At 32.5% G+C, this 72,089-nt stretch overlaps 4 protein-coding genes across 16 annotated transcripts in view; 2 read left to right on the top strand and 2 right to left on the bottom strand.

The window, feature by feature from the left end:
- Nucleotides 1-9,331, bottom strand: part of LOC130641954 (prolyl 4-hydroxylase subunit alpha-1-like) — a 21,199-nt gene extending 11,868 nt beyond the window's left edge. Inside the window, exons 1-7 of one of the 6 annotated variants that reach the window (XM_057448995.1) lie at nucleotides 8,826-9,329; nucleotides 7,146-7,227; nucleotides 4,329-4,438; nucleotides 2,216-2,267; nucleotides 1,191-1,539; nucleotides 663-821; nucleotides 1-168 (exon numbers count right to left, since the gene is read on the bottom strand). The exon at nucleotides 1-168 is cut by the window's left edge and continues 5 nt beyond it. In XM_057448995.1, coding sequence (XP_057304978.1) covers nucleotides 1-168; nucleotides 663-821; nucleotides 1,191-1,530 — 667 coding nt within the window. In that variant the 5' untranslated portion in view covers nucleotides 1,531-1,539; nucleotides 2,216-2,267; nucleotides 4,329-4,438; nucleotides 7,146-7,227; nucleotides 8,826-9,329. Of the gene's footprint in view, nucleotides 169-662; nucleotides 822-1,190; nucleotides 1,540-2,215; nucleotides 2,268-3,877; nucleotides 4,005-4,328; nucleotides 4,439-5,719; nucleotides 5,857-7,145; nucleotides 7,228-8,825 lie in introns of those variants that run through there. The other 5 variants (XM_057448999.1, XM_057448994.1, XM_057448997.1 and 2 more) reach the window with 5 other exon arrangements.
- Nucleotides 9,332-19,100: 9,769 nt separating this feature from the next.
- LOC130641953 (frizzled-5-like) lies at nucleotides 19,101-31,272 on the top strand. 4 transcript variants are annotated; one of them, XM_057448990.1, is made up of 3 exons: nucleotides 19,101-19,225; nucleotides 26,690-26,839; nucleotides 27,915-31,272. In XM_057448990.1, the coding sequence occupies exon 3, from the start codon at nucleotides 28,262-28,264 to the stop codon at nucleotides 30,002-30,004; it is 1,743 nt and encodes a 580-aa protein (XP_057304973.1). In that variant the 5' UTR covers nucleotides 19,101-19,225; nucleotides 26,690-26,839; nucleotides 27,915-28,261; the 3' UTR covers nucleotides 30,005-31,272. The 4 variants fall into 4 exon arrangements, with proteins under 4 accessions (XP_057304973.1, XP_057304974.1, XP_057304976.1 ...); XM_057448991.1 differs by lacking the exon at nucleotides 19,101-19,225 and adding an exon at nucleotides 21,742-21,863; XM_057448993.1 differs by lacking the exon at nucleotides 19,101-19,225 and adding an exon at nucleotides 23,682-23,698.
- A 784-nt stretch (nucleotides 31,273-32,056) lies between these two features.
- LOC130641952 (DNA excision repair protein ERCC-8-like) lies at nucleotides 32,057-48,143 on the bottom strand. 5 transcript variants are annotated; one of them, XM_057448987.1, is made up of 11 exons: nucleotides 46,219-46,579; nucleotides 45,216-45,311; nucleotides 44,881-45,004; nucleotides 43,896-43,977; nucleotides 41,583-41,651; nucleotides 41,027-41,093; nucleotides 40,145-40,224; nucleotides 39,017-39,135; nucleotides 37,437-37,634; nucleotides 35,900-35,956; nucleotides 32,057-32,601 (listed from the first exon to the last, which is right to left on the bottom strand). In XM_057448987.1, exons 1-11 carry the CDS (start codon nucleotides 46,383-46,385, stop codon nucleotides 32,560-32,562), a joined length of 1,101 nt encoding a protein of 366 aa, XP_057304970.1. In that variant the 5' UTR covers nucleotides 46,386-46,579; the 3' UTR covers nucleotides 32,057-32,559. The 5 variants fall into 5 exon arrangements, with proteins under 5 accessions (XP_057304970.1, XP_057304971.1, XP_057304969.1 ...); XM_057448988.1 differs by lacking the exon at nucleotides 37,437-37,634 and having other exon boundaries at nucleotides 46,219-46,587; XM_057448986.1 differs by lacking the exons at nucleotides 32,057-32,601; nucleotides 35,900-35,956 and adding an exon at nucleotides 48,125-48,143 and having other exon boundaries at nucleotides 36,314-37,634; nucleotides 46,219-46,417.
- A 15,920-nt stretch (nucleotides 48,144-64,063) lies between these two features.
- LOC130641951 (uncharacterized) overlaps nucleotides 64,064-72,089 on the top strand; it is a 14,292-nt gene continuing 6,266 nt past the window's right edge. The window contains exons 1-9 of the mRNA XM_057448983.1: nucleotides 64,064-64,373; nucleotides 64,914-65,056; nucleotides 65,208-65,388; nucleotides 68,051-68,332; nucleotides 68,648-68,926; nucleotides 69,248-69,523; nucleotides 69,711-70,042; nucleotides 70,507-70,765; nucleotides 71,464-72,089. The exon at nucleotides 71,464-72,089 is cut by the window's right edge and continues 28 nt beyond it. Coding sequence (XP_057304966.1) covers nucleotides 64,322-64,373; nucleotides 64,914-65,056; nucleotides 65,208-65,388; nucleotides 68,051-68,332; nucleotides 68,648-68,926; nucleotides 69,248-69,523; nucleotides 69,711-70,042; nucleotides 70,507-70,765; nucleotides 71,464-72,089 — 2,430 coding nt within the window. The 5' untranslated portion in view covers nucleotides 64,064-64,321. The remainder of the gene's footprint in view (nucleotides 64,374-64,913; nucleotides 65,057-65,207; nucleotides 65,389-68,050; nucleotides 68,333-68,647; nucleotides 68,927-69,247; nucleotides 69,524-69,710; nucleotides 70,043-70,506; nucleotides 70,766-71,463) is intronic.

The following is a 72,089-nucleotide window of genomic DNA, read 5'->3' as shown; positions in this document are numbered from 1 at the left end:
ATTCCGACCACGCTAAATGATCTAGCACTTCGTATCTTGTTGGCGCTCCATCATTCACACCTCTATTTACTTCAAGCAGTCTCAGCGCTTCTCTCATCCATCCAGTAGTGACGTCATGCTTACTCTGCAAGTATGTTTTTCTACCAATATCGAAAGCATCTTCTGCACCTACGGAGAAGAGAGAACAGAAGCTAGTTAGTTGTATTTGTAAAAGAAAAAAATTACCGCAGGGACGTTACACATTTCCTTAAATTATAACCAGTTGTTTGGAACGTATAGAGATTACATCTCAACACTTTCCTACAAATTTATGAACCTTTTCAACCATTTCAACATCTCAACATTTTCCTAGTAAACAAATTTATGAACCTTTTCAACCTGAAAAGAAGCTTTAGTGACGTTAAAACATAAAGCTTTCAGACAAATCAAAAAGTGATTCTTAATTCGTATTTCGTTGATAAATTCCAGGTTCCAGATCCATGGGTACAGGTGTTTTAGAATTATTTTAAAATATTTGAACGACAGATATTAAATATTGGGTTTACGCTACCTCGGCATCAATAAAATTGATTTTTTGAGAAAAGGCCAATAAAAAACAAATATGTACGATTAACAGAGTAAACAGGACTTCCAGCCAAAGAGCAGGAAGCAAACTATTATACCAAGTTTTGCAATGGGAACATCTTTTGAAATTCCTTCAACGATCTCATGAGCGGATAAAGAAAACGTTTCTTGCAATCGTAACAGCGCATCCTTCGCTCCCTCCATGTCTTCACTAGTAGGAAACATATAGTTGTTTTCTTCTATGAGACTTTGAAAGTCTAAAAGAAAAGTATAACTGTTAGGACTCAATACTTGCAAATGATTGGTGCATAATAAAACATGCTAATTATGTGAATAGATTGAAGATTCACTGTAAGTTATAAAATATAAATTTTCATAAAAATCGGACCGCTGTTTGCACAGGTTTTGTTGACAAAAGAAAAATAGCCACAGAACACATACAAAAAGAAGTTATTTAAAAAATTATTTTAACTTTTTCTTTTTCTGAATTTCCTACTGGCACTACGACTTATTTGTTACCATTACCTACCGTAAATACCATCCATTTTAACCTTTTTATAAATTGTTTATATAAGAAAATAATAAATAAGACAAAACAGAATTATCCCTAATAAAGATTCAGTTACTTTTCTCCTTGTTAGAAGTTGTACGTTCCAAAAGAGCAGGCCAATCTTTCACCATTCTTCGCAAAGTGAGAAAAGCTTGAACAGGATGACCAACATATGAATTGATATCTCTCGTAGACGTGAGTTTTTCAAGAAATTCTATTTTCTCGTAAAACTTTCGAAGTTTGTTAATTCTCCTTTCTTCGAACGAGATAAAATCTTTGAGTTTGTAGGCTAGTTGCTGTTCGCTTTTCAATAACATTTTCAGATGACTGGTGGACGTAAAATATTCAGCAGTTGACGGAGTGCCAAAAATTCCAACAATAATTAAACAACTCACAACAACTCCTCCAGACTTCATGGCTAATCACTAAAAGGATAGGGAATGAATAGAAAAAATAGAAAAAAAATAATAATTACATTGCCAGACTTCAGATTAACACTGTTTTTTTCCAATTACTATGAAACTATTTTAGGAGCTCACTCTTGTCAAATCTTACTATAAGTCGACAACAAGTAGACAAACAGCTATTTCGCCATTTATAACATCTCAGACAAATTGTTTATGTAAAGAAAAAACGGATATAAAATGTGTTATCTCCTCAACACAAATATCTTATTGTTACAAATCAGGAAATGTCTTACAAAAATAGTGACACTTTGTTATATTGGTGCTTGACACCAAAAAGTGTTTCATATTTATTTGTATTTGTTTTCAATGTTTGCCCATGGTAAACAATTCACACATAAACACACCCATGAAGTAAAAAGTTTACACGTCAAGGATTTAACAAGCTGCCTCATTTTATCTATAGCAGTTTTGCTACAATCAATGGTGTCTGGAGAGGAATAAAAAGTACGTAAAAACTTTATAAAGTTGTATGTTCTGTTACAAGCACTTTATATTAGCTCGAATGCATGGACTGAATTCCAAAATCAAGCAAAGCAGATAACGTAAGCTCAAATAAAAGCACATGCTAAAATGTGCCCCTCCCTCCTAAAGAAATATATCTTCCCACTTTAATGTGTAGGTAAATTAGACATACTTAAAGAATGTCATCCACATCATGATTCAAGTTAAACTGCCCTAATACATCCCTAAACAGAAGTAGTGTTTATAGTAATCTGTAAAAACCTTTCTAAATATAAAAGCTATCATTTCATATGAAAACTGGTAAATGTAGCTACTTAACTGTAAACTAGAAAGACAGTTATGATAATGCACCTAGCACATTATGATAAAATCAGCCAAAAATCCATATGTATTTTCAAAAAACACTTATTTTAAAAAATATAAAAATGCACGAAGTTTTTCGTAACAGTGTTGCATTATCAAATGATAATGTAACACTTGATAATGTAAAACTGTTACAAAAAGCGTTCTTTGAAAATACCCAGTACATATTTTCTTGCATGTCGGCAGAATTCAGGCGTTTATTAGGAGCAGCTAGCTGTGATAAAGAAACATAAAATAGTATTTCCAATCATTTGCAAAGAAGTTATTGTAAAAATGAGAGATTATCACCAAAAGTCACAAATGAATCTCGTAACAATCTGGAGACATAAAAAGAACTTATTACAAACATATTACATAAAAAGAAAATTATCATGCAAATCTTCCATCTGTATTTCATATATTTTCCGTGCTAAAATCAAAACTTAAATTCGTTTGCATCCATCTTCGTCAATTCTCACACTCCATCACCTCTTATATTTGCAATAAACTTTAGAGAATGTCAGATATTCTCAGTTGAACTTCCTTAAACATGTGATCTAAACAGGGTGCCTTGCTACAGAAAATAGAAACCAGCGAGCACGAAAAGGTTAAATAAACATCTTCCAGACAGAAAGCCAAACAAGACACTTTTGTTAAGATGCAAATTAACTAAAGATATAGGTAAATAAGGAATAAGAATGAATCAACAGTGGTATTAGGCATAGCAGATGTATGGTAAATTCTTATGACCTGGGAGATAAAAAAAACCTTAATCCTGCTTCTCCTATTATTATATTTGTGCATGTTTTTTTATACTATTTCTCAAATATGCAGTTAACAAGGCAGTACCCTTACTCTAACAGATATATGCTTGAAGAATATTTAAGATATCCCAGCTTATAACCTTGATATTAAAGCACAAACAATATTTCCCGCCTTTTCAAATAATGTTAGAAAGAAATTGTTTTCTCTTAATTTGTTTAAATTCTAAAAAAACTGCCTGAGTTTTCTGTGCTCTTTAAGAGATCATATCGTCAAGACAGTTTCTTCAAAACACGTACACTTTATATATTAGCATTTTTGATGAAATCTTTCAAACTCAAACAAATTTCAAATAACAAAAAGTATGAACAGAATAACTATTGTACATAATTGATTTTAAAATTAGAAACACAACAACCCAAAATGTTTTTTTACCTTCGATTACATATAATATTCAAATAATGATAAATAAACATTAACCACAGATTAGAATAATCGATGTACGGGTTCATGAACTAATTACTTCTCCTCAATGCTTTAACAAAGCTAATATTTAGACATAGTTAATCTTTGTATATTTAGACAAACAAACAAATAATAACAAACAAACAAATAACAAACAAACAAACAAACACATCCAACACAGAAAATGGGTGATACAGTAATATTGTGCCCCACAATAATCCATCCCATACAAAAAGTAATAATAACTAATTGAAACATGTCTCACATATTACAGATGATTTGAAGACATTAAACCAACCACAACATCTAAACACATGTCCCTTTATATGCAAAAAAACTGAATGATGCTGTTTCCTGTTAAACAACAAATAAACTGACCAATCGAATTTCTAAGCTGAATAATAATAGAAGAAAATTCTCCTTTATGATGGCACTGTTGAAAACAGACACTGTTTTGAATTTTGTTTTGTTGCAAAACATTTGTTTCATAACAAAAAGAAAACAACAAATAAAAAATATTAAACAAAGCAAAGTCAACATAAGTATACTAATAAGAATCATAAATGTCATCGAGACATTTTTTTGTTTTGATAAGTCAAACACTTTTTACATTCTGCTACAATTAAAACAAACAAGAAGAGAAGAAAGCATGCATTGCTACCATGCTGAAACATGCAATTCCACACGAATACTTTAAAGAACTTCCTTTTCCTCACCATTCTTAACACCATGCTTCTTCTTGTGATATTTCATATGGATATCTTTTTCCTACTTGCATGTTTAATTCATTTAAACAATATAATCCATAATGGTAAACATTTGTTTTCTAAAATAACATCAAGGAGATTAAAACTTACATTTGATATTGCATATATTGAGCTAACGTTTATACAAGTACTGGACAATGAGGTCAAGCTTAAGACAGCCATTGTGGGACTTGCAGAATGGCAGCCTAAGAAAACTTCAGTTTTTTCCTATCTTGGTGTTGAAAATTGAAAAATGACAAATGACAAATAAATGACAAATAAAAGACAAATGGTAGCCACATACACCTAGTCTTTTAAATAACCTAAAAACAAACCTGTTTCTGAAATTTCCTTAATAACCTAAAAATTTAGGCTTTTTGTCAAGTACAATAATGGACAAAATATCACGAAACAAGAAGTTAATTCCAAAGTTGGCTGTCATAGGTGGTTACATTGACTGTTTCTAAATTTGAGTCGTGTATTTTATTGCTTGGCAATAAAATACACGACTCAAATTTAGTGCGTCTCAGTGGAATTAGGAATTAGTTCTTTGGTTAAATTTACACTCCTAAAATGTACTAAATATTGCTAGCATTAACACAACATTCTTCCCCGAATTTCAGGACCTTCGCAGGCTTCAATATTTAACAAATGTCCAAAAAATACCTTTGTTTCATTAATTTTTCCCCAATTGTAATTATTTTGTTAATATCTAGTTTAGCTAGTATGTTAAAATCTCCTACAATTTTGTCGCCAAAACTTCTGTAGGACATTTGAGGAACCTCAAGAAGGCATAAAAACCCTCAGGTTTAATAAACTGCAAACGAATGCTGTAAAGTTTTTCCTGTACAGATAATATCACTTAAATACAGTTTTAATTTACGTTGGCGTTTAACATGTGAAGTAAAGAATAAGTTATTAAATGAAAGCATTGCTGTTGTAAAGATGTGGATACACATTATGAAGTTAGGCAAAGGTGTAAAAAGGTGTAAAAACATAATCACAAATAATATCATCTTTTGGTGTGATGTAAGTGTTTATTACTTTAAGGTGGCAGTAACCATTTTAAAAATCCACAAAATCTGTGTTTACATAATAAGTCACTAAAGGTTATTTTCAGGCTATATTTCTTTAGTGTTTTCCTGCTACGATTTTATAGCCATAATACTATTATCTTTTTTCACCAAGAATTTCCTGCTTCAGCAATTTCTTTTTAAAGTAAATATCTTGAAAAAACTAATTAATTCTGCCAAACATAGCTTCACTACTACGTTCTTGTAAATTTATACATAAAGAAATGGCATAGTTATTAAAGAGAAACGTTAATAACAACAAAGATGGAATGTAACAAAAAATTTTACCACAATTTTTAAAGTACTGCACTGCGCAAGCTCCAATTTCTGACAGCATTTTCGCAGGCCTACCAATAGGGGGATAGCGACCGCCTTGCTCACGCAAAGATTCACCCAATTCTGAGAAGTGAGAAACCAGCTGAGCCATTAATTGCTCCCCAAATTCCACAAAAGATTTTCTAGCTGATCTATAGGAATTCATCTCATATGGAAATCAATGTTATTTTCCTTAACAATTGCATTAAAAAATAACTAAAATATATAAAAAGACAAGATATATACAATAGATAAAAAGAGATTTTGTAATAAAATATGCATTTATAAACATATTCTATTTATTCAAATTGCACGTCCAGTCTAAATTATTGTAACCTTAGGTGAGCGATTTATTGCTCAGGTGTTATGTTCGTATTGATAGGCTTGTTTTCGTTTATCAACATTATTTTATACCAAAGGTATAAAATGATGTTGAGTGATGTTGTTGATGGTGTTTTCAAAATTTGCTATTACTTAAATATGACATCATAATTTGTGCAACTTAATTAAATCTGAAATTCTTTAAATGTGGATCTCTTAAAAACGTAAGGAGCTTTTATTAAAATTAAAAAAGACTTGTTAACCGACTTTTTAAGCTTTATAACTTAAGTCTAACATCATTTTATACTTCTGGTTCCCTTTAAAATTCAGACATGTCTGAAATTTTAAATCATGCAGTTATGAAAAGGAAATATTGTTTATCCAGGCATGTTTCTTTAAATCTCGATTGATGCAGTAGGAAATGCTACTTTCCAAACTTTTAGAAAAAATAAAGCCTACTGTTAGAAAAATATGACTGACCAAAAACGCTCTGCACACCCTTTCAACATGGTTAACACAGAGCTCATTTTGAAACATAAGCAGACGGAAAATCAGGTTAAAGGTTAAAAAATGACAAGGTTAAATTTAGAGCTCGTAAAAGCCGATTTTATTTTTGTTTATTGTACATTTTAACTAAAAGTTTCTGCTGACTCAGCAATTAAGATAAAAAGTCAAAATTATTATTTTCAAGTAATAGTACAGAAAGTTTGTATACACAAAGCACTAAGTAAATATTGCAGCTGTTTGGAAAAAGAGGTACTATCACCTTAAACAGGTAACATTTAATTTTCAAATTTTATTACTTATTTCTTGTTTATTTAAACACAAATTTTTCTGTGCAATGCCTTTGGCTTATTGCTGTAATGTAATGTTAAAAATACTAGAAAGTACGAAACTGTAAATTATTGTAAAACTAGCCCAATAACAAATAAAAATCCATCAGTTTGGCACAAAAACACGAATCGTTGACTGACGAATCGTTGCTGTCTCATTTTTTTGCTTGATTATTAGTTACTTCTTTTTACCAATAAAAACTATGCACCATTTTGTTACCACATGACTAGTGAAGGCTACTTACACAAAATTCTGATAGGCCATCACTGAAATACTTTTTGGAATTTCATTTAGTCATCATCAGGCCAATACCAATAGAAATAATCCTAAAAAAAGGACATATATTTGAATATACTTTAATTGTTAATAAAAATAAAATAGTTTTATGGTTTTTAAAAGTATTTGTTAAACCAACTTGGTTTAAACTTAAAAATGCATTGAAAAACAAACATTCAAAACGCAATCTTCCTTAACGGTTTAGTAAAAGTACATGATCCTATATATTTCCTTGCTGAGCATTCCAGCCTCTACACAAATGAGCATTCCAGCCTCTACACAAAAATTCAAATAGTTCCTTTTCATTGTTCTTCAATCAAGTGGACTTTCTCACAGGCTTATGATTTCGTATTTAAATAAAAAATAGGAATATTATCAGACATATATGGGAAATTAATTATAGGTATATATATATATATATATATATATATATATATATATATATATATATATATATATATATATATATATATATATATATATATATATATATATATATATATATATATATATATATATATATATATATATATATATATATATATATATATATATATATATATATATATATATATATATATATATATATATATATATATATATCCCAATCCCGGGTGAATTACCCCAATTGGGGTAATTCACCCGATCGAGGGAGTGCGCAACCACCCGATCGGGAGAGACTTTATTCGGGTGAGTATTCTTCTTGCTTAAAATTGCTTTTTAAAAAGGCAAGCCGCTGGCCAAAAGTGCAATATAATTTTTGTTTACGTTAAGTCATAAACTTATTTTGCGCCGTTTCACTGATTAAAAAAAAAATCACTGTGCCGTTCCAAGTTGGATTGACTACATGGTGCATATTTTCAGTCTAGGTTGCACATGTTGTGCATCTGAAGCTCATTTTAGTTGTCTTATAGACATGTGCATGAAATTAGTTTAGTAAGAAGCCAGTATAGCAAGCTATATAGAGAAAAATGTGCATATTTTTTATCATATCTGACACAAAGTATAGTAAAGAAATATTGTTATCTTTAACATATAGCTAGTTAGCTGTCTCTAGAGCTTAAGCTGACTAGGTGCTAGGCAAGAACTAAGAGTCTCCCAAGCACCTTCGGTTTGTTTATGTATTTAGCTAGCTAAAAATTTACAGCCAGTTATGACTCACTAAATCAGGTGGTGAAATATTGCCGCCAGTGCTGACTCACTCGATCGAGTGGTTTACTCCGGGGGACACTCACCCGATCGGAGAAAGATCCTGTGTAGTGACGTAGGACAAATATTTTTTTATATTCCCATATTATAAGTTTTAATGTTTTCCTATATTGGGAAATATTTTTTATTTATTTAGGAATAGATAGCTAGCTGCTTGTTTCAAGTCTATCCATCTAATATATTTCAATGAAATTTTGTGCGAAAAGAGTGCGTCTTATCCCCCTCCTTTCCAGAAAACGAATTCACGAAAATATGTAAAAAGTTACCTTTCTGTTGTTATAGCTTTGACTTATATTTAAAAGACGTGAAAATTGTGCAAACAAAAAAATCCGTGTTCGTTGACATTGATTTGTCTGACTAAATAGATTTATATGTCAGCGCAAAAAGATTTCTCCTCGTTGAACTGCAGGGCATGTACTTTACTATAAATTTAACTCACCAAAACAGAATGATTCTCCAATCCTTTATACTAGCAACTAGACATATACAAACAACACATTGCTTACATTAAAATGTTTGAACTCACGAAGAGAACACTGTTCAGATTAAATGTTATACACGTGCTTACGCAGCTCTTGGTGCCATTATCGTTGTTTACATTTGGCTGGCAAATTAACGACCAAGGCCACTGTCCCCAAACTTGCTAAAAACACACCGCTCACAGGACTTCTTTCGCATGTTTAAAAATTTGGAACTCACACACACACTAACAGGAAGGAAAGCTTTTCACAGTCAATTGATACTTTTATCAATAAATGCCCTGCAAGTGTAAAGTTCTTACTTGAGCGGCAAAAACCGTGCAAGCACACCAATCTCTCAACAACCGCGTGAGATATCATTCCTATACATGGAGTCACAGTCCCGATATTTACCTGCGCACGCATCCAAGTGATTACGTAATGCCCGATGCGCGCGCAGAATTGGAGGTAAAAATGTAAACAAACTAAGCGGAAAAGTTACCTCCATTATCTTTAACAACGAATGTCATACGAACAAAGATATGTTTCTCGTTGCTACGGTCGACAATGTGTTCGGCGATGTGTTTGGGGTTCTAGATCGACGCTAGATAGGGATATTAATCTCAATGACTTTGCATTGGCGAATAGAGCTTCAATTTACGATTGCATCTAAATGTACTGTTAAATCAATATTAGTTATATGTCGTTTCGTATTGTAATGCCCCCCTTTCAATGTTCAAAGTGTTATCTTTCCACGTATAATGTCTTTAGTCATTTGTGTTTTATATTGTAAATTCTAGGTTGGTTTATCTATATAATAACACGCCAGTCCCGTGTGTTTGTCTCTGTCACTTAAAAAAAACAAAATAAAAAAGTTACCTCCATTTCTGCGCGCGCAGGAAAAACACAGCACTATGATTGAGTGTATTTATATGTTGCTGCGCGTTTCACATACGTGAGATAGCGGACACCATCGGTTACTCAAGAACGAGAGGTGGCAGAGAGGTGACCGCTACATGAGGTTGGTTTTTAAATTGACATATATTATGTATTAAAACTTTACTCTTGCGTGTTAGTGTATAGGAAATCGACCGCAGTAATAACAGGCTGATTTGGCGGCGAAAAAAAGACTAAAAATATATAATCTAAACTTGCTTCAGTCCGAAAAGTAAAACAGACTCGACGTTTTCCTGGTAATAACATAACGAAGATCAAAGATAATTTATAGGAAAATGTAAAACAGTTTCAATCCTTTCGCAGCGGGAAAGTCGTGCATTTTTGTTTCTTTTTTCGTAAACTGTCGCTTCACACACAGCCAGTGGCTCCTCACTTCATCGTTTCCTCCACAATTATTCACTGGATTCACACTTTAGCAGAAGATCCACTCCATACCGTGGGCTCCTCATATAAACAGTTGCTTTCCACCGAAACATTATCTGCGGAGTATGTGAAAAGCGACGGTTTAAGTGGAGCGGCTGTTTATGAAATAAAAGTCTCTACGCCACCTCACACCGTAGATAATTTAGTCTACCTTCAGAAAAACTGATACAGAGTGCTCATAAGTCACGAGATTTTGAGATATGATCTTTTCAAAGTGGTAGCCCAGATAATGCGTCCTGCGTGTCACTAGTACTAAAAAAGGCTATAAAAGTAATAAATTTCTTACAAAACTTCTTTTATATAAACCATGCATTGAAAACTGACGTGTGTGCTTAAAATTTTTAATGATGACCGCTACAATACGTTTTTCTGTAGTCTGTGGCATGACTATGGGTACAAGAACAGAACGCTTTTATCGGTTAAAAATAAGAACGAGCGAGAACATCTTAGACTTTACATGGCGTTGTAAAGAGATTGCTTAAAAAGTTTAAATAAATTCTTAAACAGTTGTACTTCGATTCGGGATAATCATCAGTAAATCATGTTTGGAAAAATGAATTTATTTTAAGAAGGAGCGGGATTTAAAAAGGCAGTCATTAAAAGTGTAGGTAGTTAGCCAATATAAAGACCTTTAATTTTAACCTCGTGATAAAAAGGAGTTTTTTATTTTATTCTTTTCTGATAATCAATCATTACAGAGTCTTTTCATAACGGGTTGCCATGCCAGTCAAGTTTTTTACACAACAGTGAAAAATTGGGAAGTAGTGTTGTCGCAACAAGCCATGACCTCAAGTGCATAACACCGCCTTTTTAATGGGTCTATCCTGGATTACTAAGGAAAGTTTCCACAAGTAATACGAAGTCAGGAAATTTAAAAATTATTAAGCGTTGGCAAAGCAGACTTCGTGGTTCTTTTTATTCCATAACATGTGCTCAACTAACCGCTGCCACGCCAACACAAATGTCCCTGTGTTGCGGTGTGAGGGCGTATAACCACAGGGTGGTATCTTCCTTATTTGTTCTAAACGTGCATTATAAGAACACGTGTTTAAAACAAATTAAAAAAACGAGTGGGAGGAATGATGCCAGGATGTATTAACGTAGGTTAGCTAAATGCGTCTCCACAACATAAAGAATTAAATTTGCTTCACATGTTCTTAGTTATAAATAGACCAACAGTACAGATTATTTAAAAGTACGCCATGTTGTCAATACGTATGTTAAACTTCTTCCCTACCACTTTTTACCTTGGTTACGAACTTCGACTGTCACGTAACAACACACTGCGGGTAAACTGTTCCAGGTCCTTACAACAATTTTACATGGGTTTCTAAAGTTCCAAGTGAAAAAAACACCTTATATTATTATGTCAAATGTAAAGTGATCTGTTTCTTTATTTATTTGTATTGTTTTTGTTCTACTCAGACATGGATGATTCTGGTGACCACTTTTAAGTTTAAGACTTTTACGATGCTTTTCTTTTCTCTCTAGATTTCGAGTTTCAATGGTCGACTCTGACGTTAATGTCTCTACGTAAAATAAATCATTGTTTTCTTGTTGGTGGCACAGGCATGAGGGTGAACAGAGGATCTGATCTTGGCCTTGAGATACCTGTGGCCTTTAGAGTTATAGAATGGTTCAAAAAAATCTTTTGATAAACTTAATTAACGCACTAATGTGTAAGTAGGCAAATGTTTCACATATATACAAATCATTTATCTTTCGTGATTTTTTAATTTCTCCGAAAAAGTAATGTGTCGGCTATAGAGAGGTGATTTTCAAAGAAAATGTCCACACAGTTCCAAAAATTTGTGTCCGCTACAACAAGTGTCCGCTATAAAGTTTCCGCTATGTAGAGGTTGTTACGAGACTTTGACCATGACCTGCCCGGTTCCTGAAAACAGTGTTCGCTATAACAAGGTGTCCGCTATATAGCATGTCGGCTACAGCTGGGTTGGACTGTAGTAGTAAAACTATTTGAAGAGTGCCCTTGTCCCATACAATGTTTAATATAGGAGGATTAAACATGGTATTTAAGGCCAGTACTAAATGCTTCATGTGTAACGTCGTGTTCTTGTTTTTTCTTTCCATTTTTGTGCAAAAAAATTCGAAATTTTAACCGCGAAGCTGGGATCACAAGACCCTGGAGACAAGGTTGTTTAATATATTTACACACGAGATTGCTCTATATATTTACACACCACAATATTACCTTAAAAGTAACAAGATTAGAGTTTGTGGGAAGTAATCAGAGAATCCATCATATCAAGATTTTTTTTCGAAATCTCTCTCTTGCCTGTCCACTTCACATTCATTTTCTGAGACTGAAGACTGATCATCAGTGGAAAACACGTGACATTAAGTTCCTGTTGAAACAGAAAATGTTTATATAGGCTAAAAGTACACAGAAAGTTTGCAGGAGGAAGATGAAAATATATTGACGAGTTAAAAATAGTTTTAACTTTTTGCGAGTGCTTTTATGTTAGTAGGCTTATTGGATAATGCAACAACCTGTTAATAACGTGACCCCATGTTAGGATGTATTTTTTTATCTTGTCACGTGAGGCAAACCGATTATCCTAAAAGTATCCTTTTTCCATCAGATTTTATGTAAATTTGAAGCAATTAGTTCTTAATTAATTAGTCTATGAAACTGCTTTCCCCAAACAATTAACACGACAGATCCTCAAGGTAAGCCAATTAGAAAAGGCTGTCTCGCAATAATTAATTTCTCGCTTATCTCTCGCCACATAATTAAAAACAACTATTTTTATATCCACGTGGCTCCTCGAACTGCTTGAAACAGAAAGAAAAGACGGAAAACGGAAGATAAAATAATATCGTGTTTTGTGCGGATATATTTCACTCTGAGTTTGCATGCCAATCGAGTTCTACATATATTTAACATGACTTTTCATCCTGTGCAAGATTCATTTCTTCCGAAAGGGAAATATATAAATTGTATATATATAGATCAATCTTTATCATGGCTCGTCCGTGTCATGATAAAGATTCACGTATAAATACACACAATCCCGAGAAACTACCTACGGGCATCACTTAGATATTCTCGCACTTAGTGTAGTGGGTTCGTCTACGGCTTCCAGTACTGGAGGACGACGGATCGAATTCCACTCACCAGACAGTATCTCAGTGATGTGCAAAGTCGTTTTACTGTAAAAAGTCGTTGTGTTTACACAAAGACTAACTTCGATGACAGTAGGACCGCAGCTAATTTTTACGACGACCACGTGGTAACCGCACACGCGCACAAAATATTTACTTTAACTGAATTTCTGGTTAGTCAATGCTTCATTAACTATTGTTTATAAGCACAAACTTTTAAATTTTAGATAAAATTCAAAGTTTCAATTTCTCTCTTTTTACAAAACTGTTGCTTACTCGTTACTTGTTGACTATTAAATTTCCAATTCAAAATATTTTTTTTTCTTTGAAATCTTTGGAACACGGTATGTTTGGGAATCTATTGGTGTTTTTGTGTTCCCTGTTTTTGTTCCTTGTTGTTTTTTTGTTTACCCATCTCAGGCTGGGCTGACTAGTTGCTTCTCTTATAAAATTTCATTCTCGCGTTGCTCAAAACATGTGGTTTATATAAAAAGTGTAAAGAAGCAAAAAGAAAAAAGAAAGATGTATTTACGTTTAACGTTAACCATTATAAGCACGGTTATGTCAAACACAAAAATTAATAAAATGCACTTTTCTAGGTTTTTTTGTAGATAACTTTTTCTTAAACCTTTCACCATATTTCAATAAGTTATCAAATAGCTGGTGTCATGGAAACTTAGCAAATTGATTCGAGACTCACAAAACCAGCAGAGACAGTGAAGGAAAACGGATTAGAATCTGATAAATCAGCTGATTTTATCGATCTGTTGTGTTGTGTTATTTTGAAGCCGTTTTGTTTACAACTCTTAATATCGATGCGATCTGTAGGTCACAGAAATGAGCTGCATCTAGCTACAGAAAATATATTTTTCTCTTAAAATGTGGTTAATACGACAATAAAATATCCTTATATTATAAAACGCTACAGTCCCCGGATCGAGGTTGGTGGTTTCCTATCTTAATTATGAGCAAAAAAGGATTTTTAACCCTCCTTATACGGAAAAACGTTTCTGCCAAAACGAGAATAATAATATAGGTATTCAGTCTCGTTCCCAGATCTTTTGCTTTATGGATATGCGTGCTGGCGCGAAAAGCGAGAAAGAATTCCTGGGGACGAGATTGTTTAGGTATTCTTTTATGGAATTAATAATCATAGTTTTTTCTTGCAGGAAAGAGTAAACATTTGACCTGTAAACGAACACGGGATAAATACTATAAAAAGATAAAATAATAGTTTCTTTAATTTCTTTAATACGAAGAAAATTATTTTGCAATTTCGAAACCACAGTTGATGAATCAACTTACAACATGCTTTTCCCGCCTTTTTTATTATTTCTACTAAGTATTTAAAGGCGGACCAACACAACCGCCTCACTTAACACTTAGCACGTAATTCGACGATATGGTTATGTTTTTTTTTTGAAAGCATTCATGTAGAGAGGAACTTTCTTCTCGCTATTCTTCTGCATATAATCTTGAAGCATACGTGGGAGTAACACGACTTTTCTCTCTTTTATCTCTTTTACTGTTAAAATACTGATCATGGAATTTTGTAAACTTTTGTTTTCGGTTTTTTCTCGGAGAGGTCCCGATCATCGTTGACTTTTGTTTTTTGTTTTTTCTCGGAGGGGTCTCGAACGTCAGTCTGACCGGGCTATCGCGAGAGAAGATTTCTTGCATTACATTGGAATCTTGTTCACGATACCTAAAAAAACTTCCTTTTGTTTACAATCCTGATCATTTTTTGTTTTTTGTTGCATCATCAGCTGAGCAGCAACGTATGTTGAGGAGCTAATACTTAAAATTGAAAATATTATTGTTGTTGTTTTAGCCTAGAAGAAAAAAATTGTTTATTGTTCTGCAGGTTAGACCGTTCATGCACAAGATTAACATGTCTTACAATGTGACTCCTCCCTATCACCTAGACAAAAGCAACAAATTACTACTGGATAAAAATAATTTCATATTTTCGTAATGTTTTTTTTATCCCTTTTAGCATCTTTAAGATCTAAAAGGGACCGACGATTAAGGGATACCGTATTTTCGGCTTTTCAACGTAAAGAAATCTAGCTACCTGTCTACAATTTAATGCAACTTAGTAATTAACTTACATATAGGTTGTTGTGTCGATTTTATTGTACAGAATTCAGAAAAAGCTCCACGAATGAATACACTGCTGTGTTTTTTTTACAGTGGCATCGCTAACTTGGTCGAGTTTGTTTTACTATTCTGACTCTCAGAAAAGTCTGTAAATAAGGTAAAAATGCGATAGAGTTAAAATATTGGAACAACTTTTGCTGGGTTTCGCATGGCTTTGTGAAACGAATCGAGCACCAGAGTTCATAAAAACCTTTCTTCGAAATTAGCTGTATCTACTTTGTAATCAGCGAGTGGAATCAGCTAGTTTGGTCGTACAAATTTTAGAACAAGCTAAGAACTTTTCAAGTTACCGACAATCGTTTCTGCTTGTGACCGTGAATACAAGAATACAAATGTTGGAAGATCCATAAATAAGAACTGAACGAGGAAAGCTGTGTCGATATTAAAAAAAATTAAAAACAGGGCAGGCTAAAAAATGGTCGAAATGCCTCAGTATCAGGCTTACTGGTTATTATTTTTCAGAAGAACCGCAAACTGAAAATTTTAATAGCAAGAGAATGCATCGCAAATTCATTGCCAAAACAAAGAGAAAAAATAGGTTTTAGGGATTTTACTGAAATCTATAGCAAGGTTAAGATAATTGCTAAACAATGATAAAAAAAGTGGTTGAAAATCGTCTTCTCAATATTTTCATTGCAACTGTTAGCGTTTAAAAAGGTGGAGCCTCTGGTTTTCATTATGACGTCATTGTCTGCACGTGACCACATCAGTTTCATGCCTTAACGCAAGCCCCGGTTTAACGATGATACTGAAGTCAATCCAAAATTGGCCGGTTTTTTTTAAGAACCTAATTTATAAGAAACAGCGAGGCTTAAGTTTTTTCAAAAACTAAGAACGTACTAGACGTCTAAACAAAATAATATAATACTTGAATTAATAAGAAATATTTTTTTCATGTTTTCAAATAGCCATACGCATGTGTTTTTAGAACGACAGAACTTTAACTTCTATTTATTTATTTCAGTTCTACAAAATCTTCATCACAACCAGGGAATAAACCGTATTTTTTGGAAGAACAGAAAGAACATTCTAGACTGAGAAATTGTAAAAGAAACAGGCCACAATTTTGTCCCCAGTGCATCTTGTATCTTTTCTGATGTAAAGACGGCGATTCGTCCCGATGTTAGAGAATGCACGAGATACCGCGGGGATGAGGTTAATCGTGTCACAACAAAAATTTAGATTTTCTTATGAAGGAAATGTTTATGCAAGAACGATATTGCTTCTATCATTGGTCGTGGCAGATAATATTGTAACTATTCCGAATAAAAGAGTGGTCAGAAATTTGGAAAAAGCAGTTTACAATAATTAGGTCTTGTATGCAAGAAATATCAGTCAGTGTAAACATGACTTTAAAGAAATCGTTCCTAGTCTAAACGTAATCTTGTCTCTTTTAACTATTACCTATGATGACAATTTCTTAGGTTAAAACAAACCTGTCCCATTCAGTTTCTTAGGCGTTGAAGTTTATAGAAGGAATTTTTCGTTTTTCTGTTAAGGGAAAAGTTAAAATCGTGGTCAAGTTGTTATTTATTAACTGGAGTGTTTGGTTTTTGGTTATCCATGAAAATGTTTTAAGAATGGCCTAAAAACGTTATTACTTCTCTTTTGACTTTGCGTGACTAAAACGTCGTAAATATATCGCAGAATTATCACTACGTCGAGAAAAAAACATTTCTCTCAATTTAAAAGTTTTTCACATGTCCTTTCTTAAGCTGCTTAATGTCATTTAACAGTGCAAGAATGAACATCACATATAAAGCGGTACCTAACAGCTCCTTTGTTAACCAAGAATTAACGTAAGCTCGTGTCAAGATGAAAGAAAAAGGCATGTTAGATCAAACATGAATGTACTGTTACATCTCTTCACTTGTGACGAAATCAAAACAAACATATTTTAACAACTTTTAACGTCATTTACTTGACTATTTTCCCTTCGGTGAATAAGTAATTTTTGGCTAGTATAAACAAGAGCTTGGTTTCGAAGGGATCTTAATTTTGACTTTTTTTCGTAACACTCAAAACAAGGACGTTCTTGATGCCCAAAAATTATTTTTAAAACGACAAGATCTGTAAGGTAACAGATATCTAATTTTTTGTGGGATGTGGAGGAAAAGGGAAGTTAATAATTTAGCATTGTATGAAGTCCTTTTATGGTCGAGGATGACGCACTAGAGAAGTTTGATTGCCTAAAAGTACCTCATCTGTATTATAACCATATTAACCACGATCATAAAACTTTGTGTCTACGGTTTACTTATTGCAGTAGTGGTTTACGTCAAGGAAGTCTACACACAACAATTTTAGGAACAATAAGGCAGAGATGGCTTAAAAAGAACCAAAATAACAATGAAGCTATTTTGTTCTGAGAGAAACAGTGATAATATGTTTTTCAAGGCAGAAATTATTGAATTGTGATATCTAAAATTCAATCTCGTTCCCGGGGCTTCTTTTTCAATTCTAATATGTCACGACGAGAAGATCCAAAACGATATTGCTTAAAATTGCTTAAAAATAAGAACAAAATAGGAACAAGTTTGCGTCCCCATACAAACTACGCTTTAACTTACATTTCAAAGTTGTTTATTAATAAGTACTTTCAATTTCTTTTTATCTACAGAAATTGTATGAAGAGAAAATCTTCTTGTGGAAAAGTATTTAGGAAAAGTTCTATGTATGCCAGTATGGTAAAATTCGTTTGTGGATGAAGCTAGGAAGCTTGTCTTTAATTTTTTTGTTATGTAAAGTTATTTAAATTCCATGTTGTATATTAAAAGATGCATTGACATGTGCTGGACCCCTATTTCCAAATGTTCATTAATAATTAAGATATATCATTAAGACGTTCAAACCACGTGACATGAATATTTTTTGATTGAACGCCTACACTTTCTTTTCCTAGTTATTGCACAAGCAACATCCTTAGACTGTAAATAACTACAGAGGATAAAAACATAATAGACCGACATTTTAACAAAACAGGAGAAGGGCCAGTTATTTCCAGCTTCCTCCTGAGTTTCCCACAACACAGCTAATAAACAAAATGCTAAGACTAAGGTTGATGTCCCGACCCATTGAATTAGTAAATATTTTTTATTCTTTTTCTCTTCTTAGTGGTTTTTTCAGCGTGTCACCCCTGTTAATACAGTTCTTGTAATTTAAGCTGCAATTCTACTTCAGTGTTCCTAATATAATTTTTATTTCTCATGCTAAAATTGTTTTCCTATTATTCTATGAGGAAACATTACATCATTAAAATCCTAAATGTATTTTCTAAAAAAGACGATTCCGGTGATTCACGCGAATCCGATGTTTTTCCAAACGGACGTAACAAAAAATTAAAAATATGGACAGCCACAGGACACCGGTAGCTAAGAAAAAATCTATTACTTCACTCGAGTGTCGGTTCCCAATCCATAAAAGTAATTAAATTTTTTAGTTTTGGATTACCCTAATTAAAAGATTAGATAATCAAATAGACGGACAGCCCATGTGAAGAAGAATCTTTGTTCTAGTTCCCTTCACCTGCTGTGAGTCGATAGTCATTTCTTTATTTGAATGTCCACTCGATAATTTAATCCTGACTAAGCGGCTTGACACATTAATAAAACACATACATATCATCATTGATGGTCAGTCATACAGTAGGCTAGTTGATGAAAAGCGCGAAGGATTACCGAGCTAATTTAACCCGATTCATTTGGATCCAATTAAGGTTAGCATTGTTTTTTATCGTTGTTATTCTTTTTCTGATTTATTTACTAGTACCGTACTTCAAAACAACTTGTTGGCTTGTTATGTGATGTAGTAAACTTATCTATGGATCTATGAGACTTTCCTTATGAGGTTGTAATGCATTTAAACCTGCTCATTTTACAGGCTTAGTAGAAAGGCTTTTTTAAAAAGAGAAGGCAAGTCCAACCTTTAAATGAATAACCGCAATGCTTAATGCCTTCATTATCCAGCCTTTTATCAGAGTTACTATAACAATATAGGGGGTGAGGGGATATTCTTTACTGGAACCTTTCCTGCTAGATAGCTAATATGTAGAGAAAAGGCGTGTTTAACGTCTAGGATGTTTTGTCACCTCTAATCTTACTCAGATGTAGTACCTCGTTAAAACTCCGTCAACGCAACGGTGAATCAAACCATCGTCTAAAACTAGATAATTTTCCAGCCATCTTTCACATTAGTCTAGACAAATCACGTCGTGTTTGGACAATATCAAAATCTTTATTCTTATTGAATTTTGACAGACTTGGAAAAGGAAAACGTGTCTGATGTTGTCATACCAACAGGCCAACCCATTCTATATTAAACTGCTGTAAACAAAAGCGTTTAGAATGGAATGAGCACAAGCGTGGTGGGTTTTTCAACTTGTAGGCAAGCTTCCTCTAAAATGAATTGCTCTCTTCTTCCACATCACATAAGTAACAAAACATGAATGTTGTTACCATACCGCAAGTTACACTGCGCTACAGTTTTTCTGAAAATGTGCTGGAAACTAAGTGCGTATGAATGAACACACAAATGACATAGAATAGGACGTTATTAAATTCCTTGATACGGAAAACGATATTTTAATTATATATTAATGGTATAATTAATCATATTTAGATGATTACTGACATTATTAAGAGATTCCTCTTGACATTAAATCTGTTCGAAGGAATGTTTTACGAATTTCCATGAGGTTTTCAATTTAAAATTGCGCAAGAAACACCAGTGTAGTTTTGATGTTTTTAGTGGAGCTGGAAGTTGTGCGGATGCTTAAATGGTGAGGAAAGGCATAATACTGAATCATTAAAAGGTATATGAAAAAGAGTTAAATTTTAACTGACAGACTAAAAAAGATTAAAATGTGCTGTCTCTATAAAGAACAACACGGACCGGTAAACAACCCGGTTAAAAAAAGCAAATTCTATCGCATAAATATCTGTCTTGAAGTAGCAAAGCCTACCGCGTAAATGTACGCCCTAATGTAGCAGAATCTACCGCGTAAATGTACGTCCTAATGTATCAGAATCTATCGCGTAAATATACGTTCTAATGTAGCCGAGTGTACCGCGTAAATGTACGTCCTAATGTAGCAGGTCAACCGGGGGCACAAAGTCCATTGCGCACTTTTCGTCCTTACTGGATTTATTCCTTTTGACAGTCCGCAGTAATTGCGTTTCTATTTTATTAATTTTTTTCTTCTCCACAAAAAGCTTAATTTTGTTTTAAAAATAGACAAATTGATAAGACTTATCAACAAACACACAAATGTTGCTGTCAAGCTAAGAGAACAAATAAACAATTTAATTTTTTAAGCTTTCGATAGATTTACATGGATTATCTTAAAAGTCGCCGACTTGAATACCATTTTTTATGGAGCTTATTAAAGGCTAGCTGGTGCTAATCCTTATGTCCACCTTGTATATTGTCAGACAAATCTTGTCGTCTTAGCACGCATTAGAAATGAAAGATTAATCGACAACATCAATTTGAATTTGCGGAACTCTTTGGCAAGAGTTACTACGTACAGGGGCCTTTATTGATACTGCTGCTAAAATGAATATTAATATATAAACAAACTTTCAACCGCGAGAACCTATATATAGCACTCACACTAACTTTCGTCCCAGGACCTTTTATGTTTTATTTCAAATCTAAAAAAACATGGGGACGAGGTTGATATATGTGTTTAATTGCTGTGTCACAGCTAAAACGAATATCTGCTCTATGCACACACTTATTTACCGCAGTTAACGTTGACATGTTAAATAGTTAAAAAAAAATATTGGAAGAAAAATTAACACCTAACCTTAACGTCCCTGTGTAAAATAATAAGAAGCCCTGGGGATGAGGTTTGCTCCTTGTTTAGATTCCATTCATTGAAGAACTCTTAGCAGAAGGTTAAAAACTACTAAAAATTGTTTTGGCGGGAAAATGAAAATAACGATATTCCATATCCTTTCTGATTCTACTAAAGCATGGGAACTATTATCCGAGAACGAACATTCATATGAAGTTGTCCTAAATATATGTGTTACTTCACATCTCTCAAATGAAAAAAGAATCCAGTAAACATCTCAATAGGAAATCTCTCATTTAAATGCAACACGAAAATTTCCCAACAGTAGGTGGATTTAAAACGTGACCTTTATAAGACTTTTGCGTCATAAGCATAGAGTTGCTAATTTAATTAAACTGTCGTAGAGAAGTAAATAGAAGTTTTGTAGATAGTCTTCCAATATTGATGAACTTTGCGTGTTCTTAAACCTCTCTGCACGTTTTTTCCATGTATTCAACCAACCAAGTCATAAAAGGCGAGCGCACAGAACTGCATTTAAAATGGCTTGCAACTAAAGGTTAGTCGATTTCTCTGTAGATGACGTTATTTGGGGACTTTTTTTTAGCTAAGCGATACTTCTTGAGCTACTTCATCCGTGAAATTTGAAATTGACCAATCGGTGTAGTGTAATCCTGAAGAAAGTAGTTGCATGATAGAGCCACTAGAAAATCTCATTGGCTCATCGAATTTTACACTGGCATACTTAAAGATTCCACATCACCGCGATAAACAGTCAAAATATATGCAAATTATTAGTTAGCCAGTAGAGAAAGCCACGGGCTCAGCCGACGTTCATATTAGCATTATTTTGACTATCATTTTAAACAAATCACGGCAAATATTGTAGAAAATACGATGGGCGTGAAATTTATCCAATTAAATACAAACATTTTTAAATAATCATTAAAGATTACTTTCTCCCAAATTACGACACACTCGCTTTATTAACCTAGTTGTAAACGATGTCTACAAATTATAAACCCTAAAAATTCAGACCAAGAAAAAGATCTTAAATTTTTTGACCTTGGAATGTTTATTTTTTTAAAAAAAAATATATATCCCACTGGGAGCGTAATAAAATATTAAATTTCATGAAAACAAATTAAATTTAGTAATAACAGTAATGCCCTCCCGTGGGTGTACTTTAGGGCGTTCTAACACATAAAGTGTTATACTTTGGGCGGAGTGTTAACACATTTAAAAGAATAGTGAATATATGCTGGGCCTACATGTTACTGTTAGCAATTAACAATAAAATCTTGTGAAGAAAACATGCACTGTTTTTTTAATAAGTTTGATTTTACTTTTTATCCAAGCATTTTATATTCATAATGAACACGCCTTTGAGTCTCATCAATTTACTCTCAAAAAATTTTCCTTCATTAACTACTTTTTTATTCTTTAAATAATTTTGTAAGTCAATTTTTATAAAGATTTTTACACTTCCGTACTAGTTGTCGACATGTGAAAAATCAACGGAGATGTTCGGTCACGTCATATATTTCGTGTCACACCTTTTGTCGTGCATTCTTAAAGCGATTTTAGTAGCCATAATAAAAACAGAATATTCAGTTACTAATAGGAGATAATGCATGGACATCATACCTAATATAGAGCAATGAAACAAGTCTTCTAATTTTTTTATAAGAACTAAGAATTTGGCTTTAGCCATATTTTTTTCTTATATTTTAGGCATTTTTAATTCATTTTGCAGCACATTAGATATTTTGCGACCTAAAATCCAACTGTATAGCTACAAGTTTCGCGAAATGGCAACAATTAATTCTGTGAAAAATTCTATCATGTGAAAGATATTTTTCAATATTTGTTGTGACTTTTCAGTCAAAGGAGAAAAATCAGTAAAATTTGATCATTGTCATTTTTCTTATTTTTACTTATGTTCGGGAACCCTCAGCGTCATTGTATTTTTAAATTGTTCCTACATAAGAAATGTTTTGTTTCAACTTGTATATTTCCCGCCTTTTTGTCGTTGATTAACAATAAGTTTGAAATAATGTAACGACCGCGGATACGCAGACGATTAACATGTAACGCCCATTTTGCTATGAAATTGACAACTTCAATCGTGTTAACTTTATTTTGATTGGCTTATTTTTTAATTTGATTGACAGCTTTTAAAAGAAAAACAAAACTAAACTAAACTAAAATTACAAAATAATATAAAAGTGAAAAAAAAATGATTTCTTGTTAATTTTTTAATAGTATTCAGATGTAACAAGATTTTTTCTCACAATAACAAACGATTGGTAAAACAAACTATAGCGTTACTGTTGTTAGTTTTATGTTCGCTACACTGAATGATCAAATTTCAACATTAAAGTTTAAACCAAGGTTAGTTTTAAATATATCTATATGACGTTCGCTGCATTAATACTATTTATGTATCTATATTTAATAAATTAAAACACAGTTATATACATTTTTTATTTTATTTTCAAATTCAACCCTCTGCGGTGTTCTGACGCCATGATAAATGGGTGAAGAAATTTCTTTTGATAATATTTAAAAAACACGTGATATGTCTCCAAGGTAACCACATCAAGTTATGATATGATTTGTCTATAGTCCAATCAAAACGCACAAGAACTTGAGTTTTTAAACTCTGTCTTTAGAGCAAATTTTTATATTTTAGTAGAGAAAAAAATAATAACAAATGAAAAAAATAAAATAACAAAAATAAAACCCATCGTAAGTAAGACCCTTTTTATTCTCCTAACACCCCTATACAACTTCAGGTAGGTTGAGAAGTTTTTCCTGGGTTGAATTGATAAAAAAGCAAGCAATATCGTGTATAAAAATTATATTAAAAAACAACAACATTTGTAAACGATTAAAACAATTTTGTGTAATATATTCCACTCTCTTTTCTTTTCTCTCTCGACTTCTCAACGCAACAAAAGCAATATCCCACCCTCTTATTCAAAAACGTTCTCAATATCATTACTCAAAATTCAGAGCTCCTCCCATCAATATAGAACCTAGAGAGTAAGGGAAAGGATTTCAAACTCACTATTCATAACCACTTATGAATTATTCATACAGAGATTGGAAAGAACAATTTGCTTGTTCACTCTAAAACCTATTCAAGTTTATCGCATACGTGGTGCATATATCTAATATATATATATATATATATATATAAATATATTCACTTCGTTATAACACTTTTTCTTGACTTGGAGAAGACAAAAATAACAGTTTAGTAGCAACCTGCGTCGTATTGATATAATCAAGGTAATTATTTGTTTATATTTCATTGTGTATGATTTAGCAATGACTTAGAACGCGTGTAATCACCATCAGCTGTTGTTTCTTCATGAGATGATTATTTTAATAAAGGTATCATTGACGAAAGCAATACACAACCAATTTTCATGATATTTGTGTGTAATAATATTTAACAGAAAGCTTCATGTACAACGAGGTGCTGTTTATACAAAAAGCAGCTTACCATCTATTGCTTTTTTTTTTCTTAAAGTCAATTTCGAATTTGCGATCTTCCTTTATCTTCATTTACAGAAACATGGAGCCACACAGTTTTTGTTAAAACAAAATTTTGTAAAAGCAGAGTTTAACAACATTTTCATTTTAAAGACGCACTAGAGGTCATTGCTTTAAAAAACAATTAGTTTGAAGGACAAAGTGTCACGTATAACATGAAATCTATATTCTCTTTCTTTTTTTATGCACTAAATATATATATTTCTAGTTTAGGGATTGATTATCAACACTTTCTTTCTTATTAAACACTTATTACTATAGCCATTTGATTTAGATTCTCGCTTTTCCTCCTTTTTATTATAAAACCTCGGTTATTACTTTGATTTGTACATTTTAGAAACAGGTCAGCAAGAGGCTGCATGTATCCCATTTTACGACCTACTGAATACTTTCGCAGAAAGCCAAAATAACGATAAACTAAACTCTCCCCCGTCTTTTATAAAACAGCAAAGCATTCTCAAAGTATGTTGACTATATATAAACACGCACCGGAGAACACGGTGCTAATATATTATTGAAAAGTCACTAGAAATAAAAGTTATTTTCGCTACTATGTTTGCTACCATTTTTAAAAGTGAGGGAGGTATTACTCGACATGTGAGATATTACAAACAAAAGATTGCGCAGCGAGAGAGGCGGAGCACTTTCTTAAATTTAACACCCCAACCCCTTGAATGTGCTATATATTCGCAAGTAATTAAATTAATGCATATATTAGACCTTCAAAAAAGCTTGAAAAAACATAGCAACTTACCAAAGAATTATTGACAACTGCTCATATTGTTAAAGTTTGTCGTTCCAATATTTACATTGAAACACATTTTCAGGTTTTGCTTTAAGGACATTTACATAAATAAAATTCCTTGAAATATTTTATAATCTATTTCATGCAATTTAAATGAAATATTCAGGTATATGGAACGCAAAGAAACTCATGTCACTTCTAAATGCTTTAAAGGTATGAGTGCATCGAGTGAAGTATTCCTTCCCAAAATTTGCAAAGGTTAGACAAAACGAAAACAATTCAGCTAAAATTTGACCTCTATTTTTATCCTTCATCTTAATCGTGACGAATAAAAAATAGAAAAGAACTCTGTGGAGAAGGTTCTCTGAGAGTAGTCGAGTGAAAAATCAATTTCGTACACAGACCTTTTTAAAAAGACGCCGGAATCTGAGCACGAAATTGGTAAAAATCAAAAAAAAAATACTGTCGTTTCAAAACGCTAGAAACGTCTCTACTTTTTATTTTTTTCTCATATAACAAACAAGCCCCCATAATTCACAATATGCATCTTTAACCATTGTGCACAATGAAAGATATAATAGAACAACCATTTTGTTTTGCATAATAACCTCTTATGACGTCATGGGAAGCAACCAATTTTCCCGTTAAGTTTATTCGGAAAACGTCCCGCTGATCCTGTATAATTATACATCTATAACTTCAGAATAGAAAAAAGAAAAAAGAAATGTGGTTTTTTTCTGTGTGACGGAAAAAAGCATGAGCACTAAGTTTATAAATGGTTAACAGCTTTCATATTGGCTTTTCAAGCCAGGTTCATTACGATTATCGTCTCTTATTATTGTTTCTTTCAATATAAAATCACAACATATGGAAAAAATCGCAGACGAAAACTAATATTTACAGTGATACTGCAACTCGTTTTCTTTTTCATCGTGAATACATGTCCTAATCTTCGCCAATTAAGAGATTTTTAAACTCAGCGTGGCCGCGCATTCCTCTTAGAAACACGCGGCCAACCTTCGACACATTAAATTCTAACAGGATTACTCAAATAATTTAATTACGTCTCCTTATAGCTTCAACGGCGAGGGAAGAAAAGACCCCGTGCTGGACGCCATTGTGAATAACATATATGCTAGAGATTATAGACTTTAGACAAATCAAAGAAAATAAAAGACATCAACTTATACATGCTCGAATGATAACAACTATCCTAATATAACGAGGTAAGAAGGAGTTTATTTTATTGACTTTGGTGGTAGATGAATGGATATTAGTGAAGGGAAGCACGTTATATATTCTATTCTAACTATCGTTATTGTTGTTGTTGTTGTTGTTGTTGTCGTTATTCATATATGAAATACAGCCTATATAATATGGTTTATGACTTTTTTTGGAAGATGTTTTGCTAGGATCAAAATTTCCCAGGTTCAATTCAAATAAAAAAGGAACATTCTAATATCGCCCTGATATCTTCATTAACCTGTGGGAAGCACGAGATGTTGTATAAAAAAACAAAACGACACGATATTGCATGCCTATTTACCAACTTCGCACCTTGCAATATTCACGTATAGATTTTTATCGTAGAATAAAAAAAGAAGCTAAATATAGCTAAACACATAGGGAGGATTCATTTAGTTGCCACTGGGTTGGTAGTGTGAACTCAAGTGTGACTGGCAAACGATGTCAACGATGACGTAATAATCAACCAATCAATCGCCTTTTCTTAAGTATTATAAGGCAAACAGAAAGAAAATAGACAAGTGCGCTGTGGGAATTCGTCCTTAAATCGATGGAATATTCATGCTTCTGTTGTAGGGATAAGTTTTTCTTTTAAAAATGTGCTAATATTTTTTAATTGGCGGACAATAGCTGTCACGACTTTTTTTAATTTATGAGGATGCTAATGAGCTGACGAAACAATAAAAGAAAGTAATTACGAAAAAAATTAGAGCTTCATAGATAGCTAAAACAGTACAGTAGTTCAGTGATTAATTATATAGCGTGCAGTATCAACGTGTTTTTTTTTTAACTCAACACAAAAATAGCATTATGTTTCATTTGCTTTTTTATCTGATCTAACTATTTGTGAGTTATCTGTTTTTCTGTAATATATATTCTATACATATACCCGAGAAAGAACATAACTGGAATGGTCGAAGAAATATTTTTTTATATATATATCACACTGTTTTAAAAATCCCATGAAGTATTTATATTACGATTGTGTTATATATTTTTATTTATTTCTTTATTTTTATATATTTATATATTTATATATACTTATTTTAATTTTAGATTCAGCTATTATAGAAAACGGAGACAATACAAACACAGAAGAGAGTGCAGAAAGAAAAGCGAGTAAACCAACAGAACATTATCGCAGCTTTTTTGAAGTATAAGTACTGCGTTTGGTTACACATGCGATTAGTTTGTAAACAAACATATTCAGATTGACGAAGTTTTCACAAAGATAAAGTCAAGAATTAAAATTATCCGAAGTGTTTCTGATATATATATATTTTATGTATAAACATATATTTGAGACACACATCAGACAAAAATAATAACAGACGAAGCTATTATTTATTGATTTTATAACACCAAAAAGGCCACAACACGTAAAGAAACTTTTAAAGTCGGAAATGGAGCGGTTATTTTATACTCGACTGATAATTATATCTTTTTTACTTGTGGGTTTAACTTTGTCGTATCGTGGAGACAGACGTTTCAAGAAAAGAAAATGCGAGAAGATCACAATTCCGCTATGCAAGGACATTGGTTATAATTTAACATACATGCCGAATCAGTTCAGCCATAAGACACAGTTCGACGCTGGGCTTATCATCCATCAATTCTGGCCGTTAGTATTAATAAATTGCTCTTCGCGGCTTAAACATTTCGTGTGCTCGTTATACGCACCAATGTGTGATCCGATATTTCACAAGGAGATTGTACCCTGTCGTTCGTTTTGCGAAGAAGTGAAAGACTCGTGTGAACCTATCATGAAACAAAATGGTTTTAAATGGCCGGATCATTTGAAATGTGGTAATTTCCCAACACGACAGGAGAATAACATATGCATGAAACCAAGTCCTGAGAAGAAATCACCAAGCGAAAAACCTACGATATCTTCAGCTACGAAAGGGAAAATTCCGAAAGTCAAAATAATAACTCCTGAAAAACCGTCTCACAAAAAACCTCCACGCAACACACAATCAAAGCCAAAACCTACATCAAGATTAATTCGAACCATTATAAGAAAAAAACAGTGGAATGGAGGTTGCGGATGTCTCTGCCAACCTCCTTTCGTGTATCCAAACAAAAGCCAGAGGGCTGGTGAGGAGACACCACCATGTGCGTTGCCCTGTAAGAAATACTTCTTCAGTGAAAATGAAAATAATTTCATGACTTTTTGGATTGGATTGTGGTCGATCATTGCATTTATCGCGACGTTAATAACAATTCTTACATTTTTGGTGGATCGAGCCCGATTCGATTACGTGGAACGTCCTATTATACTGATCGCGTTTTGTTACGTTCTTGTATCGTTTGGTTACATCGTTCGATTAATCTACGGACACGAAGCTATAGCGTGTAATAGCAAGACCAACTTAATACGTTATTCCGCCACTGGACCAGCACAATGTACAGCAGTCTTTATTTTAACGTACTTTTTTACAAATGTCGCATGGATTTGGTGGGTGGTACTGTCAATGAATTGGTTTCTCTCAACCGGCCTTAGATGGTCTCACGACGCCATTTCATCGTATTCGCAGTATTTTCATTTCATAGCCTGGCTTATTCCGACCGTTCAAACAATGGCCATCCTAGCGATGGCAGCTATCGACGGAGACCCGGTCAGTGGATTATGTTCTGTTGGAAACCATGACAACAATACATTGACAATATTTGTTATTGCACCACTATTGATATATTCCATGTTAGCCTTTTCGTTTTTCGTGGCTGGAATACTAGCAATTTTTCAATTGGATAAAAAAACGATAGTAAACACGCAACAAAGCGTGGATATTAAACAGAACAGATACATGTCTAAAATTGGCGTGTTCACATTCGTTTTGTTGATTCCGGCAATTACGCTAATAGGTTGTCATTTTTACGAACACAACAACAGAGAAGCATGGGAAAAGTCAAAGAACTGCCCGTGTATGGGAAACAAAAAGACACCGCAATTTTATATGTTTTTGTTGAAATACTTTATGTCTCTAATGATTGGACTTGTAACTGGTTTCTGGGTACTGGAAAGTCGTACCATGAGTGCGTGGAAGAAATTATTAAAAAGGTGTTCTGCGAGTCAAAGATGTCAGCATGAGAACAATAATTTACTGACTCATCATAAATACCCTCATCAGCCAGTATCCTTGTAAATTTTAAAATATTTGGCTGTTCCTCTTTCATCTTGTATTTATGCTCAGTGTTTTGCTAATTAAGAGTATGGGTACGAGGTGGTATTTATATACATATATATTTTACAATATTTTTGGGTATCTTATTATTTATTAATTTTTTTAGTTTGTAAAAGTATATTTTGTTCCTGTGAAAAATTATAAAGTTCCTCCACTGTTTCACATTTAAGTATTAATTATCTGCTTGATAAAAAAACTTAAAACAACTTTTTTTGAAAAGCAACTTTATTGCATTCAGGATGCCAACCAACTGAGACGCTAATTGAACGGGATTTCCGGAGGCGATCAGGATTTACTACTACTTTGACGTTTTCGTTGACGAACAAATAAACGAAAGGAAATAAAAATCCGATATAAGAATTAAAATTTTTATAATAATAGAGGAAGGATTACCGAAGGAAACATATTTTTATTCTCCAAATCGTTATTTTATCTTTTAAAAAGTTATTTTTTCTGTTTTTATATAAAAATAATTTTACATGAACAAATGACCGGGACAGTTTTTAAAATTGCTGTTTAAAACTCCCCTTGTTCTTGAGAAGAAAAAATAACACAACAATAATAATAAGTAAAGATGGCAGCTGCATAGCGTGGCAGCATCATGCTGAGAAAATCATATGTGAATTTGTTCAAGCCATATGGTAACTCCGGAATATATTCACTCCTTTTGATGGTTTACTTGAATAACGTGTAAGATATAGCAACGTCTGAGAATAACACGTTGGCACCTGTCTCAGTTGGAGGGAAAAGATTTTTTTGTTTGTTTTTTTATTTATTTCACTGTAGAAAAAAATATTCGTAATTTTATAATTCTTAATAAATAAAATCTATTTTGTTTTGATCACTATATATATACGATTTTGTCTACAGTAAATAAAAAAGCTTACAAGAAAAGTCTGCAAAGTAAAATTTACCTCGATTACCTAACAATTTTTCTCGCTTATTCAGTTGTTTTCTTATATTTAATTGTCTATCTTCACGTATTTTTTGAAAAAGAAATCAGAGTTTGATTTAATCTTATAACTCAATATTTCTCTCTTAAAAATTATCCCGCTGTCTAGCCATGCTTCGAGCCATGTCACCAAAACCCTCTCTTTTGTTGTCCTAATTTAAAAAACAATATTAAAGTTGCTTGTACTTTTTTCTTCTCGATAACAACATAGAAAAAATTGTATAGAGGAAATTGTAAATATTACGAATATTTAAAATACATGACCTTTTCCTACAAATGGATTTTTTTTTTGCATTTTGGAATGAACATATTTTTTTGCTCTGAACCCTCTACTTTCCTTGTTTCTAATATAGCTGAAAAGTAGGAATTGAGAAGTTTGGAATTTTCATTTTTACATACTACGCGCGTGACAAATGGTGAAAACGTTTAGTTTGGCAATTTTCAAGATGGCCATTTACTTTCAAAAAGTAGGTGATATGAATTTTCCAGAATTTTTTTGGTCCGTTTTGCTGACTAACAAAACCGAACCTAAACAAAAAGGTCAGGTCAGGTTCTAGACATGCTCTTGGGTTTCCTTCACGAAAGGGCGAAATTAAATTTACGCGAAACCTGGATTACACTTTCAATTGCAAAATTAGCTTTCGCGAATATTTTGAAGTAGGTTATCAATATCTTGCACACCATCCGTTTAACATTCGCAATAATTTTCCCTCGAAATCTATTTGGTATTTCAACCTGTTACCCAAGTTTTCGTTCATGCAATCCTTTGGTCCCTTAATTGCGTGAAAAGCCGCCAATATTAACGCCAAAATCTCAGGCGCGAACGTACTTATAAAAAGTTGAATTTTAAAGTGCAGAAGATTATGAGAAATAGCTATTAACGCAAAAAGTTTGATTCAAGAGGGTTTGTTAAAAAGACCTCAATTTTTATAACAATTTCCGTATGGTTCATAAAAAGACTCGGGTAACATTCAAAATTCTTTTAAAAATTGTCCCTTTTTAAGACATTTTATTCTTGGAAAATATAAAGAACTTTTCAGTATTATGAAAAACAAATTACATTTATAATTACATCTATTTTAGTTGGAATTCATACAATATTTTGAAAACCAATATAATATACATATTAGTCCAATACATTGTATGAAAATGCATCTTGTAACCAATATTACACGATGATGTGCAGCAGTAAAATAACACTAATTTGTTTGAGCTGACGTCAGTCTTTCTCTGCAAACGATAATGGCATTTTTTACTATTAACCTTCACGTTATTAAGGTCACTGAAATGTCAGCCATTGTGAAATATTATTCCGTTTCACAAGCTTAGCACATCATTAAGAATGTATTCTGGGTTAGTTGAGATTCCATTCAATTCTAAAAACCGTTTCCCATTGAATCAATAGCGGTGCCACTTGTAGACTCATGTGAGCACAGCCACGATTTCCAATCGAGTATATATTCCTATTGCATATCCATACCATGATTATAATACAGAACACTTTCGCTTCGTTTACAGTCCAACCACTTCAAACGTGCAACATGCGTCACCATCGCAGAATTCCTCATTCCACATCGCTCCAGTTATCCTCGTCATCATTTGGCACCTACGTAGGAGAGTTATTAAAGGAATTTGATGGAACCGTAATGAAATACATTGAACGGTCTAAGCACCTCGTTGTAGCAACCGCTGATATATTAAACGCCCTCTCAATCTGACACAGATGAGCCAGTTATAAATTAGGTTTTAAACGCTAAGATACTTACGAAAATATTTTAAAACCCTCGTTATTAATACATTAAAAATTTTATCACAAATTTTAATAATTTAATTTCCGCCTCAAATTTCGGAATTAACATTTACTCTTAGTAACACCTTCAAACACTGTGGCGACGTCACCTCAGATCATCATCATTGTTCTTGTTACATCATCGAGGAGATAAATTCTTGCAAGTACTTCAAAAAAAGTCGCGTTGTTTGCTTTCGTAATTTAATAGTCGTTGGATACTTTTTTTAGAAACGCATTTGAGATAAAAAAATTTCTGTTCAGGTGACTTATATACGAGAGTTTAGAATACAGCGAGTAATGTCAGCGGTGAAAGAAGTTTCGTTTATAGATTATGCATATTCCAAATAAAAATGGTGATAGTATCGCGAACATGACGTCAAAGTCTATCAAATATTTTTATCAGACAAATATCTGGAACAGCGGATATCGTCATTCTCACATTACATTACAAAGTTTTTTGTTATTACCTGTGGAAAGTCTATACCCTATTCGAAGCTGTATCAGCTTTCTAGACAGGTTGTCCTTTTTTTCAAGCTTTAAGTTTTTTTTCTTCAATATGGCTACTTAGGACCTTTATGTTCAAATTTATGCCTTATTTCAAGATCATGAGCACTAGGGAACTGCTTAGGAAAGGATTGAAAATTTCATTCTTCCATTGAAAGATGGATATTTTAGATTTTCAATATTACCTGAAATCCTGACTTCAAGGTTTTCAGTTATCAAATACACTGCATCAAAACAATGGTACGAAATGTTAAAAATTATTCGAATAAAAAAAATTGGCAAACTTGACACTTCTATTCAGACAATTTTTAAACAGACTTTGAATCAAAGTTGTTGGATTGCATTGGACACTGCGAAATTCTGACTATTTATGACGCAAATAGTCATCAAACAGTTCCGCTAAAACAACTCATTACGTTGACTTGTAAAAAAATCCACATCTAACTGAAACACCGACATCAAAGATAACTCGACTATTACTCGCAGGAGGTCAATGGATTCGGTCTTAGTTAAAAGAATTTATTAGAACATAAAAAAAAAATTCCACACACTAGTCAAACCAAAGTGCGAAGGTGAGACAGCTAAATTAGATTTCTCAGAGACACGGTGTTTGTTAAATATTGATGAGTGCTACTTTAATAGGCTTTTCACAAGTCGGATGTTCAAAGCTAGTAGTGGAGGCGATCCGTTACGAATTAAAAAAGAGTTAGCGAAAAGTCGTAAACAAGGTTGCGCTAAGCAACACAGGGTCGTAAACAAGGTTGCGCTAAGCAACACAGGGTCGTAAACAAGGTTGCGCTAAGCAACATAGAAACATGAATAGAACACGTTCCAGTCAACAGTTGGGCTATGTTGGGGCTATTAGGAAGAGATTAACCATAACCACTGACCTTATTTAATAAGCTCGGCTTGGTTGATCGCTATCGTTTGAACATGGCCGACATATTAAAAGTCTGACATAATTGAAATCTTTTAAAGTAATGTGTGAACAATGACTCACTTGCTTATTAACATTTTTTCTTTTTTTTTTTTAAAAAAAGATTTTATTTTCATCTCTTTTTTCATTTCATGCGTGGATAATTCTTTTGTATTCATGATTAAGAGTTAGGAAATTTGCTATTTAAAGGTCATAAGAGACGAAGATTTCGAAAATTATAAAAGCATCCTAATACAAATAAGGCTTTTAACAGTTTTTCATGCTAGGGGATGACTCCCAAATCCCCAAAAATGTATACTAAACAGCATCCTGATATTTAGAATCCATCCTTTCTCTCCCTATCCTTAATGTCAGAATCAAATGATGTCATGTATTGGGATGTTGTCAATTCTGGAATGACAAGCACTTAAAAACACGGAACATATACTTCAACATACATTTTATTTTTAAAATATTTAAATACCAAAAATTTTAGTCCCTTCCTCTCTAATTTGGTTTTAAGAAATTGAGCAGAGATAATTTCGTGAAATGATGATGAAATGGGGGTATAGGATTGGAGAAGAGTTAAGGATAAACAGATTATCAATCAGATATTATCCCAATTTGAAGAAGCATCTTTTTTTTTAAAGAACGTTAAAACAGGCTTCTTACAAGTCAACCTATATTTCTTTACAATCTTACTACAGAATCGACGAACTTGATCAGGTATAAAGTAGTAACAACTAAAAGTTACGCAACCTTCATCGTAGAGCTGGTTTAAAGTTTATTGTCACATATTTTAACAAACGCTTAAAAAAATGACAGGGATGCACGAATGAGATGGAGATGTTCTTGAACTTAAACCAGGTGCTGGCATATCCTGCCTTCTGCAAGATAGTCGTTTCTACTGGATAACCAATCCACATAAAAAGTACAAAAACGCACAGCCATTACAAAATCGCATAGCTGTTTCATCAAATACAGACACAGTGGAAAATGTGAAATCTTCATAATGACCTTGTCAAACTTCAGCAAGATGACTCACAAAAAACTTTCCGCTAAATGTAGGGAGGGAGGAGGGTGAATATTTCATACTGCGAAGCGCCAGTTAAATACTCTGAACTTATTTGTCATCCACAAGCTTCACACGAAGTTATGGTGCTTGGTATTGATGACTCAGATATACCTCACAATGATATATTAAATTTTGTGACTATGTAAGGCAGGCCTTCTCAATCACATCGGCTTTCGAATCAACTGGGTATCCTGTCAAACGTTGTCAGTTTTACCAGACAAAAACGAACAACTATCACAAAATATAAAGGAAAAAAAGTACTGAAGGTCCCATATTATTTTGGCTTTTTAAGGGTCTAAATTTCGGATGACTTAGAAAGTTTCTTATAAAGAGGTTTCTTTTACGATATGCATATATAACATTATTCACTTTATGTGCGGAAAGTCGTCAGCTTGATTCTTGCCCGAGTCATGCCAAAGATCACGTGCGAACTAATTAGCATATGAATAGGGTTGGTGTCCAAATAAAATGAAAAACATCGCCAGATGGGAGGGATTTTAGCAAGAAGTACATAAACTCGATATGCATAAAAGAAATGATTTTACAACTTTATTTAAGAAGAATACTTATTTGATAAGCTTTGCTTTTTTAATTATTAGAAACAATATAGTGTACCATACCTTATTCAAAGTTGACCAATGTAAGATCTTTGTATCTGCAGAACCGCTGTACAATTCCTACAGACGAAAAAAAAGGCTTAGGGTCCAACAAACCAATTAAAAATAAATAGCAAAAAAGGCTATAATGCATCGTAGATTATCTATTTTAATGCATTGTAGATTATCTTTTTTAATGCATTGTAGATTATCTTTTTTAATGCATTGTAGATTATCTTTTTTAACAAACTTTATATGGATATTTATACAGCTCCGTGGTTCACTCTAGCGTTATGGGTAAAAAGGAGGGGAAAAAGGAGGGGAAAAGGTTAGGGTTAATGTTGTGTTACACTTCCATAGTTCTGTGGCGGTAAACACATCTAGTTCTACTTAGATTCACATTATATTTTTTAATTTACACACCAAACAAATAAGGGATTGTCAACTACAGTGCGTTTCTCCGGGTAAAGACGCTCGTCTTAATTATGAAGGAGAAACACCATTAATATTTCGAATAAAATTTTGTTTTATTACATATCCCAGTTAAATGTAAGTACAGACATAGACAACAAAAACAAACAAACACACAAAACATGCGAAACAAACCAACAAACAAACAAACAAACAAACAAATGAAAAATCAAGAAGAGACTGGAAAGATCCAGAGGAAACTTGCCCTGCACCAATACTTCCTAAGAGCAATCAATTAGATTGCCTTTGTGTTGTATGCAGTTAAAAAAGTTGAGTTCAAAATTTTAATCCTATAAAACCTGCACTGGATTGTGCTAGTGAAAAACAATTCTTTTTCACATGATCATAAGAACTCTCCAGGATTTATCACGCAAAGGGATTCAAAAAAGAAAGAATAAAAAATAGTATTTTTCTTCCTGTAAGGTATCAACATAATCATCGGCGAGCACAAGAGAGGCGTCAGTAGCGTGCATTACATTACTCAGCACTTATTTGTGAACCACTAATGCTCTCTTACTATCCACCACAAAAGCGCAGTACAAAGGATAAGTTAGAAGGTTCGACTTGTTAACGAGTTGGACTTGGACTGGTCACAGAGCGGCGGTTACTTTGAGCATTTTCGTTAAGATGAAATTAATTTTCGGGACTTAACTAAAAAGAAAATCAGTACTTGGCCACACACGTTATTTTCTTCTCGCTTCATGTAAATGACAAGTTTATTGCTAAACCGTTCGACAGTTAAACCCAGGAAAATACTTTTTTTTAGTATACGAACATCGGCTAAATCTCTTTTGATGACACCTATTTTCCTGTAGTTTTTTATTAAAGACAGCAAGCGAAAAGATTAGAAAATATCTAAAGAGGTTTCTTACAATTTTGACTTATCTCTCAGCTTCAAAAATATTGTGTTTAATTAGCCCATAAATACGCTTTTTTTTATAAGCAAACAAGGTTAAGTTCAAAGGACCTAATTCATTGCATTGGTACCGCGACCTACAAAAAAAGCCACACAAGTGCTCAAAAAGATGACATCATGCAACGAATAACACACCACCACGAAGTTATTTTTAACACAACCGCTTTGCGTTACCTGGTAACTTTTATTATAACAACAAGAGTTGACTGGCATGAAATGTCCGGACAAACTTTGGATATATTTCCCAGTGTAAATTTGGAACACGTCTAAGTGGTACATTGTTGGAATAAATACTAAGTCGTTTACAACGCCTTTCGAAACATCGAAATGAATATTTTTGGAACGGTTGTTTTCAATTCTGCCATAGTTCACCTAAAATATTCAAACAGAAATCATGACATGTTGACAATTATATTTTGTTGTATAGGACAGAGAAATAGACACCGAGTTCTAACTAGATAAATTCTCTTATTCATACACGCCTTGTGTTACTTTGCAGAATGGTTTTAAGAATTATATTGCATTTGGTACTTTGCAGACCAGAATAATTAAAGCCCACTTCGTGTACTTTTCCCTGTACAAATGTGTACAAGTATGGTTTTTCTATTTTACGATTTATCGTTAAGGATAATGAGCCACCTGTTAGATGAGGTTCCGAAGTACAGTAAAACTCCGTTTTATCAACCGCTTAAAATTTCAAAGCCGTCTGTTTTAAAGTCAATTTTAACGAAAAATTTTTTGTTGGACATATTGCACCGAGATTTGCTTACATGCTTACAACTAGCATGCATCACAAACTTCCTGATAGCTGACAGGAAAATATAAGAAGTTCGAGATTTTGGTTCACGAAATGGTTCTCGCATGGGTTAAATTTTTCTAGATATTAAGATACACTCTTTTTTATTAGCAACATAGCTGGTTAGTGTTTAGCCCTTAAAATAGACCAAAAATTTCTACCTTAGCAACGTTTTCACTTGGACTGTGACAAAGGCCTTCTTAAAAGCAACAGTGTGCTTTAGAAAAAATCCTGACTCTTGTTACTACTGATGATCAACATTCAAACGGTCAGTGTTATGACGTAAAAAATGACTAGCTCAAAAACTGCGTGCCAAAGAATTCTCTACTCTTAACAATCTAGGCTTGACACCAAAAATTGGATTGCTTATAAAAAAACGTGTAAAGTTTTTAGGGCGGTGCCATGTTCATATGGGAATAACAAGCCTACCAACACGGGGAGAGCGATTGCTCTTGCTCACGCAAAGACTCGCCAATTCTGAGAAATGAGAAACTAGTTGAGCCATTAATTGCTCCCCCAATTCCACGAGAACTTTGACTGGTTGAGCAATATCAATTATCACATGGAAATCAATGTACTCTTTCTTATTATTTACAGTAAAAAATAACCAAAACATATAAAAAAAAAGATAAAATAAAATGATGAAAAAAACTTTGTTTGATAAAATATGCGTTTATAAGCTTATTTTATTTATTCAGATTTATTGCTTGGGCGTTATTTTCTTATTGATAGGCTTGGGATAGGTAAAAATATACCGAGACCTCAGGTGTGCATGCTGGGAATCAATAAACAGAAATTTTTACGATAATCCAGACAAGTCTGCTTTCCTCTTGAAAAGTAGATCTTTGTTACGTGACAGTCTTACCTGGAGAAAATTTTCCCTGCCCGTGCTATTTTAACATACAGTCAAAGTAGTACACTGGAACAATTTCTGTTTTGTATAAGCAACCCTAAATACCTTTGTTACATTTCCACTGTTTACATCCCATAATCTTAATTGATGATCCGTCCCGAAGGAGAGTAGAGATACTCCATCACTGGTGAATTTCATTCCGTTCACTTGACCTCTGTGTGCTCCTATAAGTTAATAACAGAAACTATTGATGACGTGCCGATGTTTACAGAAGTGTATAAATGTTTGCTAATTTAGCAAATTCTGGTCGGTAGAAAAAGCAGGATCATGTAAGGTAAAATGACTAAATGAAATTCATAGATTTTTTGGAAAAACAATTATCCAAAAAGGTACTGGAATGGAGCTTTTTTAACTAACTCTCCTCTTTTTAAAAAACTTCACTAATTTTAACCAAAAATTTCCTTTATTGCGATAGATTACTGCCTGTCATTTACATTTTCTACCTACTCGAATGTGCGCGCATTTCCATTTTTAAAACGAAAACTTAAAACAACATGTCGTACAGTAAGTCGTCTATTATTACTCGAACCAGTCCGAATAATTAATATCAATTCTTTCCAATTATTTAAACCGACAATGACCGGCAAAATTATCACATGCAATAATGCTTCAAACAAATGTTGGGTTTAATGAGGCGTCGTTAAAAGGAGGGAGGGGCAGTCATTCTAAAATTATCTTTTAGTGCTAATACGTTAAATTGGAAATAAAGCTCTGGTAATTTTAAAAAACGCTACTCCAATGTTAAATAATGTCCATGTTAATCATAACAGGGCTGTCGATACAGAAGTAAAACTGGAAAGTCAATATTTTAGTAGGAGGACCCTCCATTGTTAGGTTGGATGCGCTAGAATATAAGATTACTAACATATAAATAAGAATACAAGATTACTAACTATTGGACATTTTTCTCATTATTTTTCACTAAAACATGTTTTCCAAAACATACTTTAAGATGACTCAATTTTAATAAGGGATTCCAGTTTAATTCAACCACTTGCAAAACAGACAATGTGCCATACAATGCACTTGCTATACAAACACAAAAAATCTCTATTAGTTATGGTAATTATGCGTATTTTAAGGCTGTATGAAGTGACAGGTCTGTAATCTACTTGCTTGACTAGGCAAGAGAGTACAAAAGTAAAGAAAAAAAAATCAATATCATCAACATACCCGATCCATCGTTTAATTCCAATGACATTAAGACCGATTTTACTTTCCGAACATCCCAAATGTATATGTGTTTATCTGAACTAAAGAAATAAACTGAGTAAAGAACACTGTTATAGTATGTGCCCACATAAATTGCACTGAAATAAATTTCGATTTCATACCCAAATTTTACATAAATTGATTTCTTTAAGGGTAACGTTTTACAGAACTATAATTTGGTATTGAGCAATAAGCCAAAAAAATCCTTGAGTTTAGCAAAATTTTAGGATAAATTCACCCTTTTTTGTTTACATATCTTAATAACAAAGATAATTTTTTATGTGAAGGGACAATCCTATACATCAAAATGATAAAGCATCAGTTCTAGTAAAAAAAAGTAAAAACAAGTTTGCAAATAAAACATTTTACTGTATATCTAGGAAATACACACTCATCAAGAGAAATGACATCTTATATTGTAGGTTGCATGGTTTCTGTATCTCTACAACATACAGTTTTCTTTAATTCAAAGTCGGTTTTCTTTGATCGAACATCAGCAATTTGTTCAGTATATAAATCGTTCTTAACTTTCAAAACATCTTTTTTTAAATATTTTGATTGTTATTTCACAATGGACATCCAATCCCCTTCTTATCAACAGGCCTCTTCAAATCCTATAAATTCGGCAAAATATATTCTCGCAAAATTTATTGAAACTTTCTCACTGTGAATTTAAATTCTCGCGAAATCTTAAAAATTTCAAAATCTTGCGAAAATTTATTCCATTAGGTGTATGACTTATAGTATCCATCCCATTCCTTTGTTTTCAAGTCTAAAATTTCTACTAATTCCTTTACTTTTACAAAAAGTGACTTGTTTTTTAGGGCAAATAATAGTACATACCTTCCTGAAACTAAAATGTTTTCATTTCTTGGGGACCATCTTGTAGTTAAAACTGCCCCCTTGTGACCTATAACAAATAAATTTTGCATATAGAACTATCTGAAAACACCACTGAGATTTCTGGGTTTCCAGGTTATTCCTATTAGAATTTCGTTACTAAAATCCTCTTTCATAATAGATGCTGGTTCAAAGTGTCAACTCGTTTTCACACACGTAGGCCAGGTTGGCCAACGAGATGATTACGTCTGGGCCCATGAAGGCCCCGAAATTCAAGGGAAATGGTGGTAATTAAAGAGTATGTATTCAACCAAAAAACCTAAGATTTGAAATCCACTGTAAACATTAACAAGTTCAAATGTGCAACTTTAATATATAAACAGCTTGTGTAATCACTGATGGTTGGAAACTTTGAAATTTTATTATATTTATGACTTTGGTATTGCATATTACATTAGCAGTCATGAAAGAAAGTTCAGATGGTACTTTTCGTAACAACAATTCTTTTTTACCTTGCCAAAAAACTTTTTACACACACACACACAGAAAAATTCTATACCTTTTAAAAAATGTGTTTTTGACCCAGTCTTTACATCACAGAGATATATTTTGCTGTCCTCGCATGCCACTACAAATAAATCAGGTAATGTTACAGTCAGTTTTTTTCATTCCTTGATTTTAGAGGCAAAATGTATTTTAAAATATGTTGCTTTTCCAACGTAAAATTTCAAATACAATTTTATGGACTTAATTAAATTCTAAGAAAAATAAATTATAAGCCATTGATTGGCCGAATTAAGCCTATGTTAAATTAACTACACCCCAAATTCAGAAAAATAATATTATAACCAGCGTTTTTCACATTATTTACACTTCTGTGCAGGGTTTGCTTGTCCTTAATTTTTTCGTCAAGGTTAATGTCACACAAACTCAGACTCATTAAGTCTCACAGAATTTTTCTTTGATATCAAAACACTTTAATTGCAAACAAATTTCAACAGAAGCACCACCAAAAATACAAGTAACAAATGGATCGATATCAAATTGTAAAACCTTCCCAGGTTTAAGTGGTAAAATATTAATTTGAATAAATTTAGTTAAGCAGATCTTTAGGGTGAGTTTAATTTCTATTATTCTCCAAACTAACAATTTTTTCTGTAAAAGGATATAAAAGATACAGAAATTTGCTAGGTAAGAAAATACCTGACCATCGTTAAGAAAACTTGAATTTTGTCTTAATAGCAACAAAATTCTCACACACTATTTATAATTGGAAACAATTAGCCTTACTTTTTGTGGCAGTAAACTCAAGGTATTATTCAAAAACTGCAAATATTTCTTTCTGAAACACACTTACTTTCTTTAAAAGCAATGCTGTATACACGATACACTTAAGAGGCTTACTTGCTCACCCTTAAAGATCTTTCCAAATTTTGCCTGTTGACGAATTAATAAGAAATCACTTTTTGGAAATCACTTTTTATAAATCTTTGTTTTTTTGGTCAAAAAATTTAAGTTAATGCTCTGACTATAAAAGATGTTCAAAGTAGGGAAAGAAAGTAGAAACTTTAAGGGAAGAAATTTTTCACACTTCATCCAACTCTTTAATCAAATATTAATAAAAATAAGCTTTGGCATTTTTTAAATTTACTCTCAAACTGACGTAGAAAATCAAAAGCTTGAATATGTTAAAAACCTTTCCACTTAAAGTATAGAAATAACGATTGATAACAAATTGGGTTTGAAATGTTTATTTTCGTGTGCAAGGAATGGTACCACCATCACCGCCATGACAGTGACATTTTCTGTTTAGTAAATTACTAACTTGTGTGACATAATTTTGTAGGGATGTAAACAAATGAATTCTGAATACTAAGTGAAAAAACTGTATGTCTAATTGTTTGAAATTTATTATATTAATCAAATTTTTAAAAATCTATATAATAATACGCCAATTCTGTCTGTCTGTCTGCCTGTCTGTCTGTGACTTTTGCAAAGTGGATTATATTCTTCACAATTTTCTTTAACAAATTCTATAAAACATCGGCTATAAAATTGTTCTGTAATATATCAAACTTTAACGTTAAAATAGTATTGACGTCAAAGGAAAGTTAATTAAGATTGCCATTGCATTGCACTTTTAAATTTAAGGCTAAATAACTTGGAAACGGGTGGAAATAACTGACGTCATCTCCTGCGTGGGTAACTAGGGACTACCTGGGACCAATTTGGGTAAGTTTTCCAAACCTGGGTCACCAAATCCGTTTCGGAATGGACGGGTTAATGACGTCATAAAAAACCTTTAAACCCTAATATCTCTTCATCCGTTTGTCACAAGTTCACGATCCTATACATTTTCTTGATCAGCGTTTCAAGATCTATACGATGAAGGCAACAGGCATACACATTTCTGAAAAAAAAAATTTTGTGATCTGACATGTCTCTGCTGACATCATCAAAATTTAAATGACGGTTGTTTTTCTCTGTTATCCTGCCTAAGTGGGTTTTTCCATGGGCCTTATGAACTAGTATATACATTAGTTTCACTGTGTAAGCGTATGAAATTTTTAACTCTTCACTTAATAGTGACTTACAGCACGCGATGGGGATGATTGTGATAAAATTAAATCACTCTAAGACAACAATGTGAATGAAACTTCATCCATCATCATACAAATTGGGCTATGTTTGCAGTGCAATGCCACTAAGCAACAAAATTTGTATGCAATAACATAAAAATGTTCTGCCATATTGTTTTTATGATATGTAAGAATGTTGTTTATAACAAAAAAATTGTATTTTTTTTGCGTTAGTTCTTCTCTTACAATGACGTTGCTATAGTTGAATAAGTAAGAAGTAAATAAAATAGTACCTGCAACAAGGGAATGCTTTTTGGCTTTTTCAGATACATGGAAGGAATGAATAGTATCAGAAAACTGAAACTGTTCAGCCATCTATAACAAAAGATATCCTGATTATGATATGTATTTTAAAGATAATACGACGCAGAGTCTATGTAATCATTATGCCTTTCACAATGCAAAATTTTAAAATAGATGATGCATGATATTTTTGCACTTTTATAAATTGGGAAATAGTAAAAAGATAAGAGGAAGCAAAATTCCTATGTAATCAAAGTTGTAGATTGCCTTGTGATTTACTTTTCAGAAATTTTCTCTAAGTTTCAGCCTTTTTTACTCAACCTCATGTACAGAGAAACAATGTTCATATCATTACATAAGATACCCAATAAAGCTGGACAAAAACCCACTTCTGCAGAAAATTAAAAACAGCTGGAATTTTAGGAATTTTGATGATGTCGGTCTCGCATGTGGAAAAATATTTTTTTTAGAAATTTGTTAACCTGATGCATCTGTTGTTAAGAACTTAAAACTCTGATTAAAATAACATATAGGATTATATGCTTTCAACGAATGTCTCAAAATTGACACCAAACGAAGAGTTATCATTAATATGTTCATTCCAAAACACATTTGAAGATTAAGGTTTGGGAAAATTACTGAATTTAGCCCCAGGTTTTTCCTAATTACTCTCATGGTAAAATACAAGTGATGTCACCAGTTTGTTTCCAACTTATTAATTTATAAGTGTATAAGTTTTTAAGTTATTCCAACTTAATTAAATAAAGCTTTAAATCAATGTTATTGATGTTATGACGTTTGATTTGTAGATTAACATTTGGGACATGTATTTTTCAGCTACATCAAAAGAAAATGAACACATTTTTCTGTAACAGACAGACAGACTCATTTGTTGTACTATTATAACAAATGTTCAATCAGTTATTCAATTACACAACAACGCTTCATGGTTTTTCCCTTAAAAATATGTTTTACCTGTAGTTCATTTGTATCCCATATTTTCAAAGTCCTGTCAGCTGATAGGCTAAAGAACAAACCAGTGTCATGGGGATACCACTGAACTCCTTCAACACTATATCGATGGCAAAGTTCGTACAATCTAAATTCAAATTTATGCATACTGTACATTAAAATCATGTTTTATCATTTTGTCATTTTGTTAGGTTAAAAACTGGCTTTTCCAAACTAAAATAGACCTGTAAATAAATTTAAGTTTATAAAGAGCAATGTAATCTGTTACTTCTAAATTTTTTTTTCATAGATTTATCTAAATAAACAAAAAAAAACATCAAACCGGGAAAAAAACATACCTGTTGATGGAACCCACTGCAGGAAAAACATGTGTATTTGATGGAATGCATGTGTCAAATATTGAAATACTTCCATTTCCATAGCCTGCTAACACACTAAAACAAACATGATTAAGTTTAATAATAATTAGAAGCCTTTGTTTAGATCTCGTAATGTTATGAATGATTAATGCTGCATAGGGAGTTTCAACCATTAGTATTATTCTGAACCACTAGCCTGACTTAACCAAAAGCAGATCACTAGGCTATGTTGTTAGACATACAGATGTCATTAACGGGCAATGACAGAATTCATAATTGGCTATTTATAGGTTGGGGAGGTAATCACAGGATTGAAAATAAGTCTACTTATTCTAGGCCGGATTCTACCACCCCCTCCTGCCTGTATTTTAATTTTATTTTTTTGATATGCTAGATGGTTATGATACTTACTGAGTTTTTATATATATCTATTAGACACCTATTAAACTCCCATGCCTTTAGGAACTTTTGTCAGAATTATCTTAAAACTTGAAACTCACAAACAACTTCTTTTTATTAAGAAAAATCATTCTGTAAATTACAACGTGATTATAGTGATTTTTCGTAAATATATAAATATAAATAATAATAAATTAATAATAATAATAATAATTTTTTTTTTATTTTACCCAAAATTTGAAAATATTGAATGTTTGGGCAACTTTGACCCATTTTTCATGCAAAATATAATACAAATTCTGTCAGAAACTTCAAACAGAATGTTAAAAATCGTTCTAGAACTAGAGTAAATGGATTTTGTACACACTTTAAGCTTCTGATTACAGAAAAAGTGCTGAACCAAATAGGGTTAATTAAAATTAACCCACTCCCCTCAACGTTAAAAAGAAGCATACATAAAAAATTTTCATTTGTGCGCATTAATGCCTGCCTTACTATAATTTGATGTACTGTCAAATATAAGAAAAAATGTTGAAATATTTGATTAAATATTAGCTTATAATTATCATCAAAAAACACTTACTATCGATTCTCTGCGTTTTCACAATCAATACAGTTTACACTGCTTACGTCTGCATTAAATTGAAATGAATTATTGCTGAGTACAAGATTCCTTCCTAATGTAGACTTCACATACAAGTTGAATTTCCAGTTCAAACCTGTTTCTCGGCTACGCAATGCATGTAACATTATTGATATCACATGTTTTCTTCATTTTTTACCTAAGATTTGAAATAACAAAATTGTTATGTGCGTAGATTTAGTGAACTGATTTTGTTGCAACAAAAATATTGCAATACATTAGCTTGTGAACTGGATGGGCTTTGTTATCTTTCAAAGCAACTGTTTTTATTTTGGGAAAAGTTTTTATTTTTTTAATCCAGAAGCAACTTTTGTTTTACAATTGTTTTTATTGTAAACCAGTCCTAGTTTTTATAGAGTATCCAGGGGGTTCTACAATCAAACCAGATAAAATTAAATGCTATAAAAGTAATACTCCTGTACTATGTAAGCTTTATTAAAATGGGTTTGTTGTTTCGTTATGGAACAAGCCAGAGATACACTTCATTGTAGCATAGAAACAACATTGTTAGAGATTTACGTATAAAAACAGGTAAGGCCATGTAAAATAAAAAATGCTATCATTATTTTGGCAACAACTAAAGGTTCTTCAGCAGATTTTTATAAAAGTTTGAAAAAATAACCAAAATTAACCAAACCATTAACCAAAAAGTCAATTGACTTGTTTTTAAACGATTTGTAGCTCTGTTTTCTATGTTTCTATTTTAAACTAAAAATGCTGTCAGTCTTTTCTTTTAACGTCAAATGTAACGAGGCATCAGATTTCTAGTATTTATTAGCTATATATTCAGTATTAATTATTAACAATAAGGGAAATATAGTCAAACTTTGTTAATGACCACCTGCTAATAACAGACACTTTAAAATAACCCAAAAAAATTAGTAGAAGCTGAACCTGTTTATAGCAACCACCTTTTTAGTAGGGTCAATAGCAACAAAATCTTGCTTCCTAGTTCAACACAACATCTATATAACAAAACAAAAAAGGTCAAAAAAGTATTATCGATAAGTATTATTGATCATCACTGAATGCTGAAGCACATCATTTTTGTTTTCAAAGTAATATTATTGTGGTGAGCTTCATACATTCTGCAATTAATTGTTGTGGCAATGCACAAACAAACCCTTAGTAACACTAAGGGTTTGTTTGCACTGCAACAGTTTGTCACTACTTGTGGATAAATTAAATCATTGCAAAAAATGCAAAAATACATTTAATAAAATGCCGTTTTTTCTGCATTAAATTTCAATACTTACGGATTTAACTATTTTTTTGCGTATTACTTTTCTCCAGTAAAAAAGGTCTTTGGGAGTATAGCTAAACGTTTTGTGTGTTTTGTTAAGTTTAAAAATTACCTCAGCTAAATTTTGCCATGGTATTCTAATAAGTGCAAAAATGGCTATGGCAGTTATTTGTTGATGCTAAAAATGCTGGACATTATGCTTTTAAGAGGTCTTATCATGGAGGTGCAGAGCAGTTCAGAACCAAAAGGCATATCTAAACGTTCTTAGGACTAAACCAGCAGTGTTGATGTTTGCGCTACACATTGGAACAGTCTTCAATTTCAGATATATTTGATTTTGCAAATAATTGCCGAAGTAACTTTGCAATTTTTCAAAATCACTTCGGCAGTCCTTCGGCAGAAAAAATGCTGAAGACAATGGTCAAAAGCACTGAAAACCTTCGGCAATTGCCTTGGCAGACTTCAGCACTTTCTTCAGCACTTTTTAAAATGAAAAAAAATATAAATATGATGCCAAGCCTTGACGAGTATCAAACATCAACAAATTCAACTGAGTTAATCCTGATATTATTGTTTTTCTTAGGAGCGATAATACAACCTTACATGGCCACTCCACCATTTTGAACCGCAGGCTGAACTGAATAAAACTACGGGGCCGATATTAAGTTTGTCAACACAGTGCAGTGCATTGGTTGAAGGGATGGTGTTGTCTACCTTCACGTCGTTTAAGGGTTTTACAACATTCTCCCTTAAAAGAGAATTTGATAGCTGGGGGCATCGAGACTATATGTTTTTTATTTTTCGTTAGGGTTAGGGTTATTTATGTCATTGTGGTGATATCTGTTTGATGAAATCTAGGAGTATGGATAATATGAATATTCATAAAAAAATACAGTTGACGATCGAGTTTTTCTTCGGTAATATTATTGCCGAAGCGAAAGACTTATAACTGACAATACTTCGGCAATTACTGAAAAAAACTGACAATACTTTGGCAATTGCTGAAGCGAAATTCGAAGGCTGTGGAAAAATATCATAAGAAAACAAACTTTATCGACAGGTATTTCTGTCTTTTTCTGTATCATGGGATGAATTTAAGTGGTGTTCTTTTCTATTGATTTTTTAATATTTTTTAATATATATATCCATCTACTGAGTAACTTAGGCAATCTTGTCCCCAAGGATTGTTGGGAACAAGGTTGGCAATACTTATTTGAGCATTATGCCCACCCAGGTCAGCAGGTTATGTTTGTTATGTTTGTTAAAATATTTTTTTTTCAATTTGAAATAAAAAAAATCATGCACACACCTGCTGCTAATTTATTATTTTTATCTTTTTATTGCTTAGATGGCTAGTATATTATGTTGAACTATAAGAAAATTAAAAAATCATTTGTACAGAGATCGATTTGGAAAATATGTTTTTTAATTTTGTTGTGAAGGCATATTAATTTTTCTTAGCTATGAAAATCATTAATTTGAGCTCTGCATAAATGTGACATAACAGGGTTGCATGCCACAAAAAAAGACTGGAGCTATAGTCTGAAATTTTTAACAAACAAGAAGATCGAAGCAGCTGTCACTTGGCAAGAAAAACAAATATAATATATATTAATATATAATATATATTATTTAAAAAACAATATCTGGGGTTACATGATCTTATACCAAGAATTGAATATGTCATTCGGAATTTCTTACGAAATCTTTCAGGTAAATCCAACTTGTGAAAGTACCTTGAGATCCCTTTAAGAGCAAATTTTTCACGTCGAAACCTGCTCTTAACCAGTTAAAAAAGTTAAACATTAATAAACTTTTTTATAAAGTTGAGAGAAACTCCCCGTTGTTCTCAGATAGTCTATTTGATGTATTGAAATAAGATAAGCTTATAAAAAAATAAGGAAACAGGAAGATTTATGGCTGCATGAAAGTTTCTGTGACCAAAGATAAAATGTATATATTTATTTAAAATGGATCTAAAAGTTTGGAAATTTTTGCATTTTAACTGCTTTTGTATTTTCAAAACGTTTCATTAATTTTGATTCCAAAATAAGTAAACATTGGTTTATGTTTATTTGGTGCCCAGGAGCACTTTAACAAATCTTATAGCAAAGTTGAAAGACTGTTTATGATTCAACTTCAACTTCAATCATGTAAACGCACCTTAACATGTAAAGGTCCTTAAACTAACTGTTAGCGTCCCATCCAAGCTGGTTGTACCTAACGCTTCTACTGGCAAAATACTGTCATGGTGAATCCTAATTGCCCCTTGAATCCTGTTAGTCATTGTCAAAACATAAACATCACAAACAATAAAATAAAGAAGCTGCATAATTATCTTACCAATGGTGACTTTAGGATAAAAAATTTGCAATGGCTCTTATAATTTGCACAAGCTACTTTTAATATCTGGAGGAAACAATTTTTTCCATGTGCCTATTATAAATTAAAATTCTCTATAAAATAAACAATATTACATTCATGGTCACTGCACTAAAAATATGAATAATTCCCTGGAAAAGACCATGAGTTCTGGGGTAATGTTGCATATTCACATAATTTGGTGATTTTTATTTAAAATTCTCTTTCAGGAAAGAATTATAAAATATATTTTTTGTCTTAAAATCAAATTCATAGTATTTATAGCTATTGTGGGACACTGTTTAACATCATAAATTACCAAGAGAGAAACGATCTATTTAAATCACCTGGGTTATGCAAGTCACCCATTCTACAGCACTAATTTGTGTCACTAGGCTTAACGATCCCTAGCACAACCACAAGGGTGGCGACTCAGCGGAAACACAGCAAAAACCACGGGGCAGTTGGAGGACTTCCAGCGTTGTAAAAAAAAACTTAAAAGCAGTGGTAGTGGAAGAGTTCTGAAAAAAACTGTTTTTTATATAATTTATTTGATAAATTAGCCGTAATAAAATCCACAAATAATAAACTGAGAGTTACAACAACAAAATAGCACCTTTCTTCTTTCCAACATAATTTAAACGAGAACGAGCTCGTGCTGGTTGCATTTCGAGCACAATTCAGGCAGTTACAGACAAGCTTTTCCGGGCGGTTACAGACGAAAACCTTGGGAAAAAACCAAGAAAACGCCTGCGGCCGCCCTCACATATACGGCACTTTCGGCGAGTAGGCACCCTTTTTAACTACCCCAGTTAGGGGTAGTGCTAGGAGTAGCGTTATGGGTAGTAGTTTATTTATTAAACTTTTTTTAAGAAATTAGCGCTAAATTTGGTATGTTAAGTGAATTAAAAGTCATAGTATTGGAGTAAAATTCAATATAGCTAGCTATATATAATGTATATATTTTACAAAATGTATGCTTTAAATATCACAATTAGCTACCCCAACCCACTAGACCAATTGGGGGGTACCCTATGTTTTAAATTAACCAACATGGCTGTACGAATTCCAAAATGGAGTATGCTTCTTGGGGCACACCATGGGTGCAATGGAGTGTTGTACAAAAGACAGGGGTGCCGATAAGCCGCATACGCCGTAAAAAGTGCTAGCGTTTTCAGGCGAGTTCAGCGTTGTGAAAAAAAATCAAGTATTTACCCGAAAACCCCCGAATAGACCCGAACAATGCCTGAAAAAGAAAAGAAAAACAGGAAACAGACTTGAGGAACGCAAGAGAAATATTATTATAAAACGTGATGAAAACAAATCTACCTCAAAGGTTTATTTCATCAGTAATACTGTTCAACAAAAACATTATTCCTAAAACTCAAAAATATATGCAATAAAATCTCAAAAGAAGAAATTGGAAGTCCTTTCTAACGAGCAAGAACAATTTTCGAAATTCATGATACAGTTTAATTATGTGATATCGACGTAATTCTTGACAAAGAGGAAGTAAACATTTCATTCGATGTAACATCATTATATACAAACGTTCCAGTGAAGCAAGCTGTTATAAAACCGTAGGTACTACCTGTTAGCGTGTCAGTTTGAAGAACTTTGGCACGACACTTACATAAATAAAATAAAAATACGGTCAGTGAGTGGTATTGCGAATCGTGTTGGATGAGACAAATCTGCAAGTAAGAATTGAATTAATTCCGTTTTATTGTCAAGGTCTCTCAAAAACTTTGACTATTGCATTGTTCTTCATGGATCCCTTCTTTCAACTTTTTAACGGAGGATTCCTTTATCACTACTGCTTGAGCTTCCCAAAGATTTGATCGATCCAGGTATGTACTGATCAGTAACAAAGTAAACAACGCCACCAGAAGATGTCACAATACGCTTAAGGAAATATTCTGAAACATCGCAGTATGATGACAAAACTACTTTCTCCATTTTGTGAAAGAGAACCATTCCAGAATTTTGTGGTATTGTAATATCAACCATAACGACACATGATTCGATTGCATCTACAAAGCAAGGAGTATTTTTAGATTTGAAATTAAAAAAGACATTTTCTTTTATATATTTCTCTTGATTTATTCTTTAATCTAATTTTATTATTGCTTATGCATACATATGCATATATTGTACCTAAAAATTTGGACTACGAAGTTTTCACCAACCCACCATCAGGTAAGCCAAGAGCCCATGGAATATGGCTTAATGATTAATTTAGAATCTGCTTCAAAAATAAAGATTGCCGACTTCTTGCGAAGACCAATAGCTTTACAAACAAGCTTCTCTCTTCTGCTATTTTTAGGTTCACTTTAATGGTCTTTTTCACCTTCAAATTTAAAAAGGATTTTAATTTGAATCTCTTGATTCGGTTATAAAAGAGAATATAGATTATAATAAAGATTGAAATGCATTCTGGCTAATACTTTCAGCATTAAGAAGGTCTGCCTGAATACCGGGAGTCGCTTCAACGCCAGAGCAAATAATCAGTACAGATGATCGCAAATTAAGGGGATTCCTCCAGTTTTGCAAACCTTGGTAACTTTTAACTGCCGCGTTGTCAAACTTCCTTCGTGGAAGTTGTAGTTAGACTTTGTTAGTGTATTCTTTAACCTTAACTCGGATGCAATGGAAGCAATTAATTTTGAAACAAATTGGCTTGTAAGAACCCAACTCTGAACTATGCCCTCTGGCGTAATTTATCCAATATTGCTGGCGTGGCATTTCTATTGACGGTTCATTTTTTGGTCGATGTATTGGTCGGTTACCACGTTAAACCTTTCTTTGGATCGTTTTATCGCGAAATTCTTTGTCCTAAAAATGAATAGATGTATGCAAGTAAACCACCCTAAAATCAAACCTTTAAATCTTGCCAACTAGAAATTTAAGTCATTTAGAAAAATTATCACGTTATTTCAAAATGCATTTATTTCTGATATGCATTGAAATAGTTTACATAAAGTAGGCATGAACTTCCGGATGAGTTTCGGGTAGTTTCATCATTTCTATACAATAGTGTGTCCGAAAACAGGAGTAATTCTGCCTGATAGAGGCAAAAAAAACACGGTAACATTTACCGAGTAACAATTTAGTCTAGATGCACAATCCAGTGAGTAATTTTAAGCGATCTAATAAATGCAAACAATACTGCTTTTACTACAATAGATCTTTTTATGCTTTTCAATATACTCTATAATTTCATATCTTCGGCGTAAGTTCGATAAATATTCACAGATATTTGTCTAAAAAGAAAACAAACCATGATAATAGCATTTTGCTTGTATAGCTTATGCAGTTATAGGAAGTAAAAGGATTTACATCCGTTTTTGACGCAGAAGAGATATTCATGTAAGATAAAACTAAATCCATTGATGCGTACCCGTTTTTGGAAGCCATATTGATTGATCTTCGCTCTGGTTAGAGTATCGTAAAGGTAAGTATATATATGAAATGTGTGGTTGTATTGTCTTCCGTTGAGTATTCGATCAATCGAACCTTTTCCTGATATTAAGCAAACACCAAAATATCAGAACGTGAAAATACATTATCCAAAAGGCTATAGCAATTGAATCTTTTTTTCCTACACAGACACACAAAATATTGATCCAAACCACAATGCCATATAAATTTTATTAAATTTAAACTTTTTAGTATTATTATTATTATTATTATTATTATTATTATTATTATTTAACGAATGTTTATACAGGATTTGCATGTCAGTATATAAAACACTGTTATAAATATGCGTCCTGAAAATAAAATGTTAAAAATATTAATATTCATTTAAAATGGTTATATACAATAGATAAAAAGTAAATATGTAATGTGAAGATTATGTATATTTGTACGGAATAAAATGAGAGACAAAAAGAGAGAAAGACTATATCGAGAAAAACAGGGAAACAAACTAAGAAACTGTCACAAAACGGTGCACTATATAGAGTCCTCAGTTGAAAAAGAATGTTAACACAAAACTCAAAAAGATTGTGTCAAAAGCTAAACCAGGCTGTATGGAAAACACACTCACAAATACACTTATCAAACAAAATGTGCTTGACACAAAGCTTTAAATTCCTCAAAAATTTCACATTGCCTAATTCCAATGGGTAAAGAGTTGAATAAACTCACACCCATTGAAAAGAAGCTTCCCTTTGCAAATTCTAATTTCACTTTAGGTATAAATAAAAGAAAACCGTTGTTTCTTGTTGTTCTTTGATGACGCTTCACAGTGAAGTAGTCTTGAAAGTTATCACAGACATTACCATCCAAACATTTTTTAACAAACAGCACAGCTCGTTTTTCAATTTCTTTTCCGATCTCAGGAACATTTTGTTGAGTCAGAATTCTAGCACGATTGTCAATGGATTCGAGTCTCTTTATTTGAGTATCACTGAATTTGAGCTGAACGTTACTGCAATAGGATAATCCTGGTAAAATAATAGCTGTGTAGATCTTTCTAACAGCATCCGCAGTAAGACCCATTTTGAGTGAACTTAACAAACGTAGCTTGTTCGAAGCTCTTTTGTAAATCGTGTTGAAGTTTTCGTTCATGTTCAAAGATGGATCCAAAACAGTACCAAGATACTTATAATGTGTAGTTGAAGATATTGGAACGTCATTGTAATATAAATTCATTTGTCGTGAATACATCGAGAGTCGTTTTTGAGTTCCAAATACCATTGACTCGGTCTTTCCTTTTCTGAGATTTATTACTAATTCGTTATCTTTGAGATATTCGGCTATCTTCTCGAGATCGTAATTGAACTTGTCTTCGATGTCTTGTAACCGTTTGCTCGCAAAATATAACACCGTGTCATCTGCAAACTCTATGACTTCAGAATATTTAACGCACTCTTCAAAGTCATTGAAATAAAGTAAAAACAAGATAGGTCCTAAGATGGATCCTTGTGGTACACCACAGACAATACTTTTCTCTTCGGATGCTACGTTGTTTACTACGCAATACTGCTTTCTATTGAAGAGGTAGTCTGAGAACCAATTCAAAGCAATTCCTTTAATACCATAAGAACATAATTTTGACAGTAATAATCCATGACTAAGAGTGTCAAATGCTTTTGACAAGTCAACAAAAATTGCACCAACTAGATTGCCACTGTCTACTTCTTTCCTGATGTTGTCCGTTAATAACGTAGTCGCCATCTCCGTTGATCGTTTTCGACGGTACCCAAATTGATTTCGAGAAAGTAAGTTATTTGATTCTAGATAATCAATTAATTGGTGATGAACAGCACGTTCTAGAATCTTGGAAACTATAGGAAGAACTGAGATAGGTCGATAGTTTGTTTCTTCAGATGAATTTCCTCCCTTAAAAAGTGGCGTAACTTTTGCGATTTTCCAGTACGAATGTTCTTGCCAATAAAATCTGCTTTTATAATTCAATCTCATAACCCGGTGTTACCAAACTGTTCTCCAACAGCTGCTGAAAAAAACAGATGGTTTCAAAGGCGCCCATCCGTATATAATGAATCTTTTGAGATCTAAATGGAACAGGTTGTTAAAAAAATAATAATATAATCTCCGAAAAAAAAATCTCCAAAGCTTTCGCATAAAAAGATTAAATCAATACCACGTCTGTTTCTGTCAAACTCAACGCTTGAGCTTGAGCTTGAGAGATAATGAAAGAAAAACTTTTGTTCTTGTTTTTTCTTGGATGGTTTCCTGAACGTCGGGCTGGTCAGGTTACAATGCCCCGAGCCCCACCGTGTAATTTACGATGGTTAACATTTAGAACTTTTGGGCAATGAATTATTAGTTTTAAGATAAGCTAGGGATAAGGAAATAAAACGTTTTCTTCACTGAAAGAACTTAAGAAATAGTTTTAAAATATGTTTGCGAAAAAATGTTTAATGTATGTACTCTCCAATTGCTTTCCCCTGTGTTCTTCTCACAAAATCTTTAAAATCGTCTGATGGAAAGTGGAAATATGCATATGGAGTCAACTCAGAACAGAGATGCTTCAAGATCATTCTTCGTGTGCCCGCAACGCTTTGACGCCCAATAGCTCATTGCCAAACAAAAGTTTTTTTTGTGAGAGAATCTACGTCAGCATTTACGAAACTTCGTAAAAGTTTACGTACTTTCCGTTAAACATGCCACATGCTCGTAAAGATTTTACGTAACGTAAAAGAATGAATGAGCCCTTATGTAATTACGTAAAAATTACGTACATGACATGTGAATGGAGCTTCAATATTGGTTTTATTGTTTTACTGCGTTCCGTAACTATGTGTAAGTACAGTACACCCGCGTTAAGTGTAACTCAAGTGTAACTCACAAGGGACCGTGGAAATGTGACCCACTTTACAAATGTCTCACTTAACCGTATCTCCCCCCTACTGGGACTTTATAAAAAAGGCTTTAAATGCCCCAATTGTCGAAATTTTTCTAAAATGGATTTCTTAGTTATATTAACCTTTCCATTAGAGAATATTAAGGGGAATATATAATTACTAAAAGTACAAAGATGGTTTTTATTGACCGCATATTTTCGGTGAAAAAAGCCTAAAAACTGCAACCGTTACAGAAAACCAAATGAAATAATAACAGAATATCTATTTCAGAATAAGTAAAAATGTCGGTCATTTTCTTTTGTTGTTTACAACTTATGTCTATCTCAATGATTCTTGACGCTTTAATGGTGGGCTCTTGCAGCTTGATTGATCTAATGTCATTTAATAATTCATCAAGGTATCAACTGCGGCACGTACTTTCGTAGCTATACTTAGTTTAATCAAAACATCACAAACTTCTTCTAATTGAGAGTCATCTCCATCATCGTTGTCATCATCAACCAATTGATTCCCTCACAGTTCATGGCTTTCAGAGAGAAACAAAAGCTTTTGTTTAACTCGGTCAACAGTGTGTTTTTATTCTTTCTTCATTCGAGCCATTGCTTTGATGTCCCACTTAATTGAATTTTTTTGTCGAAGGGATCGTAAAAAGGGTCCAATTAACGAAAGCCCATGTACTTATCCGGCGTCCCACTTAACGTGCTTTTATTGTTTGATTCTTTTTTTGCGTTGAGCATAAATATATTATTCACTAGATATGGTACGCATCATTTGTAAAACACCACCCTTTTCTTTTATAAAAATCCCCAAATTGGGAGGGTAATGTTACAAGGTAACACCTGAGCTGGATCTAGACATCTCGTACCCAATACCGCCACATTCTACAACCTCATACGGACATAATGGAGTGTAGTAATAACAAGCCTTTTATCTTATTATGTTTATATATAATAAGATATTTAGAATAGAGAAAATTACATTATCAAACGTTGCCATAATTGTCTTTTTGCTCCCACTGCTTGAAATGTTTAGCGCTTTCAGGTCTCTCTCTATTCCAAGGTTAAATCGTACCGACTTTGACACTCGAGTCTCCCACCTAAGGAGGGTGCAGGGTATTGCTCAGTCAAATGTAGGCCACAAGTATCTTTTGGAGGCAGCAGCAAAAGACAACTACTGTCTGTAAAAAAAACAGATTGGGTATTAAATTCATTTTATCATTTTACTTCAGCACATTTAATACTACCTTTACACTGATGCGACTTTTCCGTTTTCAACCAAGAATTCCGTTTTCGTACAAAAACACAAATATTAAAGATCAAGGATTACTGACTCATAGATTTGCGTTTGAAGTGTAAAATTATACTCAAACTGTAATGAATATATTATAATTCATAAAAATGTTTCGTTGTATAATGAGTGAAAACATGCCTTCATAAAAGAAAGAAAAAATTAGTGGAAAAAGAGCCTCTGAAACCTTGTTTGGACGGACAAGGAGGTTCAACTACTTATTGAAACCGTACTAAACTTTGAAAACAAAAAAAATATACGATGGAACTGATTGGGGAAGTATCAAGGATAAGTATGACATCATTAGGAAAAACTTTGTTTCCTCTATTCCAGAGGAAGAAAAAAAGAGGTGTTTCCTCATGAGAAAAGCGAATTTATAAAGGACAAAGTGAGCACAAAAATAAAAGGAATCCGTGTGAAATACCGAAAAGCCCTCGATGAAGGCATACAAAGTGTTGGAGGACGGGTTGTTGCAACATTTTTCGATATATATTCTTAAATTTGGTCAGGTTCTCCAGCTACTGAGTCAATGAAGTCAGGGGTAGAAACCGTTGTTTCAAATCAAAGCGAGGAATCAATAGTTGGAGAAAGCTCATCTTTAATCTATCATAAGATAGATTCGATGGACACAGGGTTTTTGACTGATGAAGAAAGTAGTGCTGATGAAAGTGAACCAACATCATTAACACCAGCAGTGTGCGAGATTGCATCATCTCGTGAAATAATGAAAGCGATGCTTAAAGGAGGAACAAAAAAATTACCAAGAAAATTCCACTTGACCAACACCTAATTTCAATATCTCAAGAACAGCCTAACACGAAGAAAAAAGTTATAAAGCACATAAGCAAGATGTAGAATTGGCAAAGTCTATGTAAGACATGCAAAATAACAAGGAAGCGTTCACAAAATTAATGTCTAATTCTATCCAAATGATGACCAGTGTGATGCTTATGAATCAGCAAAATACACAACCCTGGATTTCATACAACCACCCTCAAGGGGGGATATCACAATTTTTGAGCTTTTCATTTAACGTCGAATTCAAAAAGATTCTTGAATCATGAACACTACCTTGACAACTACATCCATAAAAAAATAATTGTAGTCGCAAGTAGCCTGTATCTTAATTGAAGAATATCCCTTACGGTTTATGTAATCAGTGTAGTGCTCTCTGGGTTCTTATTGCCCCCAAATCATTAAGGAAATCCATGAGCATCAAAAAAATTATGCGTAAGGTCTTCTACCTCTTCTACACTCTCTGGAAGCTTTATTATTTCTGCACCAAATGTTGTTCAACAATGGTTTGTAAAACTTTTTGAACAAGAATCGAAATTGATGCTCTAGATATTCCAAAAGCGTTTGCAATCTTTCTATATCTTTCTTCGTCACTAATATATAGTATAAAAAAGCAGCAATTGTGTTTATACTGAAATTGGTTGTCTCATTTGAGAAGATTCTTTAACAAGAAGGGTTGAAGCATGTTACAAAGTTCTGTGAAGCTAGTTTGTGAAATTCTTATGTTTTCTTTCCAATCAGAAGCTGGAACAGAACCGTTCATAAAGTTTTCCCATCAAGCTGATGTTCGCCCTGTTTTTACCCAGCATCTTCTTGATTGCCTTTTTTTACCATTGACTCGTTTATTCAACAGAAAGCAATCAAAAGACAACAATCGTTTATTAGTTTTCATTTGCAGTTGTCTGTCCCTCATAATCACACACATTAACATCAAGTTCAACAGGGCAGACGCACAAGAAGAAAGAAAAGTGTAAGAAAAATATCGTAACAACTTTCTAAACGAATCCATGCTCTTCGTAAGGTTTTTTTACCAATAAATGATCATTTTTTGCTTATAAACCCTATTCATACGTAGTATAATTTCATAAAAATCCCGTTTTCATGTGTTTACACAATGTAAAAATGTTTGAAAATGAAAAACTGAACGAAAATGGAAAAAACTTTTTCAGATTAGTTTGCGTTTTCAAATTTATCCGTTTTCATCAAAATTGTACCTGAAAACGGATAATTTTTGAAAAACGTGTGTAACCGGAAAAGTTTCTATTTTAAGTAACATGACTCATAAGAACGGATATATTAGCATCAGTTTAAACGTAGTATAAATTTTAAACACATGTAAATTATTTTAGTTTTCAATAACTTAAAAAACGAAAACAGTTCTCTTAATTCTTGACCAGGCACGATCAAATAAAACTTGTCGTAAATGAATATTCGAATAAGTACAACCTTTTACACCTTCACAGCACAACCTAAAAAAACTACTGGAAAATATCAAAGCTTGACATAGCAAATAAACTGGAAGGTAATTATTGAGTAGAAACTTTGTTTTTGGCTATTTACTGGACGTGACGAAAGGTTGCACAGCTAGAATTTGCGCTTAGAAGTTATTTCAAAGACCTGATTAACAGTAGTTTACTTGGGGTTTATAGGAAAGCACTCAAAGAGAAGTAGGTAAAATGACTAAGATATAAGAAGCATTGCCTTTAAGGTTACTGTAAAGGAAAAAACTCACTTGATGAGTAGTCTCAGAAAAACCCTTATAATTTATCAATACTTTTATATTTTTTTAATTTTTTTTTTGTTTCCTAATGTTTGATGGAAGACTTTTTTGATGGTGTTATTTTCGTGAGATGTTAATTTTCCAAAAAGAAAATATAATGAATTAAACACACACCATATTTTTTTCACCGTACGTTTTAAAATGGCTTCTTTTTCCGAACGCGTGGTCGCAGACGTTTCGTTTTTGCAGTATTACATTCAACCTAAATTAAACTCAAAAAGGTTCCCGTTTTTTTTTTGTAACAACGTCGTTATGAAATTATTTGTAATTATATATAATCATTCAAAAAAATGCATATTTTTTTCTTTCTGTCGTCATAATTCGCTAATCAGTAATTTATACAAAAAAATCCGGGAACCTTCTGTGCATAATTTATTCAGCTTTCTATTACCAAAAATTTTAATGAGCTAATAGGAAGCTTTCGGAAAAAGAGACCACAAACGTAAAGGCATGTATGCAAAAATTTACTAACGAGATATTTGTTTTTAAAGATTTTCGTAGGTGTTATGAAAATGTGTGAACTGAGTATGCAGAAAGATGATAGAAGTGCGATCTTTTTCTTTATGCTGAATATGCGTGCACGCGTTCAGAATTATTAACAGACAGAAGTCAGGGTTACAAGAAAAAGCTTATATGCATACTCCTTAACTTTGATTTTTTTTTAATGAGTTTTTATACGACAACATTTATATATATATCGATGCTAAAAGTAAACTATCTAAAAAATATTATTATGCATATATTTATACGGAAGTTTCATATCATGCATAATGTTTACAAAAAATATGCTCAACTCATTTTGCACATATTTTCTCGAAGGTGTGAAGGATATAACACCTCTGAAAAGGCTTTTTCCAGAAAAAAGGGATGTTCCAACTATTTTCATGGAATATAGAATATGTCATTCGAAAGAGAATTTTTTTTTCTATATGTCATGAATTTTTTGCAAAAAACCTAAAACAAAAATTTTTTTCCTTTACAGTAACCTTAACTGCATTGCCCTTTTCTATTTTCTCTACATATTGTAAAATATAACTTTGCTACCCCTTCATGTCTACAATAATCTCTGGAGTCAAAGTGGCTCTAAAATCAGAAGTGTTTTTGTCTTGGTTATTTACTTGTTCATACATTATTTGATTTAGACCATACACCTAATATCAATGCGGGCAATACTTCATTTAGTATTTCAGTGCAAATCCTTGTAGCTTTCTTTTCAGGGAGTGAGACTGTCGTGTTGTACGTCTTTTTACGGACCTAGACGGAAGCAATAGATTAATTAAAATCTTACCTTTTTCTAAAAGATTCGCTGTCCGAGGGTCAGAAAAGATACACGATGCCCTGGGGACGAGGTTGGTCATATCTACGTAATAGAAAATTTTTTGTCATCAGTAATTTTAGACCTGTTAGGGGAATGTGCATTCAAATTTATCAATACATAGATATTATAAAAGTGAAATGAATATGATAAAATGCCAAAATGGAACTTATTAACTCATCCCAGACCTCTTAATTTTTTTGCTGTTGACCCCATGACGTGGGATCTGCATGTCAGTTTGCAAGTAAACAAACTTGCGTTCTGAAATTTATCTAAACTATCCTCGTTTTCATGCAATCCTTGTGCTTTTTTGTTACTATGGCTGATCATGAAAAGGAGATATTGAAAAAGGCTTATTCCAATCAGTTTCATTTCATCACGTCCGCGATCACGTACGCGATTACAATTACGTTCATTCTATCACGTGCACGTTTGTAAATATTGAATCTTTTTTCTGCCATGAAACACTATAGTTTTGTAATTTTTCTAGCTACATAAGAAGCTACCTAAATTATCTCGAGGACGTGACTTCAGCTTTAAGTTTTGCAATTGCATTGCCTTGTTTATTTCTTTGAAAGAAAATATTATATATTTACACTGCAAAATTATGGCAACTTTTTAGTATGTTCAAAACCTGTTTTCAAAAGTGAAAGAAATAAGTTCCATTATAGTTTGCACACAGTTTTTCAAAATATCGACAGCTGTTTAAAACAAAGTTAAATGAACACATATACAACTGATGACTCATATCTAAACTTTCATTTTTCAATAAATATCCAAATCTATACAAATAAAATTGAAATGTACCATATTTTATTTATAATATTAGAACTTTGCATGAATAAATAATAATATACCCTCCAGTTGCCTCCAGTGGAAACAATCATAAAGTTGTCTAAAGACTTAAGGGTTATTCTTTGCAGTCACGTAAAATATATATTACTATTATTATTATAGGCTCTTTGGTTACATATTTTCATGAGAAACAGTAAATATGGCTTTCAAATTTATATTATTATATAAATTATATAAAAGATTATATATATATAATTTAGAAGGTTCTTCTTGCCCTAATCGCTTAATTTTGCTCCATATCGGTGAAATAGCAGATTTTTATTTTTTTGCTATAAATAAAACTAGTAGGTTGTAATAATAATCAACGCTCGCCTTAAAAGCAAGATTTAGGCGGGCGAAAAAAGGCACAGCATCAAAAAAACTTTTTTTTGTCGATAAAAACAAAATTGTCAGAATATTACTAACTTTACTCTATTGATCTGGCTTAGCTTGATTGTTTAATATTTGGAAAAGGCTTAAATTTAGAAAATGTTATGAAAATTTTGTTTCCATTAAAATTCATGAGGTATCTAGCTAACGTGACAACCTGATGAGACAGTTTTACTTATCCCACACCACATAGCTATATGTTTATAACGACATATTTAAATGGCTAATATTTTCCAAGTAGGTGATTTTGTTGAGAACGTGTTAGAAATTCTTTGAGAAGAGCTGGGTACTCCAATTGCACACAAATTTTTCTATTTTTAAATCAAAACTAAGAAGGACAGGGTGCAGTGCTAAATTTATGGATTATTCTTGGATCTGGGTTAACATGCTTGGCATTTTCTGATCATTTTCAGCAAAAATGACTAACATATTTGAATTCAACATCAAAATCTATGGAATCATGCATTTTTCAAGTTTATACACCAAGTACAACTGCCTCTATTAGTAGCATAACATGACTACACAAAGAAACTGCTGTGAAAATTGGTTTACTATAGTTGAATATTACAGTCAAACTCTTATAAAATTTAAAATACAATAAAGCCTGTTCTAATGTTCATATGTTATTCAAAATTTCTTTCCATATATATATAATTCATACTGTTAGTATTTACTATGAAATTCATTTTCTCCAAAACTTTTTTGTTTTCTCTTTCTAGAATTTTTAATACTTCATCACCAAGGCAAAGTGCACTGGGAACGAGGTTGTTAAAAGCAATCAAAACAAGAAAACAAACAAGAAACAAAATTTCTCAACTTATGACATCAAGAGAAATCTATAAATAAATACACTGTATTGTGCATGATTAATAGTACTTGAGTATGATCTTAGCGATCCCTTTGCGCAGGGACGTCGCGTGATGTGTTATAGTAACTTAATTTATAAGTAAAATCTACCTCGTCCCCAGGGTCTTGTGGCCTCTGAGTCGTTATTACGGAGTTACCAACAATTTTCGCCACTATATCAACTTCATCAACAAGACAAAATGCGTCTGGGAATAAGGTTGAAGTTAAATAAGATATCACAAGTTATTGAGAACAAAATGAGAACATGCAAGCATCATTTTTAGGACTATTTAATCTTTTTTTTATATTTTTTTTTTTACTTCCTTTTCGATTGTTTAATCTCTCTAGGAAAAAAGTGCCTGGCCTTGTTGATTTGCGGCCCTGTAAATTCAGCATTTAATTTAACTAAAATAAGCCGTTGGCTTATATTGTTAAATTTCTTACCCCTAAATTGCATTTACCCGTTTTTATAGTCGTTGAACAGGGTCTTGATTTTAATTTTATAATATGTCAAAAATTAACGAGAATTTGAAATATAAGCGCATCGCGATATGCTTCTTTTAAAACTGGAATTTAATCCATTATCATGTTAACACAGCTTTTTTATATCGTCCGATCATTTCCTGGAAATTCACTTCCTTCTTTGTTTTTGATCTTGTTCAAAGTCATGTTAAGTGGTTTTTTAATGAATTTGATTGGCCAAATATAACTTACTGGCAAGTAACATCGACTTCGGTACTGCACCTATCAATATTAAACGCAGTTAGCTATCTGGCCAAAACATGTTTTCATTAAGTCTAACCTAGTAGTCCAGCGTGTCTTTGTGCAGAAAAACTTCGTCCATCAATTATTATGCCATGCGTCATACTGTATTGATTGCTATTTCATTCTACGTGTATATTTACGCAGGTAAGTCCTATGTAGTTTTACTATTTATATACAAAATAAACTTAGTTACTTGACAATACATTTAAACGCTAATAGCTGACTGTACGACAGCCAACAACAAAGTGATGTTAAAGTGCAAGCTCTATCCGGATAAGTAAAGCCATTGCACTGCTTGCCTTTTGTATAGCTAGCTATTAGTAGCTAAAAAATTCTCTAAGAATGCAACCTTGCTAGCTAGCTAGCTAGAGAAGTAAATATAAGCCCGCCACAACCCCCTCCTCTCAGCTGATTTTCAAAAGAAATGTTAAATAAGCTTATTTGATTTTCTATTTTATATCAGCTAACTATGAAATTGTATTAATGTCTTGTCACAAGTTTTAGCAGTAATGTGTTAATTCTTGTTTTTCTTCCAGCAATATATATATTATATCCTATTAAGCTTATTTTTGTTAAGTTTTTATTTGCAAAGCTTCACTTTTTCTTTTATGTATATACATATGCCAATTATCTATATATTTATTTGCAACTACATTAGCTGATAAACCAAATATTTTACTCTAGACTATGTGTTATCAAGCTTTCAAGATTCGTATATTGAAACTGTGCCACGATTTATAAAGCAACCACCATTGGAAATTTATGCAGTAGAAAAGGAAAGAGTTATCATTCCTTGCTATTTTGAATGTATAAATTGCACCGAAAAGGTATAAAGTTTTGTTACATTCTTTGTATGTTTACAATGTCTACTGGTATCACCAGGATATGTGTCAACTGAATCTTATAAAATTTAAAATAAAACCTTTTATGGTATAGAAACCAATTCAGAATGAATCAGGAAAAATTTTTCATTTGTAGATAATCGTGAATTGGAAAAAAGATGAATATGATTTACACGCCACCAATGGTTTTTACATTAATGACACCAACTTAGTGCTTAATTCATATCGACCTGATGACCAGATTGGTTCTTATGTTTGCATTGTCACATACAAAACATTAAGTATAAGAAGTATCCCATGTAGGGTTTATACAGCAGGTGAGGTTTAAATATTGTGTATATATTTGAAAGGAACCAAATTTGTAAAAACATATATACAAAACCAGAAGAGGTCAGGAGATAAGATATAAACAATTTTTTGAAAAAGAAAAAAAGAGAAAACAGCCACATGTGAACTTTCTTGTCTATTATATGTTGAGGGACATAACTTATTTATTTATTTTAGAAATTTAATATTATATCCTGTATTCAAGAGTATTTTGAAGTTCCCTCTTTTATAGTAATAATCTAAATGTCTTACAAAACACATGATCTGAATGATCCACAGATTTTTTGATATGTGCAGGTTGTGGGCTGACAAAATAATTTAAAGTCAACTTTATTTTCCACTGTTGTTCTGTCTGAGTGGATTTTCAAAATTTTTTGTCATTTCAAAATTTTTTTATCAAAAATTTCCCTAATAATTTTTTCTTGTGTATCAAGATACCATTTCTGATTTTAGCCTTTTTTTAATTCAATTTCTCAAGGTAGCAGAAAAACATAATGATTTTAAAAAGTAATTTCTTAAAAAAAACAAGTGGCAACAGAGTTTTTTTGTTTGTATATATGTGAAGATTGATCAGATTTTAAATGTTCTTGTGTGACAAGTTAGCAAAATAAAAGTGTACAGGACCTCAAAAGTCTCTTTTCATGTCAGTTGAAAGGGTTTACATTGTTTTTTATGGAAGACCAATATGCAAACAATTTCTAAAAAACTCCCTAAACAGTTACAAAGGTTTCCAGACATGCTGCTGAGTTTACATAAAAGGGAAATTATGCTCTTACTGTTGTGGTGTTGGTGACTTTTATGAAAGTTAAATTTTAACTTTGATAAACAAATTTGTATTTTATCTAACTTAATATGCATCCTGTATTAATAAGTATCCTATTTATTCTATTAATAAGACACTAGGGAATTTTTTAAGGGTATATGGGTATGCCAAGTCACACTTAAGATATGTATATAAGTGTAAATTAAAGAAATATCTAAACTAAAAACTAAAAACGATTTCAAATCTACATGGTTCTGCAACAACATTTAGTTTAAAGAAAGGCTTTAAAAGCCCTTAAAAATCATAAATTTATTTTTTAATTATATTCAGATGGATGCTGCAACCTTTTAACCTTGTTTTGGGTTATCTATGATTTTAAATCTTCCTGTATCATTTTAAAGTTCCATACAATTATGCAAATAACATATATGCATTTTTTTGAAAGGTTTGGTGCCCCATTTTAAATGATTAAGCTGCATCTTTCTCAATAAGAGTTTAAATTATTGCGTTAGAAATTATATATTCACTGAATTTATGCAAGAAAATGTAATAAAATAAAAACGTCTGGGAAACACATTTAATGTTTTATATACTGTGTATGTATATTTTAGAATTTTTTAATTTTTTAAATTTTAATATGTTCAGTAAGGCTATTGAAAAAGTTCAAACAAAATATAAATACATACAATGCATAGCAAACATGCCTAATTATTTTGATATTAAAAATTAAGTAGAGAATAGCAAAAGAATGTACATAATTTTTAAAATTTGATTTGTATAAGACTTTAAAATGACTGCTTAATTAGATGTCAATTACAAACCATTAAAAAACAGATTGTGTACATAAATCACTTGTTATAATCAATGATGTATATACCTGTCAGCTACAGTCCTTAATTTTCTGCTTTACATGATTGCACTGTAAAAGCACTTTATTTTATTTTATAAATTGTTCCAGCAGTTTTTAGGTTTTCCCCCTGAAAAAAAATTAAATGCGAAAAAAAGAATAGTGATGTTTGACTATGGGAAAAATTATGGTTTTATAGTTGTTTTTACTTGCAATTTGGTCAGGATGACATTTATGTTAATCATTCCTTTTTAATCAGACATTTAGGACATTTAATAATAATAAAAAACTAATTAAACCCCTAAAACTGATAATACATTAAATAATACAAACATTGCACAAATCCATTACAGTTAAGGCTGAGATATGCACATCCATATGTCTTAAGAAATTTAAATATATCATCATTTTTTCTATCTTTCACCTTTGAATTTTTGCTAAGACTGGCCATGTTCTAAGGCTGTTCTGAATTTTTGTTGAATGAATGAGATATTTTGATTCTCTCATCAATAACTCAAGTTTGTGCATTACAAACAGGGAGGGGGTGCAAACAAACAGTTGGATAGACAGACACAAAAATAGATAGATAGATATGTATATAGATATATGCATATTTTACATGGTAGCCTCACTAATATCAAGGGATATACCCTGTCTATTATTTCCAGGAGGGGCCATGGCTTTGATGGGGAGTCCTAGAGTATTTAATGCTCGCTTTTGAGCTACGAAAACTCAATTGGGGTCAGAACTCTTCCAGACAACTCCCTGCAACATCCAACGGCCCACACAGTGTGCCATCTCCCCAATTTCCCTCACATGGCTTGGGTTAACCCGGGGCTATGGTAATATTCAATTGCCCATATGGAATCGCTGTCAAGGGGAATCAAACCCCAGTCTACCGCACAAAGTACGAGAGTGATAACCACTAAACTACAACACCATCAAATGTATTAGTGTAATATCAGAGACTAAAACAAACATATTTGCACACAAAACAGTAAAAGTTATTGGATTTTAATGCTTTTTACACTGTCATGTTTAGTGCTGCCAGATTTTTCCCTATCATCACACACAGCTTTGAAAAAAGGAACAGTACTGTTCCTTTGCATTGATCATGCTGTAAACATCACAGAACACTTAGAGTTTCAGTGGTTAAAGAATGGAGAGTCATTAGAACTGAACAGTCGGATCCTTGTAAGGGGTGGATATCTCTTTATTAAAGAAGTACTATCCTCTGATGTTGGATCCTATTCATGCCAATATACATGGAAAAAATCCAGTATTAAACAAAAAAGTAAAAGTGTATTTCTTAATATTACCACATGTAAGTAATTCTTTTGCAACTTTTCCTTTCAGCCTAATTTTTTAAAGTTATACATAGTAAATACAACGTACTGATAACATTGAAGTCTGAGTCCTAAAATGTTTTATGGTCAACATTCTATTTTGCTGGCACAATTAGGAAGGATTAGTGGCAAGTAGAAATTGTTCTTATTATTGGTTGTTTTCACACTATTAAAATGATAAAGGTTGAAAAAGGATGTTTAGTATAATCTAGCAGTTCATTTCAATTGTGAAAAAAGAAGAATTTGATTGTTTAAGCTGTATCACCATTTAGAGATATACTTTTTCCTTATAGCTAGTGGATTGTTATCATTGACCACAATTGTATCACCATATCAGATGGTATTCATCAATCAGAATGTCACTGCAACCTGCTTAACTAATGGACTGCCACCTGATACTGTTGTACATTTGTTAAAATTACAAAATGATATGGAAATAAAAGTGGCCGAAAGTATTGCATATGTAACTCATACGTGGGTGAACTTTAAAGACACTGACAAAGGGAGGTACATTTGCGAAGTAGAAATTGCACAAAAAAGGTGGAGAAAAGAATTTAACATAGGCTTAAAAGGTATATAATTTGTTCTTTTCTACCATTCTGACTAAACATAAAAATGGTATTATAAAAATATAATTTAGGCTTGCACCCTTTTAAATATATATATTTTTTTCTGAACATATTTTAAATGTGTCCTAACAGAATTGTCTTTAGTGTGTGTGTGTGCTTATGACAAAAAATAAGAAACACTTAATGGGCTAAGGAAATTAGCAGCATCATGATGAAGTGTGTTAAAATTTCCTACTGGTGCTTATGAGTTTACTTTAAGTATTTTTTTTAATTTCCCAATTTTTTCTCTTCTTTGTTTTTAATAGTGAATGCATTGGTGTTTAGAACATTCAGACTTAGATCACAATGGCTTTTCTCGTGTTAATGCCAAAATTGACAGTCAGTTGTCATTTGGCTGTAATTCCACTGGCTTATTCAATGCTACAATTATTTGGTATCATAATGCAGCCAAGGTTTCAGAAAGCAACCATTGGAAATTCTCTGGTTCATGGCTTACTATATCCAATATCCAGTTGCAGCATGCTGGGATATATCAATGCATCATTCAAAACAGTCGTTTTGCTGAGTCAAAGGAATTTTATTTGACTGTTGAAAGTTCAGGTAGAAATTTTTGCCTTTTTTAATTTTTTTCAACATTGAGGCATCATACGCAAAGCAAACATTGTTTTTATGAAATGGGAAAGTATTAAACAAACTTAAGTTTTGTTTAGCAAATATAAAGGGTTTTTTTTCCTGGAAAAGGTTGCATGTTGTATAATGATTGTATAGGAAGCAAATTTTATTTCAGCATTTGCTCCGAGAAATTTAACAATATTCAAATTGTCACCAAACAAAGTTAGATTAACATGGTTGTCACCAACAAATAAACTGCTAAAGCAAAGATTAATTTATTATCGAGTGTATTGGCAAAAAACAGACGGGGAGGTCTGGGATGGTTTTTCTCCGAAGACTGAGTATGTTATTAATCTACATGGTGGAATTCGATACACATTTACTGTCTGTACCTTTTACACAAAACAACAAGACATTAAAGATTGCGTAGAGAAAAATAGTACCATGATGGAATCAGCACCGTTGTATGGACCAACGTTGAAGAGACCAATGTACACGGAAGAACATGTAAGAAGTTTAAAAATATTTATCACCAAAAGCTTCAATTGTGTAGAGTGGTGTTACATTTACCCTAACTGTAGAATTAAAGAATTCAGTTTTGTGTGTGAGCAGAGTTGAAAGATAGATGCATGATTGTGCATAAGCTCAGGAATTCTAATTGAATGTGCATTCACACCATTAAAAAGAGTGGAAGTTATTTACTTTATTCAATTCATTATCTTATTAGAACAAGTAAAAGCCATTTAGCTCATATTTTTTAACGAATTTGAAAAATAACTCACTGGTTTCTAAAAAATCTGATATCTGTCGGCTACCATATTTTATTGTTTAAGTCTAGTTCTATTTCATATGCATGCAACTTTAGTGACTCACTGTATAGGTGTGTGCGTAAAGAGGAGGGTTGTGTGCCAACAAAATGGATACTGAATAAAAAAGCACAGATATATTCTTTTGACTACTTTATTTTACAGTTTGTAAAGCTCAGTTGGAAACCTATTCCTTTGAAGTATGCTCATGGTATTATCAGAAATTATACAGTTTTCTGTCAAAATATTTTCGACAAGAGCAACGGAACGAAAATCTATCATTATGGCGCAGATGAAACATCAGCAATAATTGCTTTGAATAGTAACATGACCTACAAGATTTGGATAGTGGCTACAAATGGTTGTGGTGCAAGTCCAATGAGTGAAGTATATGTACTTGGGAAAAAACTGACAGAGAATTTAGGTGTGTTTTTTTTGTTTGTAGTGGTTTGGTTAAGCCCGTATAAATTTAAGCACCTTATATATATTTTCACTAAACTTTAAATGGGATTTTACTTGCATATGTTTTATTGGCAGCTGATATGGGCGGTAGTAATATTACAAGGCAAAAAATGCAATCTGGAATTTTACAAGGTAACCTAAAATTTGAAGCAATTTTGTATGAAAAAATATTATTTTGAGGTGCAAAGCAAACTCTGTTCCCTCACCAAAAAAAGTAAGTTTATATTCACAAGTTCTGAGAAAGGATGTTTGCCCTCATAGTTTTTCTTTTAAGCATAGTATTGTTCCTTTTATAAAAAAAAAATAAAACGATGCTTTTAAACGTTTGGAAAAATTTAAAAGATTTAGTTAAAAAAGAAAAAAAGTTTGTTGATGTGAGAAATAACATTTGAAATCGAATCTATCCAGTAATGAATGAGATGGACATTAAATTATCCCAATTCATATTACCCATGTGAAATTGCATTTTATCAATTTTTATTTTTCCTTTCACAGGGGAAATTACTTTAGGGAAATTAACTAGTTGTTTTGTTTGAGTAAGTTATCAGATCCGTACTCTTCACTTTTGCTGAGTAAGCAGACACAATATTTTATAAATTCCATTTAATATTTTCATTTAATAATAATATTTTAATTTAATATTTAGCTATTATTGTTTAGATTCGAATGACATTAAGGTTAATATTTATTGGGATAATTACTTAACTGGGGAACGATTCGCAGTGCTGAAATGGACTCTATCCAATATGAATGAAAGTGTCACAGGATTTCGAATATTTTACATTACAATACCATATACAGATTATTGGAAATCAGTCAAAACCGTTGATGTTGACAGAGATAACAGAACTTATAGCGTTCATGGTTTATCTGTAAAACAACTCCATAGGTTCTCTATAGCTCCCATTTTGCAATGGAATACGGAGAACCAACAGGGTCGACTGTGGTTGGGAAGACGAGCTAGTGTGCTTCTACATGAAAAGTTCAACATGAAAAAACATTTCCGTTGCAATTTGTTCAGCTGCGACCTTGTGCCAATGCCATCTAGTTTAACATGCTTGAGCACACACACAGACAGCCTCATTATTTCCTGGAAGCCACCTGCAACGGAAGTTCACATCACGGATTATATTATAAAAATTAAAAGCGAAAAGACAGACATGGAAGTAAAGCATAACACTACAAATACACACATAGTCATACATAATTTAACAGATGTTTGGTATGCAGTTCGTGTGGAAGCAAATAACGTTCATCTTAAGAACGTCATCTTCCTTGAGGCAGGG

This window comes from Hydractinia symbiolongicarpus, chromosome 4 (assembly GCF_029227915.1).
Source record: "Hydractinia symbiolongicarpus strain clone_291-10 chromosome 4, HSymV2.1, whole genome shotgun sequence".
NCBI classification, from domain to species: Eukaryota; Metazoa; Cnidaria; class Hydrozoa; order Anthoathecata; family Hydractiniidae; genus Hydractinia; species Hydractinia symbiolongicarpus.
Note: the sequence above shows the minus strand (reverse complement) of the source record. Positions and strands in the feature narration are given on the sequence as shown.

Coding starts and splice junctions, on each gene's coding strand:
- LOC130641953 (XM_057448990.1), top strand. CDS start 28,262: ATGGAGCGGTTATTTTATACTCGACTGATAATTATATCTTTTTTACTT.
- LOC130641952 (XM_057448986.1), bottom strand. CDS start 46,385: ATGTTACATGCATTGCGTAGCCGAGAAACAGGTTTGAACTGGAAATTC. Junction 45,312..46,218: donor GAAAACGCAGAGAATCGATA/GTAAGTGTTTTT, acceptor TGTTTGTTTTAG/TGTGTTAGCAGGCTATGGAA. Junction 40,225..41,026: donor AACATTTTAGTTTCAGGAAG/GTATGTACTATT, acceptor TTATTTCTTTAG/TTCAGATAAACACATATACA.